The sequence below is a fragment of the Rattus rattus genome, chromosome 11, assembly GCF_011064425.1.
Source record: "Rattus rattus isolate New Zealand chromosome 11, Rrattus_CSIRO_v1, whole genome shotgun sequence".
Lineage (NCBI taxonomy): Eukaryota > Metazoa > Chordata > Mammalia > Rodentia > Muridae > Rattus > Rattus rattus.
Window position 1 is genome coordinate 85,461,049 of NC_046164.1, and position 72,089 is coordinate 85,533,137.

At 42.2% G+C, this 72,089-nt stretch overlaps 1 protein-coding gene and 1 pseudogene across 1 annotated transcript; one reads left to right on the plus strand and one right to left on the minus strand.

Moving 5' to 3' along the window:
* The first annotated feature begins 1,080 nt into the window (after window positions 1-1,080).
* Window positions 1,081-1,984, plus strand: LOC116912049 (annotated as a pseudogene).
* Window positions 1,985-22,765: 20,781 nt separating this feature from the next.
* Plek (pleckstrin) lies at window positions 22,766-49,157 on the minus strand. The gene is made up of 9 exons (XM_032916388.1): window positions 49,071-49,157; window positions 35,571-35,726; window positions 35,064-35,245; window positions 33,268-33,359; window positions 30,370-30,554; window positions 27,824-27,928; window positions 25,809-25,892; window positions 24,132-24,201; window positions 22,766-22,902 (listed from the first exon to the last, which is right to left on the minus strand). The coding sequence occupies exons 1-9, from the start codon at window positions 49,110-49,112 to the stop codon at window positions 22,766-22,768; spliced, it is 1,053 nt and encodes a 350-aa protein (XP_032772279.1). The 5' UTR covers window positions 49,113-49,157.
* Window positions 49,158-72,089: the final 22,932 nt, after the last annotated feature.

The window sequence follows — 72,089 nt, forward strand, 5'->3', positions numbered from 1 at the left end:
ACAGGGATGCAGTTGCTGGGCAAGACTGGTGTGGGGCCCTGACAACTAGCCCTGCCTGGCGGTGCTCTACCTCGCTTGCCCACCTAAGTGACTTTTTGACAGGACGGGTGGGTGGAGGTCTGAGGTAGCCCAGAGGTGTGCTCTTCCGAAGACCCAGATTTAGTTCCAGCACCCACAGAGGGGCTCGCCACACCGTTACGCCCGGGTTTTATAACCAGGGGTAAGCACAGTTTGTGTTTGTATTGTGCCAGCTCAAGGGATGACGTGGTCGCGCCCAGAAGCTACACTGTATTCTTGAGAGCATTAGGCTGACATTGTAATGAATCTATAGACATACTGTCTTATTGAATTATGAACTGTTTAGGATCAGAAGTTGTCCTCATCAGATAGATTCTCAAGTAATATCTCAGTTCTAATTAGAAGTACACAAGAGGATCGATTTAAGACATTACTTCCTTGAAGCTTAATTGACATATATTCGGTGGTCTGGCAAATTCAGAATTTCATCCTGGACCATTCTAGGTGTTTATGTCAAGAGTATGCACCTGTCCACTACATTCATACTTAAGTCGTTCTTATATAGAAATTACTAAAGGTCCAGAGGTTTGTGACTACATCAGCTTTAAGAGCCGCAATGGTGAAGACATTCAGTTCACCGGGACTTTTATAATAAATATTAAAGTAGCCATTGTTACTAAAACTCAGTAAATGCATGATGTAGAGAATCATTTCTGTAAAGATAACGTTCTTCCCGGACAGCAAGAAACAAAACATGTAGAAGCAATCATATTTTGCTAAACATTAATCGTTCAAAGAGAAGGAACGTGCGTCCATGGTCTCCGTACAGTTCAGACGCAGTGCCTCTTGGTTTTACCCACTCCACCAGGCAGCCTCGGTGAAACACACAAGAGACATAGCATGATTCCGCCTTGCAGATTTTGCAGGCCAAAGTCAAGATGTAAAAGTCCTTTAAATGGTGCCCAAACCATCGGGCGTCGGAGTAGGATGCACGGTTTGGTCGGAAGAGGTTGAGTATATTTAAACTCGCAGAGGTTACCTATGAAGATAGTTGGCAAAACTATGAAGAAAACTTCCAAGAACAGTAATGCCAAGGTTCCCGGTATGGAATTGAATTCGACTGATGCTGAAAAGGGGGAGAAAAGAGAATCAAAAGTAACTGTTGACCTGCTGCCCCTGAAAGTCACTTTCCAACATTTTCAGCTAGCTAGACATTCCCGAGTCATGAAGCGCCAGGACGTGCACAAGTTGGAACCGTGTAATAAGAAACAATGATCCTTTGATGGAAACCTCACTGCTTGAGCATAAGAGCTGTGTAGCAAAGAGAAGTAGATGATGATATAGAAAATGGTTATACCTGGAGGGTAAGTTCAATCTTCCAACTTGTTATAATTTTGGACAAGGGGTCGTACACAGTTAAGATAATACTGTAAGTTCTCTACTGAGGATTAACATGCAGAGTGTGCTGACTTTAGGAAGTTGAACTATTATCCTCTTTCTCACTAGCATAGGTTTTCCACGATGTTTTCACTCAGCTTTGTACATCTCAGATCCTGCAAAGTCGGGAACTTTCCCTTGTTGCCAGAAGGAGGTAAGAAGCCAATTGCCTTTCCTTCCACCTTATGAAAATCTCCAGTATATACAGTGTATACACACTAATCCATACGTGCACACATGAATTTGTCAATGCGATTGGCATGTGTATTTCCACATCAGGAACGAATCTCAGCCCTGTGAATGAGTTTCTCTACCAACCACACTGCCAGCCCTTTTGAACGATGATGTCTATGCTTTCAGGTAATACTGGAGAAATTACCAGAAGAGCAAAAGGAAAAAGCGAGGGCTAGCGGCCGATACAGCAACATCCGTTCTCCCGTTAGCCTGCCAGAGAAGGCCATGTCTGGCATGGGACTAGACATGCTGAATAGATGCAGAGCTGGGAAGAGAAGTTGAAAAGTTGCATTAGTTTGTGCACGTATCAGATCACCTCAGGCTTTCGTAGACTTTTTAAAATCTGATAATGTCCTTGCCAGCCTTTTAAATATTTAATATTTCAGAAAACAAAGTTGAACATGAAACTTTTGTTTATATTTTTAATTTTTAGCATGTTCTGGTCTTATACTGTAGGAAAGTCATGAAATGTTATTTTTATAAGAAATAGTAGACTAATAGAATGATTTTGAAAATGTATTATTTCCATATATTTATGTTAGAATGATAGATTACTTTATCGTAGAATTTACCGTTGTTTCTGTTTAAACTTTCAGAATTCAGGGGATTTTCTGAAGAACTTCATTTAAAAGATCCATCATAAATTAAGTATAGATATATACTCATAGGAGTAATACTGAAGTGAATAGTTGGCAGTGGTTTAAATGATAATAAATTTACATGTTAGTAACTTAACAGTTGTGCACTGAAAGTGGAACAGATTGAATTATCAAATAGTGAAACTATTTTTAAATGTGCTGAAACCTATAGTTTATTTAAACTTGTCTCAGACTAAGATTTTCATTATTTTTTTACAAACCTGAGATTAGTCTCAAAGACTGAGAATGTGTGGAAATCTTCAGGACATTTCATGGCTTTTTAGAACTACTCAGAAGGCTTTTATTTAATTTTATCAAATCGTGTTCCCAACTGACTTTGATAGCACCACCTAGTGGCACTCCTGGATGCTCTCCTACTCATTAGGGAGAACTACTCTCCAAGCCCTGTTGACCTTGTTAAAGCGTATCTTCCAAGGAGGAACTTTTTACCCCAAATCCTTTGTTCACCTATAAGAGGATACTATGTAGCACATTCCATCTACACGGTTAGTCTACCTGAATCTGTAAAACATAAGAAGGTGTCTACAACATGCTCATTTGTATGGAGTCTTCTGTAGCGTATCCCTTTGCCTTTTTGAGTGCTGTATCAAACACTAAGGGCAAAACCAGCTTATGGAGAGATAATCATTTGTCCTATAGTTCCAGAGCAACATGTATCACTGCAAGAAAAGACAGCAGCAGTTATTAAATACGGCTTCCCAGCATTTAATAACTGGACATGACTATAGAGCGAGAGGCCAGGAATCACATCCTCAACCAAAAGCATGAAGCAGAGAGAATGAAACTGGATATAGATGAGGTCTTAAGCTCTCAAAAGCCTGGTGCCAGTAACACTTCTTTCGAGCAAAACCATATCAGCCTAAAACTCCCCAAACTTCCCCACCAACCAGGGACCAATCATATATTCAAGAACAAGAGCCTATGTAAAACATTTCTTACCAAACTACCACAGTTATTTTTAAGTCTAGGAAAACTAGAATTTCATAACTAGACAGACAGCCTCAGAAAATGCTTTTCCCCTCATAGACACATGTTTGTTGTCTCACATGGGTGATTATTATCTACTAGTGTTTTAATGTAAATTATAAAATAAATTGAAATGACCTTGAAAACCAGGCAAAGCAGTTTCAGAGCCCTTCAGGGAATTTCCTGAATTCAAACGTTCGGCTCAAAACCATCTAGTCTATAGTAATTTCCCCATCATATCATAAGACAGTTCCTTCCCAGGATTGGGGCAGTCACTAGAAATTGTCCCATAGCTAGTCTGTTTCTACCTGCTAGTATGACACTGATTTAGCCTTCTAGGTTTTTGCTATTTGACTGCTTAAAAGGCAGCTGGTTTGTCCCTTCCTGTTGTCTCTCCCAGTTATTTCTGGTAGTCACATGCTATAGTGTCTAAGCCAAAACGGCATCGCTCTACTGCTTATGCCCTCTTAACAAAAATGTCCCTGGAAAGGAAGATACCCTGCAGATTTAATTTGAGAAGAGATAATTTAAAAAGTACTCTAAAATCTTGAAAATATGAAGGAAAGTGAAGTGTCTACTAGTACAAACAACAGCGTACATATGTGGGTGTTGTAGCTATTTCTTGTGATGAATGTTCACCACGATTACCTTTTCCTGCTTGAGAATGCACTCGTGGAGAGCTGCCCATGTCACCCAGCATCGCCCAGTCACAACCGCATGGAGTCTAAAAGTGAATGTGACTGGAAAAACCACCTGTTTTAAGCTGCAAGACAAGTGATGAAACCATTTCGCCTCAAAGAGAGAAGTGAGTTCATCAGAATAAATATCATCCCAACAGAAAAACAAAAGGAAGTGGAAGAGGAGTTTGCAGAGTGCAACTTGATCCTAGTCTGTGTACTTGAAGTTCGTAGAGTATAAATTGCACTTGAACCCCTGCGCTACCCATAAGGTGTTCTTACTGTGCTAGTAGTGCACTGGCAGTTTACCTTATTATCTTAGTTTTACGCATAGAGAGCCTACCTAGGACCCTGTTTGCCCAGCTGTCATGTGACTGCATGTAGTTCACACTGCATTTTAGTTTTAGAGATCTCAAGCCTTGCTCTGTCCTTCCTCAGTAGTTCCTTGCCTCAGATCTGCTCAGATTCTTTCTCAGTCCCCACCCAATGGCAATGTTGCTAAGACACGAGTAACTTACCTCCGAAATGTCGCTGATACACTTCGGTGCCTGTTTCGTTGGACACTCGGTTCTTGTGGTTCTTAGTGGGCGGGCAAGCATGTCATGCATTTCTTTTCACGCTCTAACCAGTCTTCTAAGTTCTCTTGGGAGACTCGCTGTCCTCAAACTACTCCTTCCGTGATGGTGTCCATGAAGGCTCAGGCTGTGGTCCTCTTCTCGGATTCTGAACATCTACTCGCCCAGCACCACTACGACTGCTGGTGTTTCTGTTGTCTATGCCCGTGACTTGCCATCCGATTCGCCCATTCCGTTCCAGAAACACTCGTCCCAATCTGCGGGAATCCTACGCGAGTCAGTAATAGCAGAACCAGAGATTGTTCCTTTCAGTCCCGACCCGGAAAAGGGGCCAGGCTCCGGGGTAGTTAACACTGTTTCTGCTTTTCTTGTTCCATGCCTGTCCGTTCTTACGTGGTTGATTATGGAACCATCTGAGCAGTCCAACCTTCCTGTATGGTTTTCTCTGCTTCACCCTGCTTACCTCTCATTTGAAGTAGACATGTTATAACCTTTCAACCATGTGCCTTCATTTGCTTGCATGTCAACGACAGTATGCCCATAAAGGTCCCTAACAGTAATGCTGTCCTCTAATTTAGACCATTAAATACACTCACGTAGAGTATTCAGGTGTGGGTATGAGGAAAGCTTTTATGACTCCTGGGCTTACCCAGGAGCTCTTCTCACCACTCTCCTGTTCTCTTTATTTGAAGGAGCACACCAAACCATTAGCAGCCGCCTGGCCACGCCAGTTGTCTCTTTACCTAGTTCCCTTTGCAGATCAATGACAGAAGACTTTCCAGTGCTCTTCTCCTCTCCACCACCAATTGATTTGTCAAAGATCTTTTCCCCGCAAACCATCCACGATTGGGTATTCTGATCAAGTTTCCTCCCAAAGTTTTATAAGTCACGTTGTTGTAACATTGTCAGAGGCCGTCACGCTGTGTCGCCTTGTTTCCCCTACCTGCCCCTTTATGTAAGGGTGAACAGGAACTACGTTTAACTCATTATTTCACCCAGCAAACCTGCCACAAAGTTTATTTTTAAAATTTCCGAGTTATTTATTGTTTTATTGACAGCAGAATCATATACAGAGTGTATAAGAAAAATGCATTGTTGTGAACAATATAAACTATGTGTCATTATGTATAAATTTTGTTTTATTTGTTAATGAATAAGACCATATCTAGGGGTTGGGGATTTAGCCTGGTAGAGCTGTCTAGGAAGCCTACAACTTGGGTTCGGTCCTTCAAAAAAGAACCAAAAAAAAAAAAGACTATATTCAAATCGCAAACTATAATTCCCTGCAATGTTTGATATAATCAAAAGTTAAAATGTAGTTGATTGGCATTTAATCTCCTCTGGCAAAGGTATAAGTGGGATTTAACTGTTTTATGTATTTTAATAAGCACTTGAAAATAAACCACTTTTTAAAATATCATGACGTCTTTTTTCTGGTTATTGGCTACCACAACTTCAATTTGTATTATTTTGCAAATTAAATGAATAAAACCTTAAGTTGTTTTCTATTTATGAAATAAGTTCTGTATAACAAGATGCATGATAAGGCTTAAAGGTAACACTATTTTATCAGACCAAACCATTGGTATCGGAGAGCACGAGTATGGGGAGCTAAGTGGAAGAGGCTATGCCTCATGAGGATAAAACACCAGGCTGGGGTTGGGGATTTAGCTCAGTGGTAGAGCGCCTATTAGCAAACCGCAAGGGGTTCTGTCTGGGTTCGGATCCCCAGATCAAAAAAAGAAAAAAGAAAAACTAAATTGGAAAAAAAAACACCAGCTGACTGGAAACACTGGTGAAGGAACAAGACAATTAAAAGGGAATTTTTTTCACTTTTTAATTTGTTAATCAGTTTAATTTACTGACTTTTTATTTTTATTTACTATAGACCTGTAAGACATTTGTATATAAGATATTATATGTTTAATTGGAGGAAATATAGTCATCCTTATTTTAATTTCTCCCTTTGTTTTGATTTTGTTTTACCTGTTTTCTAAGACTTCAGATGTCCCAACATTTTTTTAGTAATACATTTGTGGAAGCAAATGGAGAAGAGTGAATGAAGGGCAGTGTTGTGCTCACTTGAAGTTGTCAGAATCCACAAGATATCAAACAAGGACAGTGGTCCATCAGAGCCAAGTTTACAGAGTAACCAGCATTCCTCGAAGCCTGCTTCTGGTACCAGGTACTGAGCCATATGGAGCACCTCATTTCAATTTGCATTTATGAATTAACTGAAAGATCTTGCAGCAGTTCTCTTCCCCTGTGAGGCTTAAGTGGTAATGTATAGTGAGCATCCCGTGAGTTCAGAGGATGGAATATTACAGGTCAAGTGACTTTTCAGTACACAGATTGAGCAAACCGGGAAAACACCAGGAGGTTGCAGTACCTGTGTGTCTGTGTGTGTGTGTGTGTGTGTGTGTGTGTGTGTGTGTGAACATCAGAGAGATACAAGTTAATATGCTATTTCATTTCACTGAAGCATTTGTTAAACTGACACTTGACCCCTAAATAGTTCAGCATGGATCGCCTGAGGGTGCTTTTCCATATTCACTATCAGGTTCTGAAGATGGCTATTCTCACTGTATAATTTACAGTCCCGTGTAAAAGTTCCAATGCCCCCAAATGTCCTTTATCATTTTTTTCAGTTGTTATCCAACTAGAATGGTGCATCAAGATCTGTCTTCTCCATTCCATCTCTCAATCTCTCTGCCTCCCTCCTCCCTCTGTTCTGCCTCCATCCCTCCCCCTCTCAGGACTGTTTTGTTTTGTTTGTTTTGTTTTCCCAAGATATTGCTACTTGTAACCAATATCATCTTATGGGCTATTCCTTATCTGATGCTGTCGTTACATTTTTTTTTTTTTTTTTTTGAGCTGAGGACCGAACCCAGGGCCTTGCACTTAGGCAAATGCTCTACCACTGACAATCCCCAACCCTTGTCGTTACATTTGATCTGGCTGAAAAATATTGGAATACTTCCCTAGGCTGAGGAAGTAAGGAAAGGACGCTCTGTGAGGCAACAGAGACAGTATTTTTATGATCTCACAGTACGGAAGACACGGGAGTCACAGCTGAAGACCTAGTGGAGAGAAAGGACTGGATGAGCAGCTGCAGCTCAGTGTAGCCCTCTGGAGAGCCCGCCAAAGGCTCCAGCTCATTTTGCTGGATTCCTGATGTTAGGAAGGTGCAAACGCCACTGCTCCAGGATGGCAGCATAAGTCCTGGGTGATATCACTTGAGCCACTCCATTTTACCCATGGCATCACCGTGTAAATACGTATGGAAATGCTAAAAGGCAGTAGTAGCTGATTAAACGTAATGATGAAAAGATCAGATAACAGAGCCAGAGCCACAGGACCTAGCATTGGTGTTTATTGGTAATTTGAAGATAATGATATAACTATGTTTGGGTAGCTAGGGTAAAAGGTAAATGGGGCTTTGTGATCAAAATAGGAACTTTTGACAGAAAACCATGGTGTGGGAGAAATGAAAAAACCAGAGCTGAAACTTCAAGCGCACAAAAGTGGGAAAAGGTTAGAAGATAATTACAATATTATAAGAGGTTGCTGTCATACATTGAGAGCTAGCACCTGCTGTCGCCCTTCATGAGGCTCCTCCAAGGGCTGCCACTGCTTCAAGACCAACACCAGAATAACACAGGCCTCACATTTCTGTCTCACAAAGGATTCTCTTCCTCCACCAGCCCTCTGAACACCAACTTCCCTTTACCTTCCATAAACTTCCTCAGTCCTACACATGCACGCACAGTGCGCACACGTGCATGCACACACATGCACATACACACAGGGAATCTATGAGGACCTCTACAAATGTCATAGCCATTGTGGTAGTAGGTCCTATGAAGATTTAGGGCCTCCTGAGGGCAGAGGCAGGTGATCTTCGAGCACTGAGCCTGTTCTTCAGAGACCCTGAATTTGGGAGCTGCCCCCTCCACTGGTACCTAGGCCCGGGGCATTCTCTAAGCTGTAACCACCTTTCTCTCTCTTAACATGTTACAACAGTCATTGGCCACATAGCACTAGAGGATCCCAGGCTCTTGTCCACTACCGAGGCCCAGATCTTCATCCTCCAGACTAACCTGTTGTCTTAGTGCTGTCTAATTCCTTACTTGGGATCCACTTCTTTATTTGACTGTATCCTTGAACTGTTACTCCTCCCAAATCCTCCATAGCTTGCCACTAATAGAATTTCCCCACATTTTCCTAATGCAGGCACTCAGACAGGGGAAACCCTGCCCTTTCTCTACAAAGTCCCAGGACCTAATCTGAACCCTGTCTTTACCCTGAAAGAGACTTGTGCATTCACTCCACTCTGCCCTTGTTCTAGTACAAAACAGGCCCCTAACACAAAGCACTTAGCCTTCCCTGCCCTTCCTTTGTCACGCTCTGGTTGGCACCAGGATGCATACCAGCGCCCTAAGGCATCGAGGAAATGCTAATGGCTGAGAATACATGGATTTGAGATGCTTCTGCCTCAATGGTTCCTGACTCCCTAGCCTGTGCCCTCAAAGCTGCAGGGAGGACCCTCTAGAAGCAACAGGACCTTGAAACTGAGATAGTTCTTCCCAAGAGAAGCTTCTTCCTGGTAAATATCACCCCAAGTTAGCATATCCCAAGGGAGGCAGCTGAGCAGAAAGGTAGGTTCTGTTCCCAACCCATTTGGATTCTCATGCCACAGAACTGAAAACTCCTATTTCTACACCCTCCGTGAGCTCCATGACAACATTCCCTGCCCCTGCTCTTTTGTCTATTTTATTCTGGAATGTCAGGGTTTCCTCCTCCCTCCCTCCACGGAAGGTCTCATTTCCCTATATCCCGACACTAGTAAACCGTGAGTCAGCCCCAGCTTAGCTCCTGGCTGGAACCATGAGAAAGTCAGGTTCAATTTATTAACCTCCTTCCGAATTACTGTCACTTTTCTTTTCTTTTGCCCTCTTTTCTCACTTGGGCCATTGTTTTTTTGTTTTTTTTTTTTTGGTTTTTTTTGTTTTGTTTTTTTTTTTTTTTGGTTTTTTTTGTCCTGCCACCAGTTTAAATTGAAGAATCTTCTGAAAAAATATCAATAGTAATAGAAACTACAAAAATTAACCAATACCTGGAAATTGGACCACACACGGTAAATGTATCATTAAAAAAATCAGAAAGATAATAAAAAAATGTCTAGAGTCAAATGAAATCAAAACCACAGATAATCAGAACCTTCGGGATATAGCAAAGGCAGCCCTAAGAGAGAATTTATAGTTATATACAGTTATATTTATAGAATCAGACAAAACTCAGTAATATAAAGATTCAACAAAAGGTCTCCAAGAACTAAGAAACAGGGTTGGGGTATAGCTCAGATGTAGACAGTCTACAGAGATGCAGAAAAGGTTTTCAGCCTTTATTTTTTTCCATCTTTTTTTAACTTTTTATTGATTCTTTGTGAATTTCACATCATGCACCATATGTCCATTCCTCTCTCAGCTCCACACTCCTCATGGAACGGAAGATAGCTACCTACATGGAGCCATACCATCTCAGTCTCTATCCACCATGCCTACCCTAATGAAAGAGAATGCTGTGCCTTTTTGTTTTAGTTTTTAATACCATTTATTATTTGTCTAAGGAGTTTTGTTGACATTCCATACATATAATACACTTTAACGATCTTGAACCTCTAGTATATCCTATCCTGCCCCCATCCCCCTTCTTCCACACTGAGCCTAAATTGTTCCTTTCTTTAATTATTGTTACTTGATATATATTTATACATATAAATATAAGGACTACCCTGGGTAGTTAGCTAGGATTACTGCACCAATCTTGAAACCCCTCTATTAAACAGGCCAAAAATCCAATTGTTGTTGAACCAAACTACGAGGTAACACCAAGATAGGCTATCTTGCTTTGCTGTTCATTGTACTTATGAGCATGGCGGCTGAGTAGGACTTCTGAGTGTTTTCCTCCCTTGGCAGCTTGCAAAGCACTCTCTAGCACTTTACCAGCTAGTCCTGAGGGAGGGGGCTTCCAGTTCAGTCCAACTGAGTCGCTTCAAGTCCTATGTCCAAATTGAATGCCTTCAGCACTAGGGACCTACCTTCAAATTCCAGAAGGCAAGCAAAAGCAACCACAGTAGTCCATATTATTTGGCAGCCACTTGGACTCCCCTGACCAACAACTAGGAAGGTTTCTTGCTCTTGGTACTGAGATTTATTGGATCACCCGTACTGCATAACTCCCTCTGTATATGTACACATATGTATGTATGTCATGTGTGATTTCATACACAAGATAATATTTGTATTTCCCTCATGGCTTTTTAATCTCCTCAGTGTTATTTATCCTCCTCCTTCCTCCCTCTGACGGCCCTCTCCTCCTCCCTACCCCTCGTTTTCCCATTTCCCCCTCATAGAATCCCTGTCACCTGCTGTGATAATAAGGTATTGAGGATGATGAAAGTGTGCACTATGGAACGTATGGAATGTCATAGGAGCATTATTCTGTACAATTGATAAAGATGAGAAGTAAAAATGTTTATAAAATATTTTATTAGAACAAAAATAAACTTATTCGTTTTTCTCTTCTTCTTTTAAATCAGAAGAGAACAAAATGAAAGATTCCCAAATACCAGAGTCCTCCAGGCGGCTCAAAGCATCGGACATCATCTTTTAAGATGATATTTAATCAGCTGCCAGCAGAGGAAATACATTCAACTGCATCCCGTGGCCTTGAATGAAAGCCCTCCAGTGTTCTCATTCTAGCCATGTTTGTAAAAGAAAACATCAGATGCATTGAAGTTTCATTGAAAATTCCACAAAGGTGAGACCATCCGACAAAGGTATACCACACACAAAGATGGAAGGAGGAACACCTCCTCTCACTGCACATGCCAGGATGTAGGCACATGCACACACATACACACACATACACACACATACACACACATACACACACACACACACACACACACACACACACACACTAATAGGAATGATGATGATGATGGTGATGATAGCGGATGATGACGATAAACTGTTTCTCACTGTTTCGCCTTACTTTTAATATAGATTGGGAAATAGTGGACTTTATCCAAAGACTGGTTTTTAAACATCTGTACAAACAACAACAACAAAAATGCTCATTTCTTTCACCTAAATGAAAGCAAGAAGTTCAGAGAGAGAGGATAAGAGTTCCCTGAAGGGCTGCTAACATTAGGAAACCATAATACCTAAAATTATCCCTTGTGAGGGCAAAAGGCACTGTGTTCAGACCTATAATTGTTTTAACATGATGATAAACACTGAAGACACTCTTTTCAAAGCGTGATTAGCTTTGTCCTCCAGATAAGAGGCTGTTAATGGATGCAGGTATCAGGGTCTCTCAGAAAATCTCGTCCGTTTCTGCAGGAAGCAGGCCTGATGTCCCTTACTTTTTCCCCTTTCCAGAAAGTCATGTTTTTTGATGGCTGAAATGCTCTGCTGTAGCTTTGACCTTCTATAGCGAAGAACACTTCATGATGAAAACACTGCAGTAACCTCACATTGTCCCAAAAACCTGTGTCCAAAACAACACGTAAAGGCGATTATGCCACAGAAATAGCCCAGCCAAGGCATTTATAGAACCAGCAATCAGAAGATTCCTGGTCAAATTAGTGTGGCTTTGAAAAGTAAGATTAGTTTTAGAGATTGTAATTACATCATTTTCTCCTTTCCTTTTCTCTCTCCACTCTGTCCCATATATCCTCCCTTTTTTATTTAAAATTCATGGCCTTTTTTCTTTAACTGTTGTTACATCGACATGTGTATTTGTACAATGTAACAATGCACTGAGCCTTTATAATATTGCCTGTAGGCACATGCTTCCAGGAACTCTCCATTTGGTATTGGATAACCAACTGGTGTCCTCTTTGCCCGGTTGGCTGTAGTTCTTTGTCTAGGGTTGAGGCCTTGTAAGCTTGCCCCCTTCCACATTGGGATGTCACTGATGTCCTCCTTGTTCAAGTCTTCATCAAACAGCCCCAAGAGCCATGGGACAGGTACACACATAATTATAGTAGCTTGTATAGGTTTTATTGGTAGGGCGTTTTGCCTCCTTGCTTAAGTTACTCCAAGGTTATTCATTCTCTGTCTGTCTCCCTCTCCCTCTCCCTCTTCTCTCCCTTCTCCTTCCCCCTCCCTCTAAAACGGGAAACGGAAATATTTTAAGGTAAGTGCAATTGCTCCCCTGATTTCTTTTTTCTTGGTGTCCTATCATTGGCATATTGGAAAGCTCCTGATCGTCATTAATTTTCTTTTGTTTCCTGCCACTTTCTCAAACATACTGATCAGCTCCGGGAGATTTCTGAGGGAGTCTTTACGGTCTCTCGGGTAAAGTGTCACATCATCTGCAAACAGGGGGACATACATGTTTGCTACTTGTTTTCCTTTATTTCTCTCTCAGTGCTAAGGACAGAACTTTGTCTTGGCTAGCTCTTGTCAGCCGGACACAAACGAGATTTATCTGGAAAGAGGAACCTCAGCTGGGGGAATGAGCTCTCCTGCTCTCACTTCCTTCTGTGGTGCATTGTGGTGTGTGGCATTTTTTTGGTCATGGTGCCTTATCACAGCAATTAAAAATCCCAATGAGGATGAAATTTGGTACCAGGAGTAGTATTTTTGTGGACAGGCCTGACCATGGGGTTTAGGGAGTATTATTGAGACATCTGGGACTTCACAGTAAAAAAATCATTGAGTGCTCAGAGCTCACTGGACTGCTTGGGGTGGGACATGGGTGGGCTTGGAAGGTGAAAATGCTGGGTTCTCTAGAAGAGAATGATAGAATGAATTTATATTAAGAAAGGATTTACCAGATTGAATTACACAGAAAGATCCAGGTAGTCTAACAATGGCTGTCTCATACTGGCACAGCCAAGAATCCAGTAGTTACCCAATCCACAAGGAGAGGTGTCTCAGCAGTCCCAGTCTGGTGAAAGGCCTGAAGGATTGCAGAAGAGCATTTGGTCTTCAGGGTAGACTGGAAACCCTAAGAAGTTGGTTCTAGCATCAGTGAAGGAACGCAGCAGCGGTGAGATGGGTGGCCTTGTCAGCAAGAATGAGGACAAGCAAGGAAAAGACAACGCTTTCTTTCTTTCATGACCTTTTATCTGGGCACTTTATCTTTCAAATAATTTGAGCTGAAAAAATCCTTCACACCAGAGCCTGGAAGCTTGCATTTTTGTTGAATCCAGATCCAGTCAAGTTGACAACCAAGACTGACCATCTGATGGACTTTCTAGCCAAGGAACTGTTTCTATAAACCTTGAAAAATAAGGAACTCTCCTAGCACTCCCTCAAGGAGTATAGCCTTGCCCACATCTTGAGACCCAGTTCAGACTTACAGCTTCCAAAGCTATAAGATATATATTTGTATCATCGTAAGCCACAAACTGTGGGATTTATTAAAAGAGCAAGAGAAAACTAATGCAATAAATTTTTTTAGAAAATATAATTAAATATAAGAAATGCTAATCTTAAGTAACCAACTTGAATGTTTACCTTTTAATATTTAACATTAATCCATAGTTATATTCAACTTCAAAGGTCAATCTGTAGAAAATATATAAAAGTTCTTTTCTGTACCTTCCCAATTCACCATCCCTAAAAAAGAGGTTTATATCTTTACATATAAGGCTTTGACAAGTGTGTGGACTTTCCCTCATATGAAGTCATTCTGTGACACCACCTGTGCCCTAGCATTATGTTTTAGTATCAACCAAGAGTTAACATAGGATCCACAAATTAAGGGCATAATCTGATAAGAATGTATTGCAAAACCCAGAAAGTGATTTCTGTACAAATGCCAGTTTATTTTTAAAGATTCTATTCACGAAGAGAGACATGCATAGGGGCTTCCACACCATTGACACAAAAAATACTGCTCTTACCTTCAAAGTAATAAAAGTTTAGAGTTTATTCTAGATCAAAATATGACTGACCATGGCTAGGGAATATAGATTGAAGGTTTTCAAAAATTCTATACACAGTGTTGTATAACTTACATGCATTTCACAGTAATGAACAAAGTCCTAAATCAAGGGTTTTTTTTTTTCCAAATACATTGGTAGAAACATCAGATAGGTTGTATAGATTTCAGCAAAGTAGGTATTGAATTTTATCTAAGGACACCACTAGCTTTGGGACTCATGAAACTAGAGGCCTTTTCAAGGACCATTTGATAGACACATGTATATTTAGCAAAACAGTAGTAACAATCTTCCTGGTAGGGCCTATGTCCTCCCTAGACACAGGTGTTTGAACACTAGTACTAGACACAATTTGTCTTCCATGGAGTGGGCCCCAGATCCAATCAGAAAGCCATTGGTTATACCCCCATCAGCCATGTCCCTACAGCACCAGTGGACAATTCTTGCCTGCCCAGCTATTCATTTACTTTTCTGTTTTTAATATAAGACTTCTTAAGTTTCCATCTTACTCCTGAATTTTATGAAAATTAATGTTTGACAAAACAAGGACACCCTTTTGCTTATGTAAGTTTATGTGCTCTGTTTGAGGCCTGTGACAAAACAGCCATCAGAAACAACCCTAGAAGAAAGAGTTGTTTTAGTTCACAGATTTGAGGGTTTCAGTCCACCGTGGTCATTGAGTGTGCTGAACCAAAGCAGGGTACATTATGGCAAGCAGGAATCATTGCAGAGTGGCAACAGGAGAGGCCAAGATATGCCTCCCCAAGGATACACCCACATTGACCTTCCTCCAACTTTCAGTGATCTACCACCCCCCATTAGTCTTGAATCTACCAATGGATTAAACTATCCATTCACTTAGTCAGAGCTCTCAGGAATTATCTTTTAAATTCTCCCTACAGTCATATTTACATATGTGCTAAACCAGTCCTCTACACATTAAGCATCTCCCAATTTAGTCAAGTCAATATTTTCAGTTCACCAACACTTCACCAACATTAGATTCTATGGTACAAGCAATGGGACAGTTGAAGATGAGCTGAGGTTTAGAAGATAAGCAACACTAGCTATTTAAGGGTCCTTCCTTTCTTATAGAGTTTAGTGATAAATAGAGAGAGAGAGAGTAAATTGGAGTAGAGTAAATTACCATTTGGAGACTCTTGAAATGACCCAAACAGTACATGATAGGGTTCTTATCTAATCACAGAAATATGAATATATAGGAAGGATGGTCTTAACATGAATCAACAATTGGTAACTGGTGAGCTAAACAGAGGCTCAAGGAGATAATGTGATTGGGGGATGTGCTAGACCCATAAAATGGCTCTATTGCCTTTTTCCACCTAAAATAACTCTCTAACTAAGCACTATAATATGTGGACCCTTTGTCCACAGAAAAGAGAAATCCACTGCTAGATTCGGCATCTAGTCTTGTGAGGACAAAATAATCAGAATGAAATATAGCCAGCCTATCAAATGACTTGTTCTTTCCCTTGAAGAATACCACAGAGTGTCCAGCCCTGGTCTTAACTGCTCACGTGCTGGACATTCAGAGCTAAATAATAATAATAGCTAAATCAGCCTTGGGAGGTTGAAGCCAATGCTGTTGTCCCTGTATGTGACCTCTATATCCACCACTGTGACCACCCATTCATGTGTCCTTTGTGCTAGGGCTGTGGTGATTGCAGGCCAAGTGATTTGGTGATGGAAGCTTCTGAGACTATTAGAATATGACACACACACACACACACACACACACACACACACACACACACACACACATGCTCACACTTTACACCCACTCCCAGATGTCCACCGTTATGCTTCTTCCCAAGGATCCCTTGTCTCTGATCTTTCGGTCTTTTTTCCTTAAGAGACTCTGAGTAATTAGAGAAACCATACACTTCTGTTAAGTAGTGCATAAAAATATTATCACTTTGGGTCACTTCTCCACATAAGATAGAGGACCTGATGCCCTGCTTGGTCAGGGGAAGATGGCCCCTGGCTATTCTTTCTAGGCCAAACCTGTTGTTAAACATTTGCTTTAAAGTTTCCTCACCCAATTTCTACTTCTTTGAACGTTTGTCTACTTTAATACCATCATTTTCCCCTTCTTAATACATTTCTTTCACTCCTTGGCTAGGCTTTCCTAAGGACCCAGCTCACATCCTTGTACACTGGAGACATAACATTGAGCAGACGGGCAGAAAAGCAAGGGACACATGTAGGCCGAGACCTTATGTGTTGTGTAGGGTCTCATAGAAATTGTTTTTATTCAGGTGAGAAGAAAACAGGAGGAGAACTCAGAATACAAAAGAATGAACATCTTGTCCTCCTCCAGCCTTGAGACTTTCTGGAATATCCGTAAGGTCTCCAGACTTCCCCTGGCAAGTTATACAGGCACAATATTGTTTTCTTTGAGTGCTGGGATGCGGTGAACAAACGTACAAAGTGAGAATTCTTGCTACAGTGAATATTAAATAAACAATAATGCTACACCTGGGACCCATCTGAGGAAGGCGAAGACATAACGCCAACTGAAAGTTCAAAGTCTGGCCTTGAATTCCTCTCCGTTTCCCTGGCTGTAGACTCTTGGCCAGTCGGATTCACATCAATGCTTCTTGCTGTCCTCATCTGTACAACCATAAAGAAGGCTTAGAGTGAGTTTGAAATAAAACAACATTTGTAACAACATAGTTGATATGGTTCCTGGTCTGGGCTACATCTCATATAACTGGCTATTGGCAAATCTCAGGAAACTTGTCATTCCTCAGGTAATAATAATAATGCCCAAACAAAGTATACCTTCGTTACCTCTGCAAACAAAATATTCATTTCACAAGATTAAATCGAGCACCTTATCAATCCTTATCAATCCTTCCCCAAGGAAGACAAATGATTCTTGAGGCAGACTGGGTTCCTCTCTATTCTCTCACACATAGATACAGCATGGTTATAGTTCAAGTACAACCTACAGGTAAACATCGTAAAAAGGACATGTTTACCAAATGCACAAGTAAGTATGCAGTATTTGTCCCCTACATGTGCTTGACATCTGATGAATTAATGCTGGTCCTTTGGGATAGCATTCTCCAGTGCTCATTTATGTCTGGGCCTCTGTCACAATCAGAACGTGAAGATCTCAAGGTTGTTTGGCTCCTATTCAAGTGCAGTTGGGGAAACTTGCATTTGCTTCCTTGATTTGGGGGCCAATATGCACAGTGTGCTACAGCAACTGCCATCATATTGGTGCTGTAAACATGTGTGACAAAGAGAAAACTATATAACGTAAGTATCAAGTATGAGACCCCAGTAGATTCTTGTACTTTTACCTTAGAACCTGGGCATTTGCCCTATTGCTTTCTAATTACCCATATATAAGGATCTACATCTTATTCCTCTCTGCTAAGATCTCAGCTTCCATTCTCCAAAAAATTCGAGATCAGGGGTGTCCCTTACTGACACAGAACTGAACTCAGAACAGCCCTGCAATGGATCCACACATACTCAGTTCTCCACCAGAAGAGACATCTTTCATTTGGCCCTCAATTACCATTAATCTCATGCGGCAGGTTTTTTCCTGTGTCTGTGTGAATACTTCTTGCTGCTCATCCACAGAGGGAACTTTAAAACACACGAGTACCCAATGACGTGTGCATAAATACATCCTAATCAGTCCAGAAAAAAATGTTTGCTATAACATATCACAGAGTAAAATCCCCTGAAACCTCAAAACCAGTGCCCATGGGTGGAGCCCTTCGCTTAGCTACATTTGACCATAGAGGCTTCCCTTAGGCCACAGAAAGCTCAGAACCCAGGGTCAGGGCTGACAGTGTGCTAACAGGAAATGCTGCTGTAGCTGATAGGGCAGGAACCAGGGCACAGTTAATAGGGTCGCTATGGAAACAAGATAGACACCAAAAGCTAGGAAGAGTTAAGTCTATCCACGACAAGATGGTGAGCTTAAGAACATAGATTCAGAAGTCAGGTAAGCTGAACTTTAAATATCCTGTAACTATAAGGTAAGAGGTCTTGAGCAAGTTTTATACACAAATGTTCAGCAAAGGAATTCCAGGCAGTTTTGATAAAGTTTTAAAAAATCGAAAGCCATTGCCTTAGATTACCATGAAAGCCTTCAGTGGAAGAAGAGACAAAGGGAAGCTAGGGTTTGTAGTGTGCCCAAATATGCCAGCTAGTTCATGCATATTGCACTATTTTGGTCCTAACCAATTCAACAACCAACACCAATTTCATTTTAACAACAAAGAGGGTGCCAAACTTGGATGTCGCTGAAACGTTCATGTGACTAAGGCTTGGGCTCCCATGTTGCCCTGTTAGGAGACAGGAGAATCTGTAAGAGGCCAAGTAGTAGGTCTTCTAGTCGCTGGCAACATGTATTTGGAAAGGAGGTGAGAACCTCAGAATCTTTTCCGTTCCTAACCACACCCACAACCAGAACCTGCTCGTTGCTGGTATAAAATAGTCACCAGAAGCCCCAAACTAGAGACCAGCCAACCATTAATGGAAACAGTGAGCCAAAATAAACGTTTCTCTAAGTTGGTTCCTCTGAGACATTTGTTACAGTGATGGAAATGCTAACTGACACAGAAGTTGGCACTAAGGGAGGCCGCAACTACGTAAATCGTGGGACTGCATCTGAGCCCTGATCCCAAAGTTCAGCAGTGTTTTCCCCATCATATCTAAGGCTTGCCACAAACATCTCTGTGTGTTTCTCCTCAGTAGAGCTCTTCCCACCTGCTTTGTCTCCTCCACTGACTTCTAAATTTTAATGTTCATTTTGCCCTGAAACTAGGCCAAACACAGTGAGAGTATAATTTCACTCTATTTTTAAGCAACTTTTAAACTTTTCGAACTTCCCCCATTATTTTCTTTTTCCGTTACCATCTCCTCTACTTCCCCTAATACATCCTGCATGGTTTTAAAACCTGTATTTAGAGAACACAGAATACATTCTGAACTCTTGGGCAATTACCTTTCTGTCTTCTTCTTGCCCTACATGGCGGTGCCAGAGGTGTTTATATCAATCTCCAAAGTCTATAAGCAACGAGCTACAAGCCTCTGTTTAGCTTCTTTATTATCTCTTGAAAGCAACAAATGGTTATAGATGTCTTCATTTAAATAACTTCCTCATTCTGCTTTGAAAGTCCCTCACTATGGTGCAGTGTGTGTGTGTTGTGTGTGTGTGTGTGTGTGTGTGTTAGAAACCAAACATTGATCCTCATTTCATGCTGTAAGATTTCAGTATCTTGACTTCTGGTGGTTGTTTTAGTTTTCAGACTGACGTTTTATTTATCTGACTCACTATCAGCTGTGTATGAGGCAAGAAGATCACTGCCTCCTTTTATCACCTTGTCTTCTGCTCCTTTCTTCTTTCTTTCCTTATTTCAGTGGTCTCACTGTGTTGCTAAACTCACCCTAAACTCATTGTTCTCCTACCATGATCTCACAAGCTCTGGGCTTACATATGTATGCCACTATATATAATATATATATGTATATATATATCGAGATAAAATATATTATTTCTTAAAACCTCTATGGCTAACACAGCCTGCTTTCTTCCCACTTTAAGTTGGAATACTGAGGGGGGAAAAGTGGCCAGTCTTTCTTGACAGTGTCAGCCATCCTGTAAGGAGAATCATCGGCTTCCTCACCCTCCACATGCATCCTGAGGGTCTTGGCTACCACGACAGTGTTCAAATCATGTCTGTTATCTGATTGATATGCCCAGCAGGATCTGAGTTTTATTTGTAGGCCGAAAAGTTGTTCAGGTATAAAGAGCACATTTAAATAGTCCCTACATACCTGTTTTGTCGAGAGACAGCTTCTCCTGAAGAGAAGAAAAGGAGCTTTCACAATGCTACAGGCCACTGTGCACACCTATATTACTATGTACCTGAAGTCCCAGGGGAAAACAGTCACTAGGCTGTAGTAGAGATGAAATTTCAGCATCCTTAGCAGCCCTAAAGAAGGAAGTTTAGGTGTGTACTTAATGTGTACTTAATGGGTCTTTTCATTTCTGAGGACTATAGCTGAGGCCTGCATGTTAAAAACAAAAAGCATGTTCTCCCTTATCCTTAAACCATGTCTACAGTGTGGGTGTAAACTGCCTTGAAAAGATTTATTTCCTTTTGCGTTGTGTGGGAGAGCACTTTCCTGTATGCATGCATGCAGTCCATATGTCTCCAGTACCTTTGGAGGCCAGGCCTATGTCTTGTATCCCCTAGACATAGAATCATAGTCACCATGTGGACCTGGGAACAGAATCCCAGTCCTCTGCATAAAACAGAAAGTGCTCTGAAGTTCTGAGTCATCTCTTCAGTCCCTGACTTTTGTTTTGTTTTAAATGACAAGTATATGTAATTGATTTGAGAAGTAGAACAAAACCCTACTCAGAACATGAAAGGGAATCGTGTAAAGGGAAAGCAGTTAATGAGAGGCAAAGCAAAGTCAACACACCAAAAAGACACTAAGCTGAATCCTATCCATTTCAAAATATAATGCTGACACCATATTAATAATTATTTGAAAACTAGCCCTAAATAAAATGTTGTGTGGATTCTATAAAGACAACGTGCTGGAGAGTCAAAGAAAAGAATAGCCCTTTGCTTCTTAGCCATCAATAAATTAACTGGAGAATAACCAGAGCTGTATGATTGGCACAAGGGAATTGAACCCATGCAGAAGAGGAGCTGTAGAATCAGGGGAAGGTTTACTATTTTCTTTACTGACACCACAGAACTAAGTATGGAGTTAGCAAAATCGTCTCAGTGCTGGTAATTTGACTCAGGACTAAGAACACTGGCTATTCCTCCAGAGGACCGAGGTTCAATTCCCACACCATACACATGGTGGTTCAATCACCCATAATTCCAGCTCGATAGGATCTAGTGCCCTCTTCTGTCTTCCACTGGAACCAGGTGTAGCACATGGTACACATAAATGCATGCATGCCAAACACCCATATACATAAAAATAATATTTAAAAAAATACCCCTTTGCATGAATACCTGGTTTTATACCTTAGGACAGGAAGTAATTAGTCAGACTGAAAAATCATAGACAAGTTCCTATTTTGAACCAGCTCTGACTAATAACAGGACCAGGAAGCTCTCAGAGCCCAAATAGGAGTTTCTTACTCTTAAGACAGAAGAATTGCATGACACTGAGATCAGAAGACCTAAAGGAAGCTTCATGACTTTGATAGCCTCCATCACAAGCTCTATGTAGACTCCAGGCTCTCAGTGCTGACCCCATATAGCTGTATCGTCTATTCAACTTGCCTTACAATCCAGTCCCACCCTCTCTCTGCAGATCAGGGAGGTGCTAGCCAGGTCCATGCCCCTCACACATGCAAGGACACTAAATGAGCTAATTTTCTGTAAAACTTAAGAGAAAGTGAAGGACTTAGGGTTTGCTCTATAATCGTAAGAAATGATGCATCATATTCCAGAAAAGAACAAAAGACCCTCCTTCAGATCTTGATCAAAGGCAGCTTTAGCATCTAGAAAGACCCTCAGCTGCCCCTGGCTTCCACTGAAGGCAGAACGCTGCTCTTGACAAGTGTCTGCATGATCAGACAAGAAAGCACACATGCTACTTCATTACTTCACATAATCCCAGCCAAGAACAACAGCTACTTGACCAGAGAACAAAGGAGAATTCTTAGCATTCTCAGCACCATGTAGTGTTCTTTGGCCACAGTTTCAAAGACAGGTGATGTCTAAAAGAGACAGCCACGTGTGGTGAGAGACAAGAGCCCACTACCTGACCAAAACAGGACACCAGGATCAGAGCTGGAAGCAGATTGCCTTCCATGGGGGTTATAATCACAGGACATTATGTATTTATTTGCTGTTTGGCTCTTTTTTACAACCTAGAGAGGACCTCAGAGATATCCTACTCCATGCTTTCATTTTTCACAAGTGGCCTTAAGGCCTGGAAAGGCTATGTAGCCTATCCTACCGGCGTAGCTCATTATCTGGCGTGCAGACACAGATAGGGTGGAGAGACAGAGTGAGTGGAGATGCACAAACAACATATGTGGCACCTGGTTAGTCACATGCAAGCAAACACCTCCTACTCCTAGGTTTGTTTGTTTGCTTGCTTGTATTTTTTTTTTGGTTGAATTACCATAGCCATGGACAAGTCACACACTGCACTTATCTACACATGGGCTTCCCTCAGGAGGGGATGAGGACTTGAACACTGTCCTTACTTCCCAGTCCGTGAGGCCACCTGGATGGCTTTTATCCACTCAGTACGCTCCTTGGCAGTGGCTGCCTGCATGTAATAGTGAACTTCATCTGCTGTGATGATCTCAAAGAGGTTCTCCTCATCACTCTTCTTACCTAGGGAGAGAGAAAGTAAAATAACCCGGAGTACCAGAAACTCCCCTGTCCCTTTTCCTTCCCCAAGCCTTGAAATGCCTGTTTGCAGTGTCCTAAAGTCTACATTCATTCCCCCAAGGATACATGCAGTATTTGTGAAGATAGCTATGTAGTATGATTATTGAGAAACATGTATAATACTCAAGGAGAAACACTTTCATTGATCATTAGTAAGTAATGCTAAATTTCTTGGGTTGTCACACCAATAGCATCTAGTAAGTAACTTCCGATGGTGTTTAAGAAGTTTCTTTGTTTTCCAAAGGTACATATATTTATATCTGCAAGCAGGCGTATATAATAAACCCAAAACAGATCTAACATCAATCTTGTAAGTATAGTCTAAACTAAGGCCTAAGTCTGAGCTCTTAATAAAAGATGAAAAGGCAAATGAAGCCAAAATGTCAAGCCAGAATGATTCGATGGTTTGCTCCCCTTTAATGGTCTGTCTTCATCTGATTCAAGATAAATTATCAAGAGATGAGGTCAACAAGCATGCATTAAACAAATTGTTGTATAGGTACTGCAGCTGAAATTTGCTCATTGTGACATAGTTTTCTGTATTGTTTTGTGCTCAAAAATATGATTTTTTTTAAATAAAACAACACAGAAAGAAAAAATCTGGCAAGTGACAGGGAAGAAAAATGAAAGAAGGCTGTGTGAATGCCACATCTCAATGACTCCATGGGTCTTCTGGAACAGACCAGGCAGTTGACAGCCACACAGGTAACCCATGTGTCAATCAAAGGCATCTAGTGCAGCCTTTTACTTTCAGAGCAGGAACTGACATCCAACAGGGTGGCATGGATCATAGTAGGTTTTGTGGAGGACTAACTAGCACAGACCTAGCCAGCTATGCCTGGTATTCCCCCCTCTGAGCATTCTGCATCAATGCATTGGTGTTCCATTTGTTGTAGAACATGTTCTTATATGGATCAGTACATCATCGTCTCTAAGGAAAGTCACAGCATCAAGAATTGTGGTCAAGCTCTCTATGGAAGCCAGCTTGGAGGTAGTGGATTTGTCTATCATTATTCAGTGACATTCTCGAGGCATGAATAAAGCAACTGCCTTTCCCAAGTTCTAAAAGGCAAGTCAGCTCTTGGGAAGGGATGACACTCAATTCCCTCCAAAGTTTTCAGACAATTTATGCATGTCATTAACATACGAGAGCTATAGCAGTTCATTCTTACCATCAGGGCTGCTCTCTGCGGAAGTCACCACACAGCCTCTCAAATGGATTGCTCCCAGGGGATCTTCACCCTAGAGGACAGAGAGGTTGCTGTGTCTCCAAAGTACACAGTGTGGGCCTGCCTCATCCAACAGGAAACCTAGTACAGGGTCAGTCTGACTGGGAAGAGAAGAGAGATGGAGAATGTCTACTCTCCCTTTCAAGATGATGTTTGGAGTGGGCTTCCTGGAAAGGACTCCAGCAGCCCAGGAAATAACAAGAACTGAAAAGTGGGATGCAGGAAACTGAAACCCTTCTCCACATGGGCAGAGTTAAATCAGCAGAGTGAAGCGATGACTGCAGAACAGGAGAAGACCTTGGCCAGTTCTACACCAAACATGATAGTAGTTGGTATCTGGAATAGGTGAAGAACCCCTAAATAAAATACCAAGGAAAACAAATCATCCAATTAAACATTGGGTGAATGAAATGGATAGACAGTTCTCAAAGAACCACAAGCAGTCAGTCCGTGTTTGAAGTACAAATCAAACTCACACTGAGGTTCTACTTCACCCCAGTCACAATGGCTCTCATAAAAATAAGACAATAAACATTGGCAAGGATATAGAGAAAAATGAACCCTTGCACACTGCTGGTGGGAATGTTGACTGAGACAGCCACTACATAAATCAAGTGCGGAGGCTTCTCTAACGACTAGAGAGAGGAAATATACTATAATTCAACCTAGCAGTTCGATTGGATGGATGGGTAATGAAAATGTGTAAAACATAGCAAACTATCGACACTTGTAGGAAAAACGGATGGAACTATAGACCATTCTGGTAAAAGCAAGATAAGCCAGACTCAGAAAGGTGACTGGCTCTCATGTTTTCTCCCTGGGAAGACATTAGAAAGTAGAGGGGGATTAAAATGAGGAGGAAAGGTATAAAGGGAAGGGGGGTAAAGGTGTGAAGACTGTATGGGACCTGAGAGCAAAAGGTCTGTTCAGGGGAGGAGGAATCGAGTGGGAGTGAGAAGAGAAGATATGAGAGAGCATTGAGGCAGAGAAATGACAACAAAGGTGTGTGTGTGTGTGTGTGTGTGTGTGTGTTATTTGAATGCTTTAAATTAGATAGAATAAAACAGATAGATATTAGATAGATAGATTAGATAGATAGATAGATAGATAGATAGATAGATAGATAGATATGTTGATAGATGATACATAAATAGATGATAGGTAGACAGACAGACAGACAGATGATATATGGATGAAAGACAGAATGATAAATATAGATGATAGATAGATAGATAGATAGATAGATAGATAGATAGATAGATAGATAGATGTAGGTAGGTAGGTAGGTACATACATAGATAGATAGATAAATAGATAGATAGATAGATAGATAGATAGATAGATAGATAGATAGATAGATAGATAGATAGATAGATAGATCGTATGGGACAAATTAAGTTATACTGAGTTAACCAAATACATATAATATGCTGATATTGTCTTCAAGTCCTAGAAGCACAAGAACTCCAGATGTTGCCATGAGAAATAATAGAAAAGAGTAACAGACTAAGAAGAAACCTGAGAATGGAAAGAGAAGTGATCAAACAGCAGGGTGTGGCCCCAGCTCGCTCACACTGCAAAGCTTGTGTCTGAATCGACTTTATCTGCACAAAACCTCACCCCAGCAGGGTCATAGTAGTGCAAGTAGGCTGGGTCTTCTCTCAGAATGAACTTCCTCACTTTCCAGTTTTTCCTCCGGTGCCCCTGTACCAAGAAACAAGGCAGGGAAGGGAAGGGTGAGTCGGTAGCATCGCTCTATACACAGTGCTTAGGTAAGAAGTCTGCTGAGTTACAGGATAAAAGAAGGCCACAGTGAATTACTGGGCTCTGAACCATGTCTTTCCCAGGGAGCCAGCACCAAGACCAGATGTTATAAGGCAGATGTTATTGGACCACGTAGATAAGTGAAAATATTCCTCTGCTGTCTTCCGGCTGTAGAATTATGTGAAATGGCACACGTGACATGGTACATGACATGTTGAGCAACGCTGGGCATATAACTCAGTTCAAGACTTGGCTCTGTTCTTTGAGGAGTCAATGGTGCATAAGCAAAGAGGCTATGACAAGACGCAAATAAAATAGTACATTTAAATATGTAGTTCAAAAGAATTAAATGAGAGATATGTAATAATAGAAAAATTATTCAAAAAGGATTAGTCTGAGTATAAGCTGCAGCTGTCCACTCATCCCTGTCCTGGTTCCATTTATTGAGTATGCTTATTTCTCTTGATATAAAAATGAGAGGCGGGAAGGGGACACAGTTCTCCAGTTAGCTGCAGCTTCTCTCATCCTCGGAGTACACCACACGGGTATCCTTTTTCATGAAAGTGTAAGCCTTCTCTATAAGGTCAACCCTGGTGAACTCCAAGCAGCAATGGAAGGAGAGTTGATCTCTTGAAGAACATAAAAAACATTTTTAAATTTTCTCCCAAGTGGTTCTGATATGGACCAGGGTTACTCATGAGGTAAAGGATTGAGATAGGCAAGTAGAAGGAATATTCTGTAACTCAGTTTGGCGTGGGCTACAAACACACCTCTTTCTTTATAACAAATGCACTTGATAACTTGGATTCTCACCTCCCTGGAGCTGCACAAACATCCTCTTCCACAAAATAAAATGGAACTCTCCTTCCTCCCTTAGCAGCCCCTGGGTAATTCCCTTTCTGTGGTTACCTTCTGCTCAAATATGTCCTGAATCACATGTGGGAACTAGAGACAGGACAAAATCAACCTGAGCAGATTTTGGGTTCATATGCAATAAAGTGAACTTTTAGGAAAAATACCTTATAATCATACCCATAACTTTGAATTAATGTGATTAATTTCAAAGGTTATGGCAAAAATACATGCAACAAAGGAAAACTTATATAAGCCAAGACTCAAGCTTATCAGTCAAAACAGAACCACCCAAACTATATCCCCTAGAAATTAATGCTTCCTCCTTCTGAACTCCTTATAAAGAAGCTACGTTGTACCTGAAATTGCACATTTGTACTGTGCCTGTGCCCATGACCTCAAACAGAACTTGACCTTAGCCTACGGTTCCTATAAAGTTGGCCTCATGCCACAGCTTTAGGTCTGACTAGGGTTCTCCACAGTCTGCAATGGCACCTTTTTGCTCTGAAAGGTTACCAGAGAGTGTGGCCTGTTCCTATTTTCTGGTCATTTTGAAGGACTTTACTATGAAATATCTTTATCTTTTTAATGGCATCTCTTGGCCAACTTCTTCATCATGATATTGGCAAAAGAAGCACCTCACTATTTCTCAGGGCATTTTCTGCCCTGCTCACCCAAGTCCTAACCCAACATCACCTTCATTAGTTACTTAACATTTTGTCTTTCACTTTTTGGTTTCATTTTCAGTTTATTATTGGTCAAACAAACTAAATACTAAATTTTTAATAACTTTGACTTTTTTTTTTTTCATTTGTTAGTTTTGTTTTTGTCTTTTTTTGAGCTAAGGTCTCCTCTTCAGTCTAGGCTGGCCTTGAGTTCACAGACATGGTCCATGGTTCCGTTCTGAGTGCTGGGATTATACACATGCGCCGCCATCTCTGCTCATATTAATGATTTAGAAAAAGTGTTAGGCTTGAAAGGGGAGGAAGGCCAGGGTGAGGTGGGAGGCAGTCACTCACCTGCTTCAGTAAACATCCCTGCTTAATGATGATGCCTCTGAATTCTTCTTTCAGAATGATGTCGTCGTCACTGGAGTTCTCCTCACAGAAGAATCCACTGTCTGGCTGTTGGGAAACCACACAGCAGGTTCTTAACCGGTCTCAGGCACATTGCTATACTGATGTCCGCGCCCCTCCTGCCAGCCACTGTGCCTCTCTGCTGTTGCATATACCCTGCTCTGAGGCTTCAGGGCTACTCTGGGTCCGCTGTCTAAGCCTCTGCCATCCTCTCGCACCCAGTTGCTGCTCCTTATGTGTCTCTAGTCAAGTGTGATCTGACCAGTAGCCTTTCGTTTTGATTCTTCAGGTAAGATCCTGTCATGAATGTCTTCTTTTTCACGGGACACCATGGCCACATCTTTGAAATCGGACAGCACTCTGACAAACACTTTCCACCATGATGTGTCACCGGCTCCACCCATCCCTCACCTCGAGAGAACCAAGGGCCTGTATCATCTCAGCCCAAAGTCAGGATAACAGGTGGATTTTCTGAGCTCTAAGAGAGTGACAAACCACACAGAGGAGTCGCTGCTGTGGGGAGTACATTTACCACCTTCATTTAAATGGCTATAAAAAAGCTAGACCAAGGTCTGAAGCGTGAAAAAGTCCTTGGTAGAGGAACTTCCCAAAAGTGAAATGAACAGCTGTCTGGGATGTTCGCTTCCTTTGTACAAGCTGGATGGTCCTCAACGGAGCTTTCCTAACTTCTGCATTCTGATCCGAAATAGAAACAAGACTGTCAAAAATCCCCCTAGAAGTCCACAGTTGCTGAAGTTGTCATGTGACCCCTACTTAGGCTCATGTTACATAACTCGAGTTTATCAATCTCAGTAAATGTAGCATAAAGAACATACGAGGCGGTGGGTAAACGTGTATACAAAAGCACAGTGGATATTTTATTACATGCTCGAACACAGACAGCTAGCTCATCACACTTGTGGCTTCACAGTTGGCCCTCTGAAAAGGGCATCGTAGTAGGACGGATGTTGTTGCCTTTCCACTGCTGTGTTCCCTTCGTCTAGGACAGCATGTGCCAAGCAGTGACACACAATTTAATTTTAATCAAAGTAGATTAAAAATAAAAGTAATTACACGATTGCTTACAACATTGGCTCTCAACCTGTAGGTCCTGACCCTTTGGGGGGGGTCAAACAACCCTTTCACAGAGGTCACCTAAGACCATTGGAAAACACAGCTATTTGTGTTAGATTAGTAACAGTAGCAAGGTTAGAGTTATGGAGTAGCAATAAGAATAGTTTTGTGGTCAGGAATCAATCCCCATATCAACGGGAACTGTATTAAAGTGCCACAACATTAGGAAGGTTGAGAACACTGACTTAGACTAAAAATAGCAAGGTTTCAAAGGGGCTGACCGAAACTGTTCAAGTAAGCAAACATTTTCTTTAAAGTGTTCATGGAAAGAGCAGCATTTGAGGGGAGCAGCTGTGAGTCTAGAAAGTAAGAGTTGCTTTATGGGCCTTGTGACTTCATAGCTTCTAGTAGATGTTTTTAAACTTTTTGTTTATTTGTGCGTGGGGGGTGAATACATATGGGAATATGCATGCCACTGAGTGGGGACAGAGGTCAGTGAAGTACTGCGGCTCTTAAGGGAGAGGCTCTCCCTGCAGATGCTCTCCTCCAGACAGGAGGAGTTCCCCAGTGCAAGTATAACAACAACCTCGCTCTGTGTGGCGATGATTTCCCCAGTGAAAAGTGTTACAGCTCCTCTGTGGAAACGAGAGGTTTCCCCAGTGAAAGCTCTGATCCAGCATAAGTGTTATAGCTCTGCTCCGAAAGGAAGCAGAAGTTGAGAGCCACGAAATGCCACAAACTCACAGATACAAAAAACTTCACACAAGAGATGTGTTGGGAGGGAAAACCCAGGAACGTGAGAAGCAGCAGCAAACTGGGCAGAACAAAGGGTTTACATATGGTTCCTTGCCAGGGGAGGATGGCTTTCCAGAGTGGCCTACCGTGGAGGAATTATGTGGCCTGATCCTTGGGGTAAACTCAGGGATTGGTAGGATTTTTTTTTTCTTATTGGGCAGAATTTAGCCACTCTTCTGTCTCTGGGCTAGGAGTGGCCATTACAGCTGTTAGAATATAGCCAGTATGGCCAGCGGAGAGCCTCAGGTCAAGGCCTGGCCACTTTTCTGCCTTAAGGTTTACAACGTTTAGGAAGGGAGTTCACAGCAGGAGAAAGCTTGAGTTAGTGTGAAAAGCCAACGGTCAAAGGACAACACACAGAAGTTGGCTCTCCCCTCGTGTCACACAAGTTCTGGGGACCGAACTCAGGTTATCAGGCTTAGCAGCAAGAACCGTACCCTCTGAGCCACCTCACCAACTTGTTCTTAACTTCTCTTCTCCATGCAGCCCTCCCACCCATCAATTCTCTTTAAGACTTGACATTCTGTTTGCATATGTGGCTCTAAACTGGTCATCCTTAGACAATCTACCCCGATCCTACATCAGGAAGCACAGGTGACAAGATAGCTTTTCACACTTACGAAGTAGTAGAAGGCATCAGGGTTGTCCAGGAAAGGGTTTTCAGCTATTCCATCTGCTGCGTTCTTGGACAGATCGCTAGCAGGCTGCAGGTACCCTTCACTGAGCAGGGAGGCGGAGATCATGAGGCCTTCCTGGCGGTTCCGAACTAGCTTGTTAGAAACCAGCCAGTCAATGACACCATTACCTGGAAGACAACATCAGAGGGAAAGCTAAGTCTCTTTTCCAAGCCATAAGCCACCAACGACCAACCCGCACTGGCTCCAATGCACACAAGTGTCCATCTGGTCTCGTCTTCTCTGGGACTCCAAAAAGGAAAAAGAAAATGAGTGAGACAATTATTTGGAAACAAAAGGAATCATGCAAAAGTTAAAGCATGTGTGCTCACATACCTTGACACATGTGCACACACGCAGACACAAATATTTATGAATATATGCATATATAATTATACAGTACTTTAACAGAAATATATAAATTATTTTTATTACCTCACACATTTACTGAGCTTGTCCAAGATACTAGATTACCAGGTACAAGATAGTAGGAGGCAGATTGACTCGGGAAAACGTAAGCATTAAAGTTAAAGAATTTTGCTATAAGTCAATATTGTGGTACGATAAATGATTGGGTCAAATCGGAAACTGATTTATAGAGAAAGTAACTGGGCTGAGACCTAAAGTAGGAGAAGGTGTTTGCAAAGTATTTGAGGCAGGAGCTGAGGGTCCAGCATAGGCAAGGAACAGCCTTGTGGACAAGCTCAGAAGCACATGGCGGCCCACGAGACCAGAGATTGGAGCTGGTGAGAAGAAGGCGCAAGGTGTCACGAGGAGGAGGAAGATGTGGGTCAGCGAGGAGAGTCTGGTGCTGCATTAAGAAACTTGTCAACAAAGAGACATTTGAAGTTGTCAAATTATCAAATAGCACAATGGGAGGTGTGTCCTAAATTAAAATCGGGTTACATTACTTATGTTTATATCATGCAACTTTTAAAGGGTCAGGCAGGGACACTGAGTCACCATGTTCTTAGCTTTTTTTCTCAAGAGAAAAACTGCACAGGGAATGAAACGAAGACAATGTCTCAGTGGGATTACCCGCAAGCTAAAAATGAAGCTTTGTATTCACAAAGCGTGTTCCTTAAAACTTCACGCAGTGATGCCCAACACAGCAGCCTCCCTGTCTTGGGTCACTGGGGCTGCACCATTTGGTGTGGGACACTGGAAAGAGCCATGACCCTTTTCAGAGAGTGAGCCCTCTGTGATGTTTCACACCTGGAAATCTTTACCCCCATTTCTTTCTCTGTGAAGACAAGCGCTTCTCCCTTCAATCCTCACAACCTCCAGAAAAAGGTGGCAATTACTGGCTCCATTTGAAAAGTGAAAAGCTTAAGACTCAGGGAGTTGGAATAACCTGGGGACTCAGTGGAGTCTGTCCTCAGCCTTCATTTTGTATAGCTCACACTTGAGTGGTGCTTGTTTGACTAAGTGTGCTGGAGTCTGACAGACAACCTCAGCCCGGGTTCTCTGTCATGAGAGAGATGTCAGGCAGCCATTGCATGTGAGCGCTGAGTGCTTCCCCCTCTGCCTCTCAGCTGAGACCACCTTGACTCACGTGAAGACTCCTCAGGAGAGTTCTAGAACCTATGACGACCATCCACAGGAAGGACTTGAGTCTTAGTGAATACTCTGATACTCAGGGGATATATTCAACAGAAAACAAGTCTAGGCCAGATCCGCCAGCCAAGTCTACACAAGGACCCCTCACATTCCTTTGGCCTGGGGTTCTCTCATAGTGACCTTTAGGGCCCTGCCTTGCTTTTGTTGTGTAGCTCGATGCCATAGCTTCCTGACTGAAGCTCACTCCATTGAGATACTGCGCCATGGTACAAATCACATCCTTTCCTCTTCACCTTCCTGACTCTGACCTAAGCCATTTTTGTGGATTTTCTATGGACCAAACATCTTCTCAGATATTTAAACTGTTAAAATTCCTCCACGCCGTATCCCTGTGGCATCTCTTGCAAGCACGTTTACTATGTGGAGTGTCTGACATACTCCCAAACCGTACATCCCATTTGGCTTTCCATAATGAGCCATCAGATTTTCCAGATTATGTTCTGCACATTTCCACCATCACTGACTTCAGAAGTCTTCCCCACAAACTCTCTCTACTGTGAGGTCAAATTGAGGCACTGCCTCCTGTTCACCTCAGCAGTTCTCTTAGTTCTTCGTCTTTTCCAAAATTATGGTGCCCTGACCTAGACATAGAACCTCTTTAATCATAGTAACTATTTGAAAGCTTAGCACTCGAAATGCTTTGCATGGGTCAGGTACTGTTCCACTGCGAAACAGCAAGCCTGGGAGGTAGGTGCTCTCTATTTTTCCCCTCACTGTACTGATGGAAATCACAGAATGACTGACTATTGGCCAGAGGTTTTGTAAGCTGAAGCTGCAGATCCAGGGTTTGAAACAGGGCAGTGTGTTTTCAGTGAACGTGTTTTCACAGCTACGACACTTGGCATAAACACCTAATACCCTATCGTGTACAGCGTCTGATACCCTAGCATTACTATATAGAACTTTATACCACATATCTGAATTCTTGTTTATCACAACGTGGGTTGCAGTACATTGAACTGTGCCCTTTTCTCGTACTTTTTCAACATATTGGAGAAAACAGATGCTTGGTCAAATAGCTGTGGTTCTGAAGTCTTATCTTGAACAAAAATAAAGGCCTTTTCTCCCATTATTACTCTTTCTACACAGGTAGAATCCTTTTCTCTTGTTCACAGATCTGCATTCCTCGATCCTGTCCACCCCGACCCACTCCACACATTTGGCTATGGGAGAACGCCACTTTCCCTCCTCGGCTGCCCGCTTTGGGAGTTCACATCATTTTACCTGTGAAGCAGTGATTAAAAACCTTCTTGTCCTTCTCCAGATTCAGTTCCTTGATTCCTTTCTCGGGGTCTTTCATAGACAGATACAAAGCCCTGCACAGAGATAAAACGGAGGTGAAGGAGAAGCATTTCAGAACGGAAAAAGACCTTGGTCAGGCTAAGTTTCCTCACTCCAGGGCATAGCCCTGAGCCTACCCTGTCTGTCAGACCAGCAGTGGTTAAAGGGCAGTGTTCCAACTTGCATAATCATGTGACATGCAAAGCATCTAGCAGATGTGCTTAATAACCCTAAATTCTTTAATCTCCCTGTTGATTTCATCCTGGTGCCTGAGATGAAGTATTGCCCTATTATTTGCTAAAGAGTGGGGGTTCCCAGGGCCATGTATGCAGGAACAAAGACCTTTAAAGTCCCTGCAATAGTTTGGACCTGGCATGTCCTGCTAACACCCATGCCTGAGAGGCTTCTGCCCCAGCTTGGGGCTGTTTGGAATTGGTCGAAGCTTCAAGAAATGTGGCGCAGGGGGGCGGGGGATGGCTCTTTTAGCAAAGTGCTTTGCATGGGAGCATAAAGACTGGAGTTTGGATCCACAGCAGACACAGAGGAAGTGGGACACGGTACCTTATAATGTCAGCACTGCGGGGGCAGAGACAGAGCGAGCACTGTGTCAGGCTGGCCAGCTAATCTAACTGAGAGAGTCCGTGGGCTCCAGAGAGACCTTGACTCAACAGTCAGGAGGAGGGCACTTGAGAAAGGTGTCTGAAATTAGCCTTCAGCTTCCATATGCACCTGTACACATATGCACATGGACCCACATGCAGGTGCACACTCTTGTACACACACACACACACACACACACACACACACACACACAGAGTGAGAGCTTTTCAGTTATGCTCCTGAAGGAGATATGGGAATCCAAACTCTTTCTTTCATACCTCAACCACAAAGTGGACAGATACACTCTATTAGTCATATTTGCCATGATGTGCTGGCATCAACCACCACTGTGGAACTAAAAGCAATAGGTCAAAGGTCACACTTTGACCCACCATAAACCTCTTTGTTTCCTATGCTGATTCTTCTAGATATTTGTTAAAGCAATGGAAAGATAAATCTCCCAATTCCTCACAAGGTTTTCAGCAGGCTATTGGTTACCCTTAAGGTAAGCCTTAAAGAAAGTGGGTTTTTTTTTAAGCTTATCTTTTTTTCCCATGAAAGTTGTAAGGTAAATAATAATTTACCCTGAATAATAAACTAAAAGTAGCCTCGTCAGAATAACTCTAAGTCTCTGTGCTCCCTTGTAGTTTGAGCATCTTTCCCCCACTTAATGCTGACACTGTCAGCCAATCACATGATGTCTGAAACCATCGGCTATACCCAAACCAGATTTCTGCTCCTGGGACCTGATCCAAGTGAGAGAAGTGCTAAGTCTCATTAAGTTTAACGTGATTCTATTCCTGTGGCATGCCAACTCTTACATTAGTTGTACAGAAAATATCTGTCTTGTCCCCTCTCAGAGACTGCTTTTAAATCCAGCCTGTGTGAACTGAACGCTTATCAGATGTATTAAACAGCCAACATGAGGTTCTTTCTAATGAGTCTCTAGTTTCAGGCCAGGCTTAACACAAAAGGCAAATATACCAAGAGGAATGGCCATCCCTGAGAAAGAAGCACTTGTGATTAGAGCAAAGAACCCATTTCCCAGTCTCTGTCAAGGCCTAGGATTACCTATTGTTCCCTGCCACCTTTCTTTCACTAATGTCAAAGGGTGAAGAGAGGCAAACTCAGAAAATTACCCCAAGTCAATTGTCTCTGGCAGACGAATGGACCTCCTTGTGGATTTTCTTGCAAACTTCTGGCCTCCTTCAATGCATTTAATGGCTTTCTTGATGTCCCGAACCCAAGCATCTCTCTCCTCCAGGTAGGCTGCCTGGAAGAAGTGGTCGTGCTGTTTGGTTGTAGTGATTTTTAACACGAACTGAAAATCGAAAGATATTCCATTAGAAATGACCCCCCTTCAAGGTCTAAGGCCCTTCATGAAACAATTGCTAAAAGCCTGTTCTGGCAAAGAGAGAGCCCAACGTCAGGGTAACAAAAGGATGTTGACAAGAGGGGATGCTTATTCAGATAGCACTGCTAACTTCAATCAGACTCCAAGGTCAGCAGGTAACACAGCTCAGCCCATAAACTGAGCCTTGAGAAACGAGAGGGGTGGAGGGAGCTAGGAGAGGCAGAATTTGAAAAGAGCATAGGAGGTCAACAGGTGACCCAAGGGTCTTGGTGGCTCTTTGGTATCAACTCACCATCCGTTTGCCAAAGTCTTGACAGGGGCTGGTTAGAGTACTTCCTTTCAGCGGGATCATCCCCTTGGGGTTGTTGTCACTTTTCTTCTTATAAAACTCAATCCCATCTTCTAGCAGTACAACCCACATGGGTTTCCAGGTGTTAAACACACTTCCCTGTAACAAGGAAGAGATGAGACGAGGATGTGGACAGGACAATTTGTGACTTAGACTTTCTACTTAACAGATCATAGTCACACCTTCCTAGAGTTGACTTTAAAAGTGTTTTGTGACAATCTCTGCGGACACAGCACGAATCCTCTCAAAGTGATGACTTCTAGGGACATCAGTACATTCCCTACCTGCCTCTTCTAGCTGCTTACTCCCTGACTGCCCCCTTCCAAACTCTGCCTCCCCTAGCCCACTCCTCCCCCTCTCCATCTTTAAGGTCAGCTCAGTAGCCAACTGCTGAAGGCTTTCCAAACTGCCCTTCAAGGCCTTGATCTGAAGGTCACCTCCCTCTTTCCCCACTGACTGTTCTTTGCATCCTAAAACTTGGCTGTGTGCTTCCTTAAACACTCAGTCTCGCTCAGCTTTCAGCTACCATGGTAACAGCACTGACCCAAAGCAACCTGGTGGTTAAAGGGTTTGTCTCTGCATGCAGTTTACAATCTATTATGGAGAAAAGTCGGGGCAGGAGCTCCAGGCGGGATCCTGGAGACCATTAAGGGATGCTGGTTATTGGCTTGCTTTCCCTGTCATGTCCTGCTACTTTTCTTACATCCTTCTACCTTTCCTGGCTGAGCCCTTCTTTGCCAGTTACCCCCAGACCAATCTGATGGAGGCTGTTCCTCAGCTGAGACTCCCTCTCCCCAGATAGGTCTAGGTTTGTGTCAGGTTGACAAAGACTAAGCAGCACCTACAACTGAGTTGTCATCATGGGGTTGTCTTTCCTTGCCAGAGATTGTCCTTATAGGTCCTCTTACTCCATGTTATTGAGTACGTAGCTCATGTTCATTAAAATGGTGACAGAGAAGACTATTTCAAAATTGCCAAGTTACTGAGAAGTATGACTGGTCCTTCTCACTGCCTACTCATTACCCAGAGTCTTTACCTTCCACCACCCTTGACTAAAACCAAACCACATTCCTCTTACCCAACTGCTATGAGAAAGAACTATCATCAAGCTTCTCTCTCTCTCTCTCTCTCTCTCTCTCTCTCTCTCTCTCTCTCTCCTCTCCCTCCCTCCTCTCCCTCTCCCTCCTCCCCCTCTCCTCTCTCTCTCTCTCTCTCTCTCTCTCTCTCTCTCTCTCTCGTGTGTGTGTGTGTTTTGTACATGTGTGTGCATGTACTGTCACAATATTTGCATTAATGGGGATTAGTTCTCTCAAAAGAAAAACCTCTTCCATAAAATACTTATGGTTGCCTTTTTTCTTTTCTTTTTCTTTTTTTCTTTCCAAAACATAGGCAGAAAGTGGAGTTTGTATATCCTATAAAGTAGAGTTTGTGAAATTGCTCAGGTGAAAGGCTCATGCTTCCAAGGCTAATGACCAGAATTCAAACACAAGATAGGAGAGACATAGTCAACTACTGCCTGATTGGGCTTTCAAGTCCACTCTCAGGAGCAAAGGCATGTCTGGTACTGTAAATTGGACTAAAAACCTATGGGTGGGGAGCTCACAGGCTCCAGGGTTGAACCTACTACTGCTCTTCTACTAAGTGAACAAAGTATCAAACTGCCTCTTAATTTGTGTTTATCTTCCTGTAGATCAGTGAACATTTTGTGCAGTGGACAGTGGTCAACAAGAAACACACAGTTGGTTAAAGTACAGAGAACAAGTGTCAGTGGGTGTCCAGCCACAAACGGAACACGGATGTCACACACCCTCTACTCCACGCTCAAGCACCCCCGGAGAAATGAGAATGGAAAGATAATAGCCTGAAGCCAGGGAGGACCAGAGGAAAACAGTGCCCTCTGGACATTCCTGGGACACAGAACTCATGAATTCACAGCAGCTATGGTTGCCTGCAGAGGACCTTCAAGGGATCAAGCCAGTCAGCATTCTAGAATAGAGTGGAAGGAGTTGGGAAGCCTCCATTTATCAGTGGGGAGCCATAGACATCCATGAGCTCTCAGGAGGGAACAGCCAGTGTTCCTTAAAAAATGGGCTCCTGGTGGTGGAAGAGTAGAATAAATTAGAGTTAATGGGGAAAAAAAAAGACAAGACAAGGATGTGGAGACAGTTGCTGGAGGAGCTGAGGGAGGAGTAGGGAGTAGATATAATGAAAATATATGAAATTGTCGAAAATTTAATAAAACTATGTTTTTAAATTAACCACTGTAGCTCTCTCCTCCAGCCAAGCAAGATACCCAAAGGAAAGGCCAAGGGGAAGAAGGTGGCCCCGGCCCCCGCTGTTGTCAAGAAACAGGAGGCCAAAAAGGTGGTCAATCCTTTGCTTGAGAAAAGGCCCAGGAACTTCGGCATTGGGCAGGACATCCAGCCCAAAAGAGATCTCACACGCTTCGTCAAATGGCCCCACTACATCAGGCAGCAGCAAAGAGCCATCCTCTATAAGCGGTTCACAGTGCCTCCTGCCATTAACCAGTTCACTCAGGCCCTGGACAGGCAAGCAGCGACCCAGCTGCTTAAGTTTGCCCACAAGTACAGGCCAGAGACAAAGCAGAAGAAGCAAAGGCTGCTGGCCCGCGCTGAGAAGAAAGCTGCTGGCAAAGGGGACGTCCCAACTAAGAGACTCCTGTCCTCCGAGCAGGGGTCAATACAGTCACCACCTTGGTGGAGAACAAGAAGGCTCAGCTGGTGGTGATTGCCCATGATGTAGACCCCATTGAGCTGGTGGTTTTCCTGCCTGCCCTGTGTCAAAAGATGGGGTGCCCTACTGCATCATCAAGGGAAAGGCCAGGCTGGGGCGCCTGGTCCACAGGAAGACGTGCACCACTGTTGCCTTCACACAGGTTAACTCGGAAGACAAGGGTGCTCTGGCTAAGCTGGTGGAAGCTATTAGGACCAATTATAATGACAGATACGAGGAGATCCACGCCACTGGGGAGGCCACGTCCTGGGTCCTAAGTCTGTGGCTCGCATTGCCAAGCTGGAAAAGGCAAAGGCTAACGAACTCGCCTCTAAACTAGGTTAAATGTACACTAAGTTTTCTGTACATAAATATAATTACAAAATTAAAAAATTAACCATTGTGCTAGATCCAGGAAGTCCTTTCTGGTCTCTATGCTCAGAGGGTTTAGGAAGTAAAGTTCTTGGCCTCTATCTTTAACTAACAGTGACACCCTTTTGTGACGACCAAAAATAGAATTATCAACCATTTCCCAGGATATCCTGAGACATGCACATCAGGAAACACAAGGCTCCCTTATAAGGGCCCATTTGTCAAAACAAAAACTATGTATACAGAGAGGATAAACACTGACGGGATGGTCGTTTTGCCTGTTCAAACGCTTCCTTTATTCCAGGCCTAAAATAATGTTTCCTGCGAAAATGTGCTATCTTTTTCCACCCTGGAAGAAAAACTGACTAGACTAGCAATGATTAGCCTTTTCCAAAAATGAACACTATGACAATACATGAAATAATTTTCATTAAATTCTCTCCTGGTTTACAACTTCGATCATCTTAATTTACAAAGCATATACCCTGCAAACTAACAGGTAAAACTATTACTAATAGGTCCTTTTTTTTTTAATGGACCACAGCATTTAATGGGCATGCCATTCAAGAAGACATCCAAATACCCTACCAAGAAAATGTTCAACATAGTTATTTATCATGGAAAGAGAGTTCCAGAGCACAGTGAGATGCTGCTGTGCATTCAGTAGCATACCTAATGCTTATAAAGGTTAAGCACAGCCTCACTGATGGATGAGATAAAATAGTTGGAACACATGCCTGGGCCCATAGACGAATGTCTGGCAGTTCATGTGAAAGCTAATATGAGGTCATTATGACAGAGGAGGCAGGCGCTTTGCACAAGAAGAATTATACTGCCACTTATAAAAATTTACCTTTCTCCCAAGTGGTGTGGTGAGCTACAATGAAGGGATTTGGAGTAGCTTCTCTGTTGACTTGCAATTGCTACAAACCACCAGTTTGTCAGTCAGACAGCCTACGCTTGTTAATGCCCTATATCTTTCCCTTTCTGTCCTCGAATAAGAGTAGGCCTGAGGCAAAAGTAGCCTGTCCTAGCACCCTTGCCCGGGTAATGTGAAACTGGGAGTAGAATCCTGCTCTCTTAACTCCTCATTAATGCTCTTTCCCTTCCCCTCAGGCAGCATCTTCATTTTGGTTCATGAGTAGCTGCTTAATTCTGGAATCTGGGTCAATTCCTTAATACAATTTAACAAGAGTTTGCCGTTTAATATAGATGAAAGATGAATAGATAGGTAAGTAGGTAGGTAAATAGGAGAGAGAAAGAGGGAGAGGGAGAGGGAGAGAAAGAGAGAGAGAGAGAGCTTTAAAAAAATAATGTCTGGGACCACCATTGCTCCAGATTTTCTAAATTTTTTCAGACTTTGAAATATGATATATTTTGAGAATAGAAACTATGTCTAAGCATGAAATTCAGTTCTGAGCCATAAACACCTTACACACCCAGCTAAAAAGAAATCTCATATAATATTTTAATCATTTTAGGTTTTAGGCTACGAGCCGTATTTAGAGTTCTCACTGTTTAACTGGTCATCCTCATAGGACCTGGTATGATGTATCTCGATGCATTATGTGACACAGAAAGAAATTATAAGAATGAAACCTTTGATCATATTGAAGATGGATTTTTGTGAAATACTTATAAAAACTGAAAACAAATTGAAAGTTCACAATAGTCATAATATAGCATCATTGAGTTAAAGGTTAATGTCATTAATGGGTACTTCTAAAATTAATTAGAATGCAAAAGCCAAGCCAAAGAACCAGGCTAGATGTCCATCACCAGCTGAGTCAATAAAGACCCATACACAATTATATGAAGCTACGAAGAAAAATGAAATTGTGGCATCTGCAAGATTGGATACAACTCGAAACTGTTATGTTAAGTGAAACATGCTAGACCCCAAAAAGTATCACATGTACCTAGATTTAAAGTTGTGTGTGTGTGTCTTGTCTTATTGTGGTGCTCTCTATCTATCTATATCTATCTCTGTGTGTGTGCAGCACGTACACGCGCGCGCATATGATCACATGTCATTAAACTAGAAAAGACAGTGTAAGAAGGGAGGAAGCGGGTACAAGAGAATTGTGAAATAAAGAAGGCAAGGTAAGCAGAAGGGAGCCAGCCAAGGGAAGGGAGTCAGCTGGAGCGTGTGAGAGGGCGTGGGGGAGGAGAGGGAGGGGGTGGGAGAGGAAATGAGTAACAGTGAAGTGTAATGATGTAATAACAAAACGTACGAAGATGCCAGCGCTCCGTTTGCTGGACTAAACAGGAACCATTTGAAAGTAGCTGTGCATGGAGTGTTCACTGGTGTTGGGCTATGGAATACTAGGGGAATGAGCTGTAAATCCCTGAAATAATGAAAATAGAATGTCAAGAAAGCGTCTAGGGCTGGAGAGGTGCATCAGAGGCTAAGAGCCCTAACTGCTCTCACAGATTTCCTGAACACTACAAAGTGAATGATCAGGCCATAGCTTTGAAAACGGCTAGATCTAGACATAAAATGGTGGGCCATTGCAAAATTTATCCCTAATACTAAGCAAAGAACTTTAAAGTGCATATACTATTTACAGGGATTGACCAAAGAAAGGACGACGGGATTGGAAAATTACATTACAATGGATTACATTAAGTATTTTAGGAGATATACTTGAGTAGAAAAAAAATTAATGCAACAAAATATCAAAATAACTTTAAAAAAAGAAACAAGCTGTGTTAAATCCTACCAAAGAGTAAGTACTATCGTACATTTTAAAGATGATTAAGCTGATAATATATCCTCTTTTAAATGTACAGAGTATTTCTAAACCACATTTTGCTAGGCAAACTTAAGATGTAAATGTAAAAGGGTAATTTTAGGATTGATCGGCAATTTTTTTCCCCTATGGCTACATTTATCTGCCACTCTGTAAATGTGTCTCAGGAGGAAGGAAGTTCTCGAATTGAAATTGAAGTCATGTTGGACGTGGTAGAATTTGCCTGTAGTCCCCAGCTGAAGCAGGTGAAGAATTCTGAAGGCAGATTGAACTTCACAGTGAAGTACTATCTCAAAGCCAGCAACAAATCTGTTAAAGAAAACAGTCTAGAACATTGAAAGTGAAGCCCACAGGTTACAGAGGTGGTTATTACACGTTATTACACGTGGTCCCCTGACATGATTGTCTTCTGGTCTTGGCCCTACTTAAATTCTATTTATCATGTTTGTTACAGATATATTTCAGGAAACTTCACCCCAACTCCCCAAGTGGAAATTTCTGGTTTCTTTGGAAACTCGGTTGTGCCATGTGACGTTTTTCTGGAAGCTGCCTTATGAGAGCATGCTTTGCTGAAGAAGACACGTAAAGGGGCATGTGATGTTTCGCCGGAGTAGGTGCTTGAGAGGCTGCATGATGTTTGGAAAGAATATATAAATGGAAACTCATAAACAGTGAGAAGAAGCTTTGCTGGAATTCCCTAGGCTTCACTGGCTTTACAACCCTTCGCGGGTCTTTGTGGGTCTTCGCGGGTCTTTGCGGGCCTTCTCGGGCCTTCGCGGGTCTTCGCAGAGAGAAATGTGCCTAAGAACTCCTTGTGGCATTCCGGCTGATTATTGCCACTTCTGTTGACTCATGCTAATTTGTCAGAGCCTTGCGGTTTCTGCTGGATAGAGCTGCTGCTACTGACTCATGTTTGGCGATTGCTATTGGACTGGACTTCTGGTATCCTGACAACGAAGAGTGGAATCACCCCCAATGAACGTACTTCTAAACGGGTCCATAAACCCCTTTTCCTGTAAACCTTCTTTCTCCCTACCTCCGGTCAGTGGGCTGGAAGGGAGATTAAAGTGTTCGAGAACCCTAAATAAAATAGGTTTAGAGAAGAATCTAAGGCTACAAACTCCAGCATATCATTCCAGGACTAAATCACTGGAAACTGAAGTCTAAAAACAGAGAGGAATCGTAACTAATAGGGCAGGAAAGAATAGTTTCTTCACATTTTTTCCCTTCCTTTGCTGTGAGACAGTGGACTTCCAGCAAATAGGATGTCCATGGGCATCGCATGCTGGGGAGGAAGGGAATGCTGAGCTCCTGGGCCAGCTTAAGGAGAAACCTGCCAGCCTGGAAGAGATTTCACACAGTTCTAACAACAACCAGCCATCTTCCAGAACATCCCAGATCCCAGACAACGATGCTCAGGGGTGGGCGGGGTCAGTGACGCTGCTCAGCTGTGCATAGTGTCCTATTTACACAAAGCCTCACGTCATGACCTGACGACAGACTTGGGCCTGCGTTGCCCTGAACGCAGTCTGTGCTCTGCTTTTCACAAGAATAGACTACTAACTCTGCAAATTCCATGCTTCTCGGGTATGTTGGGAACCCTTCCTGCAGGGACCCCGATTGCAACAAATTAACTGGGGCCTGTTTAGAAGAGAATGCCACAGTGGTACTATCTCTCTAGGAGAGGTCCTGAAGAAACTGAATAGTTTTAGCCCAACAAGAGACAGGCAAACGGATAAGTGTTTTCTCCAAAGGTATTTAACTTGTGTATTTTCTTGTTGTTGGTAGCAGTTAGTTTGGGTTTTGTTCCACTAGTTAGAAGTCTTAGTAAACAAATTTTGCATCAATCAAAGGAAAAAAAGTCAATGTGTAAGCTCTCTGACAATAGATGTATTAAATGTTAATTGTATACTAAGCAAAATATACAAGGCACAAATGAAAAACTCAATTACATACTTCACATGCCTAGATTTCCACCCAGTTTCTACACACTTGTCCTGTGGCACACTCATCCCTCTAGTCCTATGGCCAGGTCACCCTGGCAACCTCTGTGACTCTCCGGCAATGCTAAAGTAATCGTAACTGCTAGGAGAATGCTTAATGTGGTCATGTAATGACCAGCTTAGCTGAGCTCTCTTCCCCTTTTTTGAATACCTTAAGTGTTACTACAATATGGAACCTTGATTCTCTGGTCTCTGCAAAAAGTTCAGGCCAGAAATGAGAGAGTATTTCTTAAGTTTTAGACCTGACCTGTGTGTTAAGAGAATAAAAATGAAAATGGTGCGCTCTCCATCCTCAGACAGTTCAGGTCTAACAGAAGGGACGATCAGCTCTTGCTCAGCACGTCCAGCTCCACCGACAGAAGCTACCACTGGAGGCTCAGTGCTGAGGTAAGCAGACTGTGTGCACAGGGCCCTCCCAGATACTTCCTGGAATGGAGATCTCTTCTAACTTCCCCTTCCCTTCAAACTCTCATTTCACACGTCTATACAGAGCTCAGATGTATAGAATCCTTTTATAATCATAACTATGTAAAAATGGTGCATCATTATACTCCTCCTCCACATCTATAGGCCCTCTGTTTCAAGTGAGAATCTATTAAATCAGTCTTTTACTTCCGTTGCGTTATAAACCATGTCATCTAGTTCCCTACTTGCACAACTTCTCAGACACTTGTATTACATGTACATAAGTCCTTCGGAAGCAAGAGAATGAGCCTAATTGGTAGTGTATTTTTATATGAATAAATTCTACCAAATTGGACTTCCCCTAACAAAAACATATAAAATAAGCTGTACAAAACCTCAGTGTGCTTTTCCACTTTGGTTTCCTGATTTTTCCATTTGTGGGTACATTTTACCTTTGTCTTTAAGCTCTGTGACCTTAAACAAACTGTTCATTTTTTCTAAACATCAGTACCTGCTTCTCCTTATAAACATTAAAGGATATTTATGAAACATTTTGAAGAACATGCTGTTAGCTTGTGGTGGGGCCTCAGAAATGGCCATAATACAGATAGATCAGAGTCCAATTTTGTGAACATTACAGTTGGAATGATTCTCGCCTGAGAGTCTCTCCCTGGTCCCATCTATCAGAGAAAAGAATTATTTGGAAAAGGAACCTCGGCAGATTAAACCCATAAGGACCCCATGAAACATGGTTACAGCCACTCCACACAGCTCTGGGTTATGCTGGTGCACTGCCACACCAACTCCTCGATCCGCACCACCGTGCCATGCTTTATCTTGGGGACTTTAAGCAAGACCTTCTGCCACTGTGTACTTCAGTTTCCTCATCTGCAAAGTAATGGATATGTGTATCCATTTCCTAGGATTAGCTGGCCTAGGAATGTTCTATAAATGCATTAACGCACAAAGTGCTTAGGACTGTCCCTAACAGGGTGAGCTCATGTGTTAACTGCCACACGAGGGGACACAAACTCCTGGAGATTGTTTGATCCTGTTCAGAAGACAACATGGCTCTAGAAAAGAATTCTTGTATAAAATTCCCAATCTGACCTGAGTGCTTCTGGTTCCTTTACTTACTTACCTCACTTTACCTTTCCTCACCTCATCTCACCTCACCTCATCTCCTCACCTTACCTCACCTTACCTGACCTCACCTCACCTCACCGTACCTCACATTACCTCACTCCTTTAACAATATCGTCATATAAAGTACTTTGATCAACACCCTCTATCCTATCAGCCTCTCTCATGTCTTTCCCACTTCCACCAAACCCTTTCTTCACAACATCAGTCAATACTGTGCTCCACAATATAGCAACCTGCTCTAACTTTGTGGAACATCCCCCCCCCTCCCGGTCCCCCTGTCTTTGTATTTCTCACGACCCTGGTTTCTGGGATGTCTATCAACCTCACAGGACATTCAAGTCTTAAGCTGCTGATTGAGTTTGTCCTTCAGTACCGAGTAACTGCTGGGTTGTTGTCATGGAAACTAGTTTTTGGCAACGAGAGACATAACATGAAGGAATATTCTCTTGTTTCAAAGTCATGGTTATAAGAACATCCGATCATATGTATTCCATAACAACCAAGATATTTATTTCTCAAAAACTAATCCCCCAACCAGAAAAAAAAAAGTTCCTACACCCAGTGTTATTTGCTATACACCTATGCCTTTCAGAGCACCATGGCATCATGGGATGGGGATTTTGCTATTACAGCTGCTTGATAATGAGCAAGTCACCTGCTCTCTGTGCGGTGATAGGACTGGAGAGAGATCACATTGGGATAGCAGCCGGATGTCCCTACAGGGTCGCAAATTCTTCTTAAAATAAGCACAAGTGATAAGACTCAGGGCAAGGAGTGCTGTTTAGAAGGAAAAGGGTAGACAATGACAGTCACTTTTCTTCTCCCATTCTTAATCATAATCTCTATTTAAAGATCTTAGCCAGGGGGCAAAAAGAGGAAACATAAGTTGTGAAATGTGGACGGTTATCTCTAACAGAACCAAGGGCTCAGGCGATGGCTCTGTAGGAAATGCACTTGCTGCCAAGCCTGGTGACTTGAGTCTAATCTCCAGGAACCATATGGTGGAAGGACAAAACCAAGCCCACAAGTTGTCCACTGATCTCAGCATATGCGCTATGGTGCATGCTTACACAGAGAGACAGAGTCTCAGAGAGAGAGAGAGAGAGACAGAGAAAGAGAGAGAGATACAAAAAGAGAGGCAGACACAGAGAGAGACAAAGAGAAATACAGAGAAACACACACACAGAGACAGAGAGGCAAACAGAGACACACAGAGACTAAAGAAAGAAGAGGGGGGAACAAAGAAGAGACATGTTAGAGTTTATATACCAGTAGCCATCAACCTGAAAATTTGACAAAATTCCTATATCAGCATTTTCTAATGCTATATTTTTCCAACCAAAATATTCTACTTCAAAATAAGTATTTCATAACACACAGGAGAAGAGCATACTTAATTCCTATGCCAGAATCTTGAACGTCATAGTTGTTGTTACTTGGCTTGCTTGCAACTGAGCAACCACACTCCACAGGAGGAGGGTCTCCTGGTTCTTTCCTCAGGAGTGATTTGGAACCATCACCACCTCACAGACTGTTGGTGTATGTACTTGCTGATATCTATCTTCACTTATGGGCTACTCTCTGTTTCCTAGGTTCCTAGACAGATAGACGAGTTTAACCAACATATTATATAACTGAAAGAAACTTAAAATATAGGGAAGTTACGAATTTTGATGCCTAATTAGGAAATCCTGGTTTCAGGTTTACACTCAGGACTGACAAAAGCACCAAGTGAGAGGATTGGGGGATAGCTCAATGGCAAACATCTGGGGGGACAGCTCAATGGCAAACATTTGGGGACACAGTTCAATGGTAAAACACATTTGCCTAACCGTGTGCAAGGCCCTGGAATTGAATGGCCCTGAGGAAATGCAAAACACCATGAAAAGATGCACAGTAGTTTAAATGTAATGTAAATTTAAGTGTAATATTAATGAGTATCTCCACAAGAATGATGGGAAATACACATTGTGGAAATATCAACATGAGGTTTCACTGTGCTCTCATCTAGAGTCTTTCTTAGACTGACACTTGTTGGTCATAATCTGAGAGAATTACTGTGACTAATTAAAAGCTTTTAAATCTAGATTCTCCACAGTCCTGAATCTACCCTTCCCCCTCCCCAGTGAAATGGCCTCACCTGATGCAGATTGAATTGTCTATAGTTTTGTAGTCTAGTGACTGTAACATATGAGCATACAAACTTTATAACAGCAATCTTATCGTTTTGTATTAAAACAAGGCCTAGCCTGTGAGGTGACTCAGTTGTCTCCTGACCTTTTACACACACACACCATGGAAGGTGTCCCACTCAAATACACAGACACAGAGAAACACACACACACACACACACACACACACACACACACACACACACACACATACACACACACACACACACACACACACACACACAATTTTTCAGCCTGATCAGGAGAGAGATCATTCAGCAGCAGTTCCCATCAGTTCTCAGAGAGGAAGACCATGGATGCCAACTCCCAATCATCTACACCTAGCTGTTTCACTTACTAATGATTCAAAATTCAATTATCCTAAGAGAATAAATACACTGAAGGCCCCCGTGCTCTCCAGCACCAACTCAGAACTCTCGCCACCCCAGATACACCGTGAACACTAATGGAGATTAGAGATTTGCTTTCCTTCAGAAAAAAACTTGGGGTGCTAAAGAGCGATCTCAGTGTCCAGGGGCTAGAGAGGGTATTTCTCCTGACTCTGCCACAGCCCTGGACCGGGGGATCTTAGTCTCTCACAGACAAATGAAAGTTTCTCTCTAATTCAAAATAAAAAATGAAACCAGGCTGTGTGATATGTACCGTTTAATGTCCTGTTGTCCATAGACATAGTACATTTTAAGCTAAAAAAGAAACAAACAAATGATCTAAAATAAAGATGCAGCTGGACCCGATTGTTCATTCCTGTAATTTCAGGGTCTGGGAGACTGAGGCAGGAGGTTTGCCACCAGTTCAAGGTTAGCCTTGGAACTATATTAAGAGGTATAGAGTAAGACCCTTTCTCAAAAATTGATAAACTAGGTACTTAATTGACTGCATTGAGTTTTAAGAAGCCGAGAGTCCTATTGGTTGCTCATTTGGTTAGAAAGCTACTTGTGAGTGTAGTCAGAAGCAGCATTTCTGAGCTGCTGGGCCCATTTGGCTCTGTGCAAGTGTGTTTGTGCACAGAGTGTTGCCCACAGGATGCCAGCAGCTCTGATGTGTGAATTCACCCAGCGAGGAAATTTCATAACTCAAAGCGCACCCAGCAGCAGAAGAAAGACTAGAAGCACCATCAAAACTGAATTTTCCACAACACTAAACTATTTTTAGTATTCTCACGTCCCCACTTCTTCTGTTCTTTAAGACCTGCCACTTCGGGGGTCCGTTTTACAAATGTATTAAATCGTGGGTAAGAACGGCCACTGTCACCACCTGGAACCACCTTCGCACCCTTGAAACAGAAACATAAGGTCTTTCATGCAGTAAAGTGGGGAACGCCCAAGAAATTAGCTGCATTGTTTCGTCTGCTTGTTCACACCAACGCTGGCCACACTTAACCATTCTACAACCCTGCGTCCCCCGCCCCACAACCTTTCTACAGCCCTCTCAGTTTAAATAAGAGCAACCAGTCCTCCAAGCAACTTCTCTAACAGAAAAATTTGAAACTTTTCTCCCACAGAAGGCAATGTTTAGGGGCTACAAAGTGTTTTACATCATGAAAAACTAAATCTGGATTTTCGTCTTCCGCACCCTGAATCCTGGAATTCTCAGGCTCGGAAGGGGCTAACCGTGCTGAAGCCTGAGGTAGATTAATTCCCTTTTAAGAAAAACAGGGTAGAGGAACCCCTGGAGGCAGCCCCATCCCAGCACACCGCCAATATGATGTAGAACTCTCATCCTAACCCAATAGATCCAATATGGACCGTCTCTGGAAGGGATGGGCGGAGTATGGAGCAAACACTAATCCCCTGTAAGCCCCTCTCTAAGTCCAGCGCTGTGAGTGACTTCCCTACGTACCTTCTTCACAAGGTAGCCCTCCCTGATGCGCTTTGGTTCCATGCCTGGTAGACAGTCGCACAGGTCCCCTCTTCAGACACGACCTCTGAGGAGCTCAGGCTCCTCTGGAGACCTAGGCGCTTGTGGGCTGCCCTTTATACAGTGAGGTCTCTTTCACAATTCCTCTTCTGCCGGCGGTGACTGCATGATGACATCCTTTTCTTCTCACTGGGGTGACAAGTCAGAAAAAGGAACTAGATAGTTGAATAGCCCATGCTTTCCCAATGATGGAAATAATGAAGTACGGCTTAGTCAAATACGTACCCATATGTAAAATTTCTGTCCTAAAGCGAAGAAGATAATAAGAGGTGAACAATAAAACTTTATTGGTTGAAACTGTCCAATTGTTCTTGAAATGTTAAAAAAAAAAGTACTTAATAAAAATGCCAAGAAGCTGTCTCCATCCACACACTGGCATGCATACCAGGAGTGATGGACACCTCCCCCTCTTCATTGTCCCCACCAATGCTAGGACGCAGAGCTATAAAGAAAAGTGAAATCATGAAGTTTTCAGGTAAGGGGATGGAACTGGAAAATATTATACTAATGTAACCCAGCCTCAGAAAGACCCCCATTTCCTCTCTTGTTTATGAACCCTAGCTCCAGATCTCTAGGTTTGAATGTTACCTGTAGTAATCATAGAAGTCAGGTAGGTAGAAAGAGATCATCTGAGTGGGGAGGGGAACAATGCTCTCTAGAGATGGATTTAATGGGATACAGCTGTTATCCCCATTAATAGGAACAGGGAAAGGGGGAAGTGGAGGACCAAGTTTAAATGGGGGTACAAGAGGAAAGGTAATGCAGAAGGAGAGAAGGAGGAAGAAACAAATAGCACTGAGGATGTGTGGGAAAGCCCTGGGGAAAACATTATTTCATATGGTTATTTGTTTTAAATATATATGTGGCGTGTGTGTGTGTGTGTGTGTGTGTGTGTGTGTGTGTGTGTGTGTGTGTGTGTTTGAAGTGAAGTTGTGAGAGGTCCAGAAAGCTCTCAAAACAATAAAATGAAGTGTGTTTGTATACATTTCTTTCTCAAGTTAATAGAAATCGCTTTTTTCTTTTATTGAGTTTTTTTAATTTACACTTCAAGTATTATTCCCTTTCCCGGTTTCACGGAGATAAGCCTCCTATTCTATCCCTCTCCCCTTCTTCTATAAGGATGTTCACCCTCTCCATCTGCACCCCCTTCTGTCCTCCCCCAACATTGCATACACTTTTAATCCTAGCACTCAGGAGTCAGGGACAGGTGGATTTCTGTGAGTTTCAGGCCAGCCTGGTCTACATTATGAGTTCCAGAATAGCCAGAGCTACATGTGAGACCCTGTCTCAATTAGGGGACAGAAAATATTTATTATACCCTGTTGTCATTACCCTTGGATGCCTCCCAGATCTTGAGAGTACGATCCTATTGTGAAGACAACACATACTTCAGACAAAGGACTTGGAAGACTTGAGGTAGAAGTTCCAGGAAGTCTCCTCCGTGAGAACTAGCTCTCATAGTATCAAAAAGATGCTGTGCAAGCTGCCAAGGGAGAAAAGCTAACCAACAATGTTATCCAGCTATACAGCCTGTGAACCACAACAGTGAGCAGCCCAGCAAGATATCACAGTGGTGCAGTAGTGGAACTTACATTTTGGAAGTAACCAACAACTGTCCTAATTGGATTTAAGGCTCACATATCAGGACAAAATTCACGCTTGACACTGTAACTCTGTTCAACTACCCATTGCTCGACAGGTCTTAGATCCTGGCGGAGAACATAGTACTGCCATTTTCCTAATAGTATGGTCTCTAAATGTTTTCTCAATGCTTATATCCATCCACTCCTGACCCTCATCAAAGATGCTTCCTTTGCAGAAGACTGAGATCATTACAGACATCCACAACTAGTCAATTGCAAAGAACATCTAATCATGGGGTTCCTACCCACAGCACAACCCCATACCTAAGTCTTAGAGGACATTGTGGAAGAGGGGCAGAAAGATGCTAAGAACCAAAAGATCGGGACACCTACTGCTAAATAGTATCTTCTAGATGGGACAGGGAGGCTGCACCCATGAGATCTCAACAATATGGTTGTTTAAATATGACACGTACAATGATATCAGTTGATATACCAACATGGACGGGGGAAATCTACAAGACCCCAGCCCCCCCAATGAGGCATTACAGTCAATCAATGGCTTCTGAGAGATGGAGAATCAGGATCTGTGTTCTCCAGGAATAAGCCCCCTGACAAGCTAACCTTTCCCAGGTGGTTAGACCTAAACACATATACATAAAGGCAACACCAAACAATAAATGGACTCAATGGGTTTTATGAGGGGTAGAAATTATTTCATATATGAAGTTCTCTAAAAACAAAAAGTAAAAGTATCTGCCTAGCATAATGAAAGGGCCTACTCTTAAGGTGCCTACCTGCTTCTATGCCAGACACTATAGCAGATGTTGTTCAGTCAACCTCATTTAGCTTAGTCACTAGAGAAATCCATGGGGGAAGTGTAGTGTTGTTTCTTATAAATAAGGAAGCTAGAACTCTGAGAAGAAAAGTGTTTGTCTCAGGTTGCTCAGCAGGTAAAGCCAGAAGGGAAGGCACCTACACCATGGTCCTCCCAGGGGGCTGAGAGAAGACTAAGGGACGAGCATTATTCCTCCCTCAGGGTTTTACAGAAGAAATTCCTTTAATAGTGTGTCTCAAACTTATTTGACTGCAGAGTTCCTTTTGAGCAATCTTTAATGACATTTTACTGTGAATTAAATTAAAGAAAGAAGTCTGACAACCCCATACCTCAGAATGCAACATGTTTGGAAATAGGGTCACCATAGATGAGTCGTTATGGAAAATGAGGTCGTCTTGGACAGAGTGGCACCAAACTGTTAAGGAAAAGAGACACACAGAAAGGAAACCCCATTGTGAGCACAGAGGCGGAATTGTAGTAATGAGTTTATAATCCAAGAGACGCCGAGGGCACCAAGTAGAAGACATAAGCAAGGCTGTCTTTCAGAAAACATGGCTTCTTGTAGAAGCATGACATAAGGTGTTTCTGTGTTTTAAGCTACCCACTTAGAGATGCTTGCTTGTGGCTGCCATAAAAAACTAAATGCAGTTTTGAAAAGCTAATATTCTAAAGAATAAACCTTTAAAATAATGGGAAAGTTACTTAGCCATTCACCCTAGGTTTTATCATCTGTAAAACAGGGATAATAATGCCAGTCCAAAGAGGCTATTCTGAATATTCAATAGGATAATAGATGTGAATGCTTAGAACACTGTATGGAGTGCAGTCAAGGAAAGTCTGTAAATGTTAGTTATTCATTATGAAGTTACTATCATTTTGAGATGAGGCCTCCTCAGCAGTGAGTTGAACAGAATTACAATCCGTTGGATATTGTAGAATCTACTGGGGTAGATTCTGAAGAGTTAAACTAGTTAACTAGTTTACTTAGAAGACCAGTTACAATCCGATGACTGCAGTCAGTGGAAAACAATCTTGACTAATGGAGGTGTGAGGGAGAACTCATGGAAAGAAGCTATGTCTGCAACACGTCTCATAGTATGACAGAACTGCAGTGCTCTGGACAGGTCGGGAATTGCAGGTACAGAAACCCTGATTGCACCTAATCTTAACCATGCTGTTGCTCTCCTCTGTATGGAGACTAAAATCCTGTGACTGATAAACAAAAAAACCTCTGTAGCTTATCAACTCAACAGACCATCGTCTTCTACTAACCCCAAACTAAAAATGTCACCAGGTAGCATCTGAGGCCCATAAGAAGGATTCCCACATCCCGTGTAACCCCTTGGATGTCCCCGCCAGCGGGGACCCAGTTATTCAGGGTCCCGAAGAGGCTTTCTACCTGTGGGCCAAAATGGGGGTGAAGAGAAGAAGGAGACCAAGCAAGAGTTCTGTTGTCAAGGTCTCGTTTATTGGGATGAACATTGCAGCTTTTAAGGCTTTCAGGTAGGGGGTGACCTTTGGAAAATGAAGGAGGGGGAGATGAGGTATAGGCAGTGATAGCTGGAGGCAAAAAAAGTCATGAGGTCAGGTGGTGGAGACACTGGGTGTTGACTGAGGAGATAACTGGTATCTGCTCCCATCCCTTGAATGTTATACTCCTGTGCCGATTCATGGGAGGCTTTATCCAACAATCTTAAGACTTATGGCAGTCATCTAAGGGTGAGTCTCTGTGGCCAAAAGCCCAGAGTCACCTTGAACCATGCAGTCAAAAAAAGCGGCTTTGTCCAATATGGCTCCGTGCACTTTTGTTCCTGCCGATTGTTTTTGAAATGCCTTGATTTGAACACTCTTGTTCTGTTGTTTGTATTCCATGTTTCCATGTTGGGAAATTATATTTAGAGAGATCTAAATGTATGTCTGTGGACATGGCCTCTCATAGTTGCTCCCGAATATATCATGGCTTTTATTCCTTTGACTTGGGAGCTGTGTTTTTTGTTTTGTTTTGTTTTGTTTTGTTTTGTTTTGTTTTGTTTTATGACAGGGGCAAATAGGGATTTGCTGAAGAAAACAAGATGATACATAAACTTGAAGGAGGAATGAAGACTGGTGTCTCAGGAAGGAAGGGAACATGGCAGCTCTGGGCTTCTAGGAAGGAAGAATTACCAGAATGTCGTTTTAGGATATCAAGAAGACAGTGACCCCAGGACTTGCAGTCCCCACACAGTTTCTGAGTTCCAGGCTTCTGATGGGCCTCACCTGACCTCAGACTCTCTCCTCTGATCACTGAAGGGGCAGCATGAGAACCAAACACACACAGTGGACCCTGAACAGTAGAAGGAACGGATAGTTTCCCAAGAGTGAGCCCCAGGTGCTATAAGCACAGGAGGTAACAGAGAAGGGGAAAGGAACCTGAGAGCCTACAGAGTTGGAAAGAAGCCATTTGCCATTTCAAAGGGGAGCCTTCCAGTTCATACCCCTCTGTTATTTTTTTTGTGTGTGTGTACTGTTTCTAACAGGAAGTCACTACCTCTATTTTCAATGTTTTACACAAGTACTCATCACATAAAATTTCAAAAGGTTGCTAACAGTTCCCTGTTACGCTGACATTAATTAGAAATTATTAGGAAATATAGCTGGATGAAAGGATCAATGTTTGATGCCTCTTATACAAAACAGAGACATATAAAGATGGTGATTTGATTTGTCTGTCTTCAGACAGACATTTTAGTATATCTAGAGAGACAACGGAAGCTGTCTTTCTTGAGTTTACCTGTCTCAGTTCATGGCCATTCATGAGTTTACTGGTCCCAGTTCATGTAGAATTTAATGTTGTCCTGCCTACACTCCTCATGCCTTCTTAGCAACACCTGCTGGTCGCTCAAGGAAATTCTTAACCAATGTCATAATTCAAGATTTCAACTTCTAGGAAATCATCCATTTCATCCAGATTTTTCTGTTTTGTTGAGTATAGTCTTTTGTAGTAGGATCTGATGATTTTTTTTATTTTCCTCAGTTTCTATTGTTATGTCTCTTTTCATTTCTGATTTTATTAGTTTGGATGCTGTCTCTGTGCCCTCCGGTTGGTTTGGCTAACGGTTTATCTATCTTGTTGATTTTCGCAAAGAACCAGCTCTTAGTTTTATTGATTCTTTGTATAGATCTTTTTATTTCTAATTGATTGATTTCGGCTCTGAGTTTGAATCCACTCCTCTTGGGTGTGTTTGCTTCTTACTGTTCTAGAGCTTTCAAACATTCTGTTAAGTCGCTAGTGTAGGATCTCACCGATTTCTTTATGAAGGTATTCAGTGCAAGACTTGTCCTCTTAGCATTGCCTTCATTGTGCCCCATAAATTTGAGTATAATACACCTTCCTTTTTGTCAATGTCTCTGATTTCTTTATTTTTTTCCTGAGCAAGATATCATTGAGTAAGAGAGTTATTCAGTTTTCATGAGTATGCGGGATTTCCGTTGTTTTTGTTGTTATTGAAAACAAGCCTTAGACTGTGTGTGATCTGATAGGGTGCATAGGATTATTTCAATCTTCTTCTATCTGTTGAGTCTTGTTTTGTGTCCAATTAAATGGGCAGTTTTGGAGAAGGTACCATGAGACGTTGAGAAGATATATTCTTTTGTTTGGGGTGAAATGTTCTGTACATATCTGTTAAATCCATTTGGTTCATAATTTCTGTTGGTTTCACTGTGTCTGTTTAGATGTTGCAACATCTAAACATACTGGACACATGCTCCACTATATTCACAGCAGCCTTATTTATAATAGCCAGAAACTAGGAATAACACAAATGTCCCCCAACGGAAGAGTGGATACAGAAAATGTGGTACATTTACTCATGGAATACTACTTAACTATTAAAAATGACAACTTCACAAACTTTGTAGGCAAGTGAATGGAACAAGAAAATATTAACCTGAGTGAGGTAACCCAGACCCAAAATAGGCTTGGTATATACTCATTGATAAGTGGATATTAGCCCAAAAGCTCAGAATGCCCACACTAGAACTCAAAGACCATATGAAGCTTAATGAGAAGGAAGGCCAAAGTGTGGAAACTTCAAACCCACTTAGAGGGGTGAACAAAATAATCATGGGAGGCAGAGGAAGGGAGGGACCTAGGTGAGAGAGGGAAAGGGGAAGAAAAAGGGGGCAGGACCAAGTATGGCAAAAGACAAGAGAGAAGTCCAGAGGACCTGGAGAATGAATAGAAATAAGTAAGAGTGAAGTGTGTCGAACTTGGAGAACCACTAGAAAATCTCAGATGCCAGGGATGTGAGAGGCTTCCAGGACCCAATGGGGATGGCATTTGTCAAAATACCCAAGAGAGGGGAGATAGAACCTGAAGAGACCACCTCCAGTAAATAAACATGGCCCCCAGTGGAAGGATGGTGCTGCCTACCATCTAAGAATTTTAACCCAGAATTGTCCCTGTCTAAAGGAAAGAAAGGGACAAAGATGGATCCAGAGACTGTCCCATCATGCGATCCATTCCATCAGCAGACGCAAAGCTCCAACATTATTGCTGATGACAAGATGTGCTTGCTGTCAGGAGACTGGTACAGCTGTCCTCTGAGAGGCTCTGCCAGCACCTGACTAACGCATATGCAGATACTCTCAGCCAACCATTCCACTGAGCCCAGAGACCCCAGTGAAAGAGTTAGGGGAAGAGCAGAGTCGCCGAAAGAGATGGCAACCCCGTGGGAAGAACAACAATGTCAATTAACCGGACCCCTCAGAGCTCCCAAGGACTAAACCACCAACCAAAGAGTACACATAAGCCAGTCCATGGCTCCTGCTACGTACGTAGCAGAGGACTGCCTCATCTGGCATCAGTGGGAGGGGAGGCGCTTGGTCCTGTGGAGGCTTGATACCCCAAAGAAGAGAAGCTAAAGGAGTGAACATTCGAAAGGTAAACAAATAAAATGATTAATAAATAAAATTAAATTAAATTAAAGATTTCAATTTCCCTAAGGAGTTTGAATTTGAGCAAACGGTCTACATTAGACCCCGCCCTAGCCTCTTTTTTTTATTTTTTTACATGCTTCTCTTTAATTGACAGGCATTTATGGGTTACAATATGGGATTTGCCTTAAACTACTCTGCGGAAGACACCTCTTTTTTTTTTCCATCTTTATTAACTTGAGTATTTCTTATTTGCATTTCGAGTGTTATTCCCTTCCCAGTTTCAGGCCAACATCCCCTCCCCTCCCCTTCCTATCGGTGTTCCCTCCCCATCCTCCCCCATTGCCGCCCTCCCCAACAATCTAGTTCACTGGTGTTTCAGTTTTAGCAGGACCCAGGGCTTCCCCTTCCACTGGTGCTCTTACTAGGATATTCATTGCTACCTATGAGGTCAGAGTCCAGGGTCAGTCCATGTATAGTCTTTAGGTAGTGGCTTAGTCCCTGGAAGCTCTGGTTGCTTGGCATTGTTGTACATATGGGGTCTCGAGCCCCTTCAAGCTCTTCCAGTCCTTTCTCTGATTCCTTCAGCGGGGGTCCTATTCTCAGTTCAGTGGTTTGCTGCTGGCATTCGCCTATGTATTTGCTGTATTCTGGCTGTGTCTCTCAGGAGAGATCTACATCTGGCTCCTGTCGGCCTGCACTTCTTTGCTTCATCCATCTTGTCTAGTTTGGTGGCTGTGTATGCACACCAGCGCCTCTTTCAGTATCTCTCTCACACAGATGTCCAGGCTTCTCCAGATCTCTTCTGAGTCTCCCACATCTCACCTATAATCTTGGCAAGTGTGTAGCACATATCACTGGTGTATGAAAAATTTAAGACTCTGGAATAAGAAATAAGATTATTACGTGTCTACAGTATAACGTCTAACAGGAAATCTGTGTTATGTGTTTCTATAATGTTTGTGCCTCTCCTTTCTTTTTATAACTATAAGTGTGGATAACTAATGGCAACCCAAATCCTAAGACTGGAATTACATTTCAAGAGACTACATCAAGCCCCACATTCCTAGGTTCTTGTCCACTTATGACTGGATTTCACCACTTCTTTGCTCTGTGTAGATTTGTCTTCGAAATCTCCTTTGAACAAGTTATGAAGTTGAGCTGCAATTCATTGTATTTATATTCATGATAGTTGTAATAATATCCCTCTTTGACTTTTATCCACTAGGTCTGGTTATTCAAAAAGACCTTAAACATACCTGAGAAATATCATAAAATTGCTAGTGCTAATCCTAAATCAGCAAGTCTTAGAGTCTGAGGTTTTATTTTGCTGTCCCCTGGATGATGCAGTAGAATGAAACCAAGAACTAACTAACTCTCTCTCTCTCTCTCTCTCTCTCTCTCTCTCTCTCTCTCTCTCTCTCTCTTTTGTCTCTCTCTCTGTCTTTCTCTCTCTTTCTCTCTTTCTCTCTTTTTCTTTGTCTCTCTGTCTCTATCTCTCTGTCTCTGTCTCTCTGTCTCTGTCTCTCTGTGTGTGTGTGTGTCTCTGTGGGGGGGGTGTGTGTGTCCCCGTCCCTCCCTCTCTCCCTTTCTCCATTCCCCCCCTCTCCCTTGTGCAAATATCAAGAATGTGCCTTTGTTCGCAAGGATCTTTCCCTAAGATATCAATGAAAATAGTCACCCATGCAAAAACATTTCCTCATTTGTTTAAACTCATTAGAGGGTATAGAGTTGGTGCCCAGTAGATAGGCTTCCGGATCAACAGTCAGGAAAATTCACATGGAATGATTCTGTATGCATATAGTGTGTGTGCGTGTGTGTGTGTGTGTGTGTGTGTGTGTGTGTGTGTGTGTGTGTGTGTGTCCCCACGGATCTGTGAATTCTAGCTGTTTCTCTATTACCACTTTCATACATTGTCCTCTTGGAGTGTTGTTATCCCTGACACACATATCATTTTCCATGGGCCTGTGCTAGCATGGCCCCACGACACACTAGCCCCAAGCATTCTATAGCCTAGCACAGCTTCCTGTCACAGACTCTGTTCACATTCCCAACAATCTAGTGAAAACATGACTCAGTAAAGAGTAACCCATCAACCAGATTTATATGTTAAATGTTCAATGTACAGTACATCCACACAATTAACAACCATTTGATAGAGATGTAAACCGCCCACCTAGATAAGATAATTTCTTCATCTAGACATATAAAATCCTGTACACATCCATCCCTTAAGAATAGTCATAATAACCTGTAGATGTGCAGAGAGAAATCTTAACATACGCTGCCTGCCATGTTCTCTCAGCGGCTCCCTCCCTCTCGCTCTGGTCTCCACTCCTCTCTAAAACTCTTCTCCCGCCCATCCTTCCTTCTCATCCAATGACAGGCCTCGCTCTATCCTGTACCGCCTTTACTTGCACAATGACGTCAGTCTACAACACGAAGTCTACATCTACTCATGAAAACAATCATTGAAGGAAAATATTCAATAACTTGTACCTATATCAAATATTACAGAATTTTTGTCATGATTACCTAGGTAGCATAACTTTATAACTGTTTGCACATTTATTTTATGGTCTTCTGGCTAAGATCAAGTGTAGTATACAAGATTCATGCTGCATTAAGTATTATGGGCAATCTAGAGATAATTTTAAATATATGAGAATAGTAAATGGGTTATATGCAAATACCATACAATTTTACATAAAAAAAAACTGAAACCTGAACCCAGTGCATGAGTGTACTTCTGTCTTAGTTAAGACATGATATGCACTCACTGATAAGAGGATATTAGCCCAAAAGCTCAGATTACCCAAGATACAATATACAGTCCACATGAAGTTCAAGAAGGATGCCAAAGTGCAGCTGCTTCATTCCTTCTTAGAAGGGGGAACAAAAATATTCATAGGGGGAAATAATTTGTAGGAGACAAAATTTGTAGCAGAGACTGAAGGAAAGGCCATGCAGATACTGCCCCACCTGGGGATCCATCCTATATGCAGCCAATAAATCCAGTCACTAGTGCTGATGACAAGAAGTGCTTGCTGACAGGAGCCAGATATGGGTGTCTCCTGAGAGGTTTTGCCAGAGTATGACAAATACAGAGACAGATGCTTACAGCCAACCACTGAACTGAGAATGGGGTCCCCAATGCAGGCGTTAGAGAAAGGACTGAAGGAGCTGAAGGGGCTTGCAACCCCATAAGAACATCAATACCAACCAACCAGAGCTCCTATAGACTAATCCACCATCCAAAGAGTACACATGAACAGACCCATGGCTCCAGCTGCATATGTAGCAGAGGATGGCCTTGTTGGGCATCAATGGGAGGAGAAGCCCTTGGTCCTGCCAAGGCTGGATAGTCCAGTGTAGGGGAATGTCAGGGTAGGGAGGTGGGAAGGGACTGGTGAGGGAACAGCCTCATAGAAGCAGGGGCGGAGGGAATAGGGGGGTTATGAAGGGAAACCAGGAAAGGAGATAACATTTGAAATGTAAATTTAAAAAATCCAATAAAAATAAAAGGAAAAAAGAAATAAAAAAGATTTTACCGCTGTGAACAGATGTCACAACTAAGACAACTCGTATAAGGAGAACATGTAATCGGGGCTGGCTTACAGGCTCAGAGGTTCAACCCACTCTCCTCAAGTCAGGAGCATGGCAGCATCCAGGCAGACCTGTAAGAAGAGCTGAGAGGTCTACGTCTTATTCCGAAAGCAACCAGGAGAAGACTGGCTTCCCGGAAGCTAGAACGAGGATCGTGAGGCCCATGCCCACAGTGACACACTCCCTCCAACACAGCCACATGTACGCCAACAAGGCCATAACACCTAAAAGTGCCACTCCCTGGGCTAAGCGTATTCAAACCACTACAGTGTTCAAGGATGACTATATGGGATTATAGATCAAAGGACAAAGCGGATAAATAACATGGAGTACGTAAAGAAAGAGGCATCCATCTTAAGACTTTCAAATAATTCATGTAGCTAGGCTACCAAAGGAAATGAAATATATTTCCCCATTTCTTAAAGACTTCTTTTCACCAAAGAGAGAGGGGGAAGAAAGTAACTTCACTGGGGAGAGATATGGCAAATAATTGCTCAGTCAGAGCCTAGCCTAGTGACCACCATTAATTTTAATAGTGGTTAATTCAAGTGGGTGGAGGTGAATATTTTGATATCCAATCATGAATCAGCAATTAAATCAAGCCTGAGGTGATTTTTATTCTGCAAAAATTCTGACTAAATTCCTCGAAAGTGTCAAGGTCATAAAATAGGGCACGTCTGAGAAATCACCAGAGCCAAAGGAACCTAAGAAGACGTTAAAAACGTAGTGTTAGAAAGAAAGGGTGCCCCTGCCCATTAATGAAAACTTACCGATAATGGCTATCTAGTAACGACTAATGTGGCATACTAATGTAAACGCTAACAATGGAAACACTGGTTTGAGAACTATTCTACAAAGGCTTATTTTCATAAAAAGTAAGAATTCGTGAACCATATTCAACACTTTTTGAATATGTTCAAATATATCCCAAATATGTTCAATATGACTGGAGGTTGCCTCACAACCATTTTATGACATTCTCTTCACAATATATCTGTTCAGGAAGGTTTGCAATTGAGTGAGTCTGATTTCTGCAACAGGAACTATGGACAGTAATTCCTCTGTGGTAGTATTAACCCCTAATAAATAAACATTACAAGGGACCAATCACTGGGCAAGTAGGCGGGACTTAGGGGTCAGAAGAAGAGGGAGGCAGGAGAGAGGAATGACCCTTTGGGGCTGGGGAGAGCAAGGGAGGAGACAGAACATAGGAAGACAGAGGCTGTTGGTTTAAGTGGCGGCCAGGATCTGCCACCAGAGGATTTCTAACATAGAGTAGTTTACAAAATTAGGATGCTAGTTCTGCGCCCAGCGATTGTGTTACCTGTTGATTCTGAACTAAAATTGTGCGGTGTTTTCCTTCATGCGGCCACTCAACTAGGTTCCAGGGAAAAGTGCAGAGCCACGGGAATTTGGAAGTGGGGGTGTGCCTGGCAACAGCCTGCCATGGGAATTTAGTGAGAGGGGAGGAGAGGGAAGAGGAGGGGAGGGGAGGGCAGGGGAGGAGAGGGGAGGGGAGGGGAGGGCAGGGCGACTTTGGAGCTTCGGAGCGGCAGAGGCAGCATGGGTGAGATAGGGCCTGCCTTAAAAAGAAAGAATGTGGTCTCGGCCTGTCCACCAGGGTGACAACAGAATGAGGACAACAGCCAGTGATAGCAGGCGATACCATAGGACGGTTTTTTTAATAACTGAGAGTTTGCCAAGTTCAAATTGTTAAATCTGAAAATAATTTAGGCCAGGATGGACTGGATGCAGAGCGGGTCCTTTGGCCTTGCTTGACAGTTCTGTGGATAATTACAGAGGTCATGACAGTTGAATGGGAATTGGTCACAATGAAATCCTGAAGAGTAATTAAAGTGAGTTTATTGATAACATTAACAATATGAGCTTAAAGGAGTTTGACTTCCTTTTTGAGAGACTCACCAAAGGCTTAGATCTATGAAAGTTTTCCAAAAATAAAATATGAGTATTTAAATTCTGTTACTTCCCTTCACAATACCAACTAATGTTTTGAAAGTAACAACACCAACAACAAAAACGGATATCCAGTTTGAACTCTGATAAAGTACGCAGAAGTAACCCTTGAATTCTCAATTCAAGGCAGGGTAGACTGTTCTACTCGGCTACATTTCTTATATAACCCAGGCTCAGTAGCATCGTGAGCTGGTCCCACCTACATTAATTAGTTGCCAAGGAAATGTCATACGGACATGTTCAGAAGCCAATCTGATGGACTCAACATTTCAAAGTGTTTTCCTCTTCCCAGATGACTCTTGTTAATGATAAGTTGATAAAATCTAATCAACACAGCAAACTGTCGACTCTAAACACAAGCTTGTCACTATTAAGCTATAACGTGTCTTTACTTATTTATTGCCAAGATCTCGTGTTAAAATTGCAATGTAAATTATACTACAACTTTAAAAGCTTCCTTGTCTTAAAATGGTTTCAACCATTGAAAAGTCCAAGTTCTCATGAAAAATTCAAAGTCTCTTAACTGTGAGTTACTGCAAAATAAAATAAAACATTCTTATTCTAAGAGAGAAGTAAAACATGGCTACAGTCAAAGCAAAGGAAACCAAGCATCCTGCAGTACAAAAGGCTCCGTGTCTGTCATCTGAGACCCACTTGTTATTACCTGGGTTTCAAAGAGCTCGAGTTGACCCACTTCTCCAGTCTGCCATCATAGCATACACACAGCTTGACAAGTAGAATCAGACAGGCTCCACCCACCCCTTCCACTGTCTTTGACAGTCATTCTACAGTCCTGACACCTCCAGTAACCTAGGGTATCTGTTGTTGTAAAATACATTAAATGGTTTTTCTTTTACCCCCCACTACATCTGACACCACAGTATCCCAAGATGTCTGGTAGAAATCTTCATCTCAGTCAGCAAAGCCTCTCACCTGCTTTGCTCCATCCCATATCACACTGCCCATGGCCTCTCTCTGAGCCTGGCAGCAATCTCTCTACCCATCCAGTTTCCAAGGCAGGCTGCCACCATGCCAGAAATATTCCGTGGTGGCTTGGTGTTTCAGAATAGGGTCTTGTCATATGGTTATTATGGGAAACAAAGCAATTACAAAAGGCTGTGTCATTTTGTGGATCTCCCTGACAAAGTACATAACAGAAATATATCTCTGTCATTGGGACTTTTCATGTAATAGCCTATGGCCTCTGGGGCCTACGTCATATATCCATGTACGGTACCTTATAAGAAGCTTAAGCTTTTAAAAATTGCATTTAAGAGGCTTAGCTTATAATCCAGTTTTATAATCTTTCTCCTTCCCTTTTCTCCCGCCCCATTCCTTTCCCCAATTTCAGGCCTACTTCTATTTTTTGTTTTTTGCCCTACTTGTAACATTTTAAACACAGGTATTTTAACTCTGTTCAACAATGGCACATATTCTCAAAGGGTTTTTTTCAGAAACTCAACCTAGTCAATGCCAACTTTTCTATGACACCTTCAATCCAGGAGTTTTCACTGCAACTGAGGAAAATGAAATTCTGGAACTATCAGAAAAATGAGCGGGACTAGAAAAATTTATACAGAGTGAGGTAACCCAGGACCAATAGAAAAATGTTGCATGTTATTTCACATGTGCAAACTAACTTTAACTTTTTTTTTTTATTTCTCTTTGAGTGGCATGGAGAAGCCATAAAGCTAGAAAAGTGGCATTGACTGAGTTAAAAAAAAAAAAAAAAAAAAGCTTTGAGAATATAGTTATATTGGATAGAGTGTAAATGATGGTTTCAAAAAATTTGAAGTAGGGGTAAAAAAAAAAAATTGAAGGGGATGAAATTGAAGAAAAGAAGGATGGGGGGGAGAAAGGGAGCAGAGAGAAAGATTATAAAACTATATTATAAGGTAATCTTTAAATGCAATTTTTAAAAGAAGTTTTTATAGGCTGACGGATATATGATGTGATTCCCCTGAGGCCATTTAGGCTATTATGAAAAGTCCTAATGGGATATATTGTACAGGACTTATGTATTTTTAGTCAGGGCAGATCCATATCTTATCAACTGACACAGCCTTTTGTAATTGTGTTTCTTTCTTAAGAACCATATGTTTTAAGAAGATCTTCCTATTCTGAAGATACCAAAAACTTTTATTACTAATTGTAGGAAATTAAGTCGGAACTGGGAAGAAAGCTTTCTCCTTGCTGGCTAGCTTGCATATAGCTAGAAGATGCTATTCACCCTTCAGGAAGAGATAAGCTATCCATGGCCTAAAATTGCTTGGAACGCTGTGAGCTAGAGTACCAACCCTCCTGGCCATCTTCCTCGTGCTCACTGGTAAAATCATGGCATGGTTGTCATGGGGCAACTTACTTCTTTCTGCTTAAATTGGATGCTTGCTCCTCAAGAGGGAAGTTATAACTTGTTCTGTCAACCTAGTCATACATGGGGAGGGCCTAGACCATTAAAGGCAGTTTTCTGTTGTTTCACTAAATGGACATAGTATCAAACTGCTTTGTAAACACTTTTGTTTCTAATCATGGCTTAATGCTTCTCTCTGTCTTATTCATAGATTCTTTTCCGCAGCAGGTGATGGTTAACACAGAGACTCATACCTGAAAGTGCTGAGAATAAGCAAGTATTGTGTTCTCAGCCCTGTACAAGACATATATATAACCCCCTCCAAGGCTCAGGGAACATTATATAAGAGGGGCAGAAAATACAGAGGACTGCTGCAAAATGCTGTCTTCTGAACGTGACACAACCATTGTACTCCTGAACTCAGCAATTGTTACATGCACGGGACATGCACAAGACGAGGCCCATCAACATTCTATCAATGAATGATATGCTCACGAGCCTCTCCCCCTCACTGAGGAGCTAATGACAGTTATTTGTTCCAGGAGTGGGGAAAATCCTGTTCTTTAGTACCATAGCTACTAGTTACTAGTCTCTGTGCCAGTAAATAATTCCTCGCCCATGCTCATGCAAGAGCCCTTATTAAACTCAACGGTGACAAAAAAAAAAGTAGAGAGGGTACTTATAAAAAGAGGGGCTTCTACGGGGGTGGGAAGCATATGAGAGAACCATATTGTTGGAGTAGATATTAAAAATAACCAAAACCCTCACTGGCTGGCATCAAGGTAGCACCTAGTAAGCCATATAGGGGCCTTGGTCCTGCCAAGACTGAACCCCAGTGAACGTGATTGTTGGGGGAGGTGGTAATGGGGGGAGGATGGGAGGGAAGCCCATAGGGGGAAGGGGAACAACAATATATTCATCTCAGTGGCGTGAGAGAACCATATTGTTCCAGGACACCACACCACCACAAATCCCAGCAACCACTGGCTCACAACCATCCAGCTATTCTCTGGTCCCAGGCAGCAGCTTGCCCTCCTGACTCTCTGCTGCCGAACTCCAATTACATCCCCATCAACTGGCCCCTGCGGTCACCGTCACAACCCACACCAGCTAGACCAAGTCAAAACTGCAGAAGCTTGTAACTTAACAATCAGATTTATCTGAGTAAATTTACACTCCACAAAACATCCACTCAACAAACTCAGAGTCAATTGGTGTGATATAATTTGCCCACTTAGACAAGACAAACTGTCCTATAATAATCCATCCCATATATGATATTCACAGCTACCTGTGGCTAATTAAAGCCACACGGAGAATGATCCTCCTCATCCTCCTCCATCTTGCCTCTCCCTCCCTCTTGGCTTCTCTCGCCTTTCCAGAACTCTGTCCCCGCCTTACTTTTTACTGTCCAATCACAGGTCTTGTCTTATCTTGTGCCTGTCCTCTTTTAATTTCAACCACGGCATATAATGGGGATGAGATGAGCAAAATGTATTACATGAATTTAGGAAACTGTCACAAGAATTAAAATGCAAGTGAATACCAAAAAGAAGGAAACAGTGTGTAATATCACTGTCTCTGGTTCCACACAGCCATCTCCAAAATACTCAGACACTGAAGGGGGCCGGAGTTGCCATCAAGGAAAATGCACAGAACTTAAACATCATGTGCAATTGCTCCTGTGATAAGAAATGTTCCCCAGAGTCACACAGCCAAAGGATATATGTCTACGTCTGAATGGTGATCACTGGATACTAAGGGTGTCTTGATTCTTCCACGTTTTCAGACAAGTGATTTCATAAAACTGGCTTCCTCAGATGCGTCTGCTTGGAGCTCCAGGGATCACTTGCCCTTCTTACATTTCCTGCTCACATCGAGACGAGCTAGTGGGATTAAATGCAGCTGAGGTCACTGAAAGATTTTTTGAGTAAGCTATTTTGGAAGCCACTGACATCATCAGCTCAGAGCTGGTATTCCTGGGTCAGCATCTCATTCTCCTTACAGCAACATGGTTTTAGCTTATTTTTGCCTGGCTGCAAAGGGCCATGGAGAGCTGGGTGTGGTCACCAGGCACTGGCAAGACCTAGTGGCGAGACTCTCAGAGAAATCGATAAGGTTCTTCCCAAACGAACCCAATGAAATGAAACATCAGAACATGATTTGATTATGAAAATATTACAATGCTAAAATGTAAATCGTGTATACATAATTTATTATTATTCAAATCACTACTTTCTTTAAAGGATACTTACATGGGGAAAAGTTAACAGTTGGATTTATTTAAATAGTTATCAAAGAGAGTTGCAGAGACTCCACTGGATGATCTGTGAGCTTCTTTCCCATACCTAGATTCTGCAAACCCCATGCAATGGTGCTCCCTAATTTTAATCTCATCTAGTCCTCTCAATTTAACGAGGCAACAGTTACTGTTGTTATTCTCCTTGTCTTACAGTTGAGGCAGCAAGATCAGAGAAGTTAAATAGCTTGCCACAGGCAGCATCATTCGGAAGGATGAAAATTGAGACTTGGCTGAGCTCCGCCCCGCTCCCAGAGCCAGGGATTACAGACTCAACAATGCCTGATGTAATGTCACCTCTAGGCTACCTTGACTGGCACCCAAGATAAATCATTCAGGAAATTGACCCAAATCCACCTGTCCATGGAGGAAATAAAGCTATCTTTAATTTTTAGTTTTGTATGGTAATTCCTACTATGAACGGAAATACATACATACATACATACATACATACACACACATGTGTACCTACATACATATATACATACATACATACTATAGAAGGCACACAATAAAATATTCTAGAATGGTTTAGATTTTTATTTTTTAGCAGAGGTTTTTTTTTTAATTTTTTTATAGATTTTTATGGCAGTTTTTAAATCTCTTAACAAATCTAGGAAAAGAAATCTCTTTACTCCAAAGTGGAAAAGACCCTCACTCCAATGACTGGCAAGACAATAGGAGACATGTAGGGAACTCTAGCCATCTGTCTTCATAAATAAGACTTGGAAAATCTGAGAACACGCATATACACACATGCATGCACATGCACACACAGGTACACACACACACACACACACACACACACACACACACATCTCAGAAGAAAATCCTTTAAACATTACTTTGTGTAAATGCGTAGTCATTCCACAAACTGAAACAAAACGAGTTTTTGGCAAAGCCTTAAAGTGTGTGTTCCAGAACATAACTATACTTCTATCCTCTGAAGTATAGTCAAATTATTGTTCATCAAAGGATGGCATTTCAGTGGTTAACCTTTAAAACACTTCCTTTCACACATGACGAATGTTATATAGAAGTTAGCTGTCTTTTTTACTGTAAGTTCCAAATGGCACTTAACATTGGCCTGTTATTAGTGCAATTCTGTAAAAAATAATAATAACAATTAAAAAAACAGGCAGGATTCAGGGCAGTCCTTTTATGTTTCAAGATGAGTCTTATGTTCCTCATCCTGGTTAACACAAACTGCATTGGTATCTTAGCAATCAGTAGCTGTACCACTGATGTAGTGGCTATTCCGGGTTGTCAAGTTGACTAAATCTAGAATGAACTACAATCCAGAATTAGAAGGCTCACCTGTGATCCAGATCTTGAGGCTGGGAGACACAAGTTTCTGACCTGGATCTTGGCATGGAGATCTTGAGGCGTCGTGGCTATGAATCCCTGGAGACTAAGGCAAGGAGATCTCTGAGTTCAAGGTCATCTGAGACAAAGCAAGTCCTAGATCCAAGCATGGTTGTACAAACCTTTAATCTGGGACACCTTCTGCTGGAGCCTACATAAGGGCATTGGAAAAAGAAAGATGCTCTCTTTTTCACCTGCCTGCCTCGTGGGACTGAGCCACTGCTAGATCCTTGATCCATTCACAGCTGCTGCTGACCATTGTTGGGGAGTTGGACTCCAGACTGTAAGTCATCAACAAATTCCCTGACTATATAGAGGCTACCCATAAGTTCTGTGACTCTAGAGAACCTGACTAATACAATTGATAAAACCAAAGATGTCCACATGCTTTGGCCACCAATCTATTTCTGTTGATAAAATTAGTTTAGCACAAAGCACAGTCTCATTATGTCTCACCAGTTGGAAGTCCAGGTTTTAGACGGTAATTCCAACTAGTGATGAGAAAATGCATCAGGTAAGACAGGCTGACTCAACAGCATTCACAACAGGATCTGGCATATAGTAGGAGCAATGTGTGTGTGTGTGTGTGTGTGTGTGTGTGTGTGTGTGTGTGTGTGTGTGCGCGCGCGCGCGCGCGCACGCATGTCTGTGTGTGTAGATAATGATACATACATACATATACACACACATACACAAATGGATGGATAGATAATAGATACATACATAGATATGTAGATAAATACATACATACATACATAGATATGTAGATACGTAGAAACATAGATACATAGATATGTAGATACATAGATACATTGATAGATAAATACATAGATACATAGATAGATACATAGATACATAGATGCATAGATAGATACATAGATAAATACATAGATACATAGATTTTATTTTATTTTGTATTGTTTTGAAACAAAATTTCTCTGTGTAACCTTGACTGTACTGACACTCACTCTGTAAATCAGGCCTCAAACTCAGAAGTCTGCCTGCTTCTGGTTACCGAGGTCTGGGATATATCACCACACTCAGCCAATATATAATTTAAATAATGAATGAATAAGAGAAGATCCAATGTGCAGAGTGATAAGACTGCTTCTTATCCCCTGCTGTGCATGCAGTTACCTCTTCTCTGATATTACGCCCTTAAATTGTTTTTAATATTTCATTAGCTCTTTGAGAATTTCACACATTGATCATGTTCTTCTTTCCCATCTCCTTCCAGATGCATCCCCATTACACCCACCCAATTTTGTGTTCCCATAAAAATTTTTAAAAAATAACTAGCAAGTCCCATTAGTGTTGCCTGTGTAGCCTTAAGTGTGTGGCTATCCACTGGGATATCTTAAACCTACTAAATCCTACATCCTTAAAGAAAGTTAACTCTTCACCCCTCAGAAACTATCAGTCACCAATATCTCTTCAGCTAGAGTTTGCACTTCATGCCTACCTCCCCCATCCTCAATGGATTTTGTCCAGCTTGGGTTTTCACAGATTCTGTGCATGCTGTCACAACTGCTCTGAGCTCATACATGTAATTGCTTTATCATGCCTGGAAAACACTGCTTGCCGGAGTCATCCAGCCTCTGGCTCTCATACTCAGCGTTTCCTCCCCCTCTTCCAAAATCACAGCAGAGCCTTGGGAGGAGAAGTATGTATGATGTAGAAGTCCCACTTAGGCCTGAGCATTCTGCACTACCTTATTCCATACATCTTGACCAGTTATAGTTCTCTATTACAAGTACAAACTTCTCTAATGAGAGATGAGTAATGTATTAAACTGTGGGTGTAATAGCCATTAGGAGTTGATTTGGTTCTATGTCCCATTAGCAGAGTGACAGTAGTAGGTGACCGTATCTTGGTTCATGGCCCTGATAATTATGCCAGGTATAGGTCTCCTCTTATAGAACTGGCCTTAAAGCCAATCAAAAAGATGTTAGTTACCCCCATGGCATCCACATCACTATTGTACCATTAGGCATATCTTGCCAGAAAGGTTGTTATTAGAGCTTGCCATGCAATTTCTGCTTAATTATTTATATGTGGGTGGGTATGTGTGAGTGTGTACGTGTATCGTGTTCATGTGAAGTGAGAAAGACAACTAGCAAAGTTTCTTTTTGACAATTAGAATTCTGAGGATCAAACACGAGTCTTCAAGCTTGGCAGCAAATGCCTTTATCTTCTGTGGCACCTTGATGGCCCAGCCCATGCCTTGCAAATTCCATATATACTTTTGCTTGATTCTTTGTATCACATCATGTACCCCAGTCCCACTCATCTCCCTGTCCCCTTGTATCCACCCTCTGCCCTTGCAACCTCCCCCCCCCACCCAAAGAAAATAAAATATGTGCAAGCAAAAATAAGCAAAACAAAGTATAGAAAACATCTGTCTTAGTTAAGGTTTTACTGTTGTGAACACTCACCGTGACCAAGGCAACGCTTATAAGGACAGCATTTAATTGGGGCTGACTTACAGGTTCAGAGTTTCAGTCCAGTATCATCAAGGTGGGAACATGCCAGCAACCAGGCAGGCATGGTTCAGGAGGAGCTGAGAGTTCTACATCTTCATCTGAAGGCTGCCAAGAGAAGACTGGCTTCCAGGCAGCTAGGACTAGGGTCTTAAATCCCACGCCCACAATGACACATTTCTTCTTACAAGGACATACCTCCAAATACTGCCATTCCCTGAACCAAGCGTATTCAAACAACTACAATAATTCATGGTGGAAGTAGTGTGTCACAGTGTGTACCACACTATATCCCTCTGTCTACACATCTTGCAAATGTTCATTGCAATGAGTAATGGGTGTGGTTCAAGGTCTCTAGCTTCTGTGATACCATCAGGATTGGCTCCTCACCAGAACTCCTCCTGCTTATCTTAATGTTGCATTGTTTCAGAGAGATCCTGCAGCTTTGGATCAGTAGGACCAGCTCTTTCTCAAGATTCAACGGTTCACAGACTATGTACGTTTGGGATGGGCCAATGCAGAGCCCTGGATCTGAGCCTTGGTGTTAGCTGATCTGGTCAGCACACTAGCTGTCCCTTATCTGCACCACCAGGGAGAGCTCTCCAGCACTGCTCCCCTAGGCCACTAATGTGACCATAGGCAGAAGTGCCCTACAGGCCAGCTTACTTGCACCGAGGTTTCCAGAGCCAACTCCACTGTGCTGCCCAGTTGGGGTGCAGGATTCACTCTCCCAAAGGGGCTGGGCCAGCTTTCCTGCTTCCACACCCTCCTGGCTGGTTCATCCATGACTTCATCATCAGGATCAGCTCCCCTGTGTTGCCTAGGCAAGGTAGCCCTGTAAGTTCTTAGCAATCTCCTTTAACCTTTGATATCTGCTTCATCGATTCAGTGGCTAGATAGATTTTGTTTCAGTTTTTCCTGCTCTGTGCTATTTAGTTGTCCCGCAACAGTAGGCAGACACCATCATAGAGTTCACTGGTTTTGCTGCTAATATTGTTGGTCTCGGTATACAGGTTTGCCTGAACTAAAACTATATATGTAGGCCAGGATAGCCTCAAATTCAGATACACCTCCCAAGTGCTGCAATTAAATGCGTATGTGTCTTTATTCCCAGCCAGCCATACATAGGATTAATCTTAACGGTGTTTCTTCTGTGATAGTTAATCTAGATGTCAGTGTGTGTGTGTGTGTGTGTGTGTGTGTGTGTGTGTGTGTGTGTGTGTGTGTGTGTTTTGTGTTTTTGTTTTACTGAAAATAGACTCTTCTGACATAATGTGTCCTGACTGCTGTTTCCCCATCTTGCACTCCTGCAGTTCCTCACCACCTTCCCATTGAATCTCCTCCTTTTCTGTCAGTGTATTAATCAGGGTTCTCTAGAGTGTACCTATAAATGGAATTTATTAGAATGACTTACAAGCTGCAGTCCAGAGAACCCAGCAATGGTTGCCTGTGAATGGAAAAGTCCAAACGTCCACTAGTGTGCTGAGTCCATGGGGCTGAGTGTCTCAGATGCTTTTCAGTTTAAGCTGGAA

Excerpts from the sequence above, each read along its gene's own strand:
- Plek (XM_032916388.1), bottom strand. The coding sequence starts at position 49,112 with ATGGAACCAAAGCGCATCAGGGAGGGCTACCTTGTGAAGAAG. Across the intron at positions 27,929-30,369 it reads CTGATGCCTTCTACTACTTC|CCAGACAGTGGATTCTTCTG; the intron begins GTAAGTGTGAAA and ends GTTTCCCAACAG. Across the intron at positions 22,903-24,131 it reads CGCAGAGAGCAGCCCTGATG|GTAAGAAGAGTGATGAGGAG; the intron begins GTAAGAATGAAC and ends CTCTCTCCCTAG.